At 38.0% G+C, this 72,089-nt stretch overlaps 2 protein-coding genes, 1 non-coding gene and 1 pseudogene across 9 annotated transcripts; 3 read left to right on the forward strand and 1 right to left on the reverse strand.

Annotated features, from left to right (window-relative positions):
• Positions 1-1,700: 1,700 nt before the first annotated feature.
• On the forward strand, positions 1,701-3,303 carry LOC148867200 (S-adenosyl-L-methionine:benzoic acid/salicylic acid carboxyl methyltransferase 1-like; annotated as a pseudogene).
• A 23,067-nt stretch (positions 3,304-26,370) lies between these two features.
• Positions 26,371-32,131, reverse strand: LOC148867201 (transportin). Of its 7 annotated transcripts, XM_088974561.1 has the most exons (6): positions 32,013-32,131; positions 31,165-31,450; positions 30,837-30,908; positions 30,622-30,746; positions 30,302-30,373; positions 26,371-26,543 (listed from the first exon to the last, which is right to left on the reverse strand). In XM_088974561.1, the coding sequence occupies exons 2-6, from the start codon at positions 31,249-31,251 to the stop codon at positions 26,471-26,473; spliced, it is 429 nt and encodes a 142-aa protein (XP_088830687.1). In that variant the 5' UTR covers positions 31,252-31,450; positions 32,013-32,131; the 3' UTR covers positions 26,371-26,470. The 7 variants fall into 7 exon arrangements, with proteins under 7 accessions (XP_088830687.1, XP_088830692.1, XP_088830691.1 ...); XM_088974566.1 differs by lacking the exon at positions 30,302-30,373; XM_088974565.1 differs by lacking the exon at positions 30,302-30,373 and having other exon boundaries at positions 31,605-32,120.
• An 8,533-nt stretch (positions 32,132-40,664) lies between these two features.
• On the forward strand, positions 40,665-40,742 carry TRNAR-CCG (transfer RNA arginine (anticodon CCG)). Its single transcript has one exon. It is a non-coding gene; the product is annotated as a tRNA-Arg (tRNA).
• A 7,572-nt stretch (positions 40,743-48,314) lies between these two features.
• LOC148867203 (uncharacterized) lies at positions 48,315-49,281 on the forward strand. Its single transcript, XM_088974293.1, has one exon. It carries the CDS (start codon positions 48,425-48,427, stop codon positions 49,112-49,114), a length of 690 nt encoding a protein of 229 aa, XP_088830419.1. The 5' UTR covers positions 48,315-48,424; the 3' UTR covers positions 49,115-49,281.
• The last annotated feature ends 22,808 nt before the right edge of the window (positions 49,282-72,089 follow it).

Consider the following 72,089-nt stretch of genomic DNA (forward strand, 5'->3'; position numbering starts at 1 on the left):
TAAAATTGAAATACACATTTTTAATATTGATCACTTTGAGTGTAAATATTTACTTCCTTTTTTCCATGTAGAATTACCTCTCCTTTTTGAGTATAGACATGCCTTGAAATTTGTATTTTTTTCATTATCAATACACAATCACATTGTTTCCAAGCACTAGCAAAACTGAACCAAAGTATAGTATATATGCACTAAACCAGGATTTGCACTCTTTCCAAACGCAACTGGATCAATGGTTAAGTGGAATTTAATTACGCATGCCCTCCAATAGATTTTACAAAGTGCAAATTTGTATGAAACATGCTTTCTTGAGTTGCATGCATGGTCGAAAAAAGCTGATAGAACATAGGCTACAACAGACCATCTTTTAGAAATTGCTTTTTAAAAAGTCATTTTTCACTTTAAGAAAAGTGGGGAGCAGCAACCACTTATGACGAAACAGTGACGGAGGGAATGAATCCAACCTCGGAAAAACGTTCAGAAGTTCCACGATCCATTTTACACCCCCCAGCCCCCTATAATTCGAGGAATGGTAACGGGATGAGGATCATATTTTCTGTCCCCGCCTGACTTTATTAATTCTGACCCAAGATGAAGCCCAAGGCAATTCATGTTCTCGGTTCCGACCATGGTTTTTAAAACCTACTCGGTGACCGAATCCGCTAGGGGTTTGGTTATTGGGTCAAACAGTTCGACAGTTTGAACTGAATATTTGACCATTTTAATAAAAAGTCAAAAAATAAATAAAAAATGGTCAAAATTATTCGAATGGTTCAAACAGTTAATCGTCTGGTTCAGCAGTTCGTTGACCAAAATCAACAATTTTGGGGGAAAAACGGTTTTTCCTGTCCGACTGTCTGGTTCAGCCCAGTTTTGAAAACCATGATTCTAACTTTAAAGCAAATCCCTGTTCCTAACTCCAATCGGGTATCACTATCAATCCCGCTTCCTGTCAAGGCAATCTTTATTTCGACCTAAGAGGAAGCTCATACCTGAGGAAGACTTTTTTTTTTTATACAGAAGAGGAGAGATCACAATTAGGGGCGGATTAGAGCCGAGCTGAGCCGAATATCTAGCTATTCAAGCTTGGCTCGCCAAGGCGTTACGAGGCTCGAACTCGGTTCGAGCTAGAACCTTGAGCTTGAGCTCAGTTTGAGTCAAAAGCTCATAAGCTCGAACTCAATTCGGCTCAAGCTCTACTTGAGAAAAATGTTTTATAAAAATAAAAAAAGTTATATATAAAAATATTTTTTATTTGATATTTAAAAATTAAGAATTATAATAATTAGTTATTATTATATATATATATATTATTTTCTACAATTATTATTATTATTATTATATAGCTATTCGAATTCGACTAAATTAATAAATTAGCCTGTAAATTGAATTCGAACTCGACTCGAAGCTAAATTGAAACCGAGCCGAACTTGAATAGGTCATGAAGAGCTCGGCTCGTGGCCGCTGATTCACAATTCACACTTTCACAGCCAAATGAGGAACTCCTTCATGCATTAATAAAATAGATCTCTGGTCGGATGATCAGGGACAGTTGGAAGTGTTTTATTGGGTTAGTATAGAAGACAGTTAGTAGGAAATTAAATGCAGATCCCATGCCCACATATCCCTTTGCCTTATTGCCTAGAGGCTATATAAAGAGAGAGGACCATCCAATGTTGTATCACCACACACACAACACCATGGAAGTTGCTCAAGTTCTCCACATGAATGGAGGGATTGGAGAAACCAGTTATGCCTGTAACTCATCCCTCCAGGTATACCATCTTCTCCTTTAAATTGCTCAAAACAAGCTAACACTGATCATCTATCAGCTAAATTCTTGTTAGCCAGAGACTGAATTTTTCTTGTAATGTAGGGAAAGGCTATTTCCATGACCAAGCTCATAACTAAGGAGGCCATACTCCGCATCTGTTCCACCACTACTACTTTTCCTAAGAGCCTTGGGTTTGCTGACTTGGGTTGCTCCTCCGGACCCAACACCCTGGTGGTGGTCTCACACTTTATCAAAGTTGTCCACCAGAAATTTGCCAGCTGGGTCGTCCCACCCCGGAGCTCAACCTGTTCCTAAACGACCTTCCAGGGAATGACTTCAATACCATTTTCAGGTCCTTGCCCGGTTTCTTCAAGAAATTGAGGGAAGGCAATGGTGATGACGTGGGGTCATGTTTCATATCTGGAGTTCCAGGTTCCTTCTATGGCAGGCTTTTTTCAGGTCAGAGTCTTCACTTTGTTCATTCTTCATACTGTTTACATTGGCTATCTCAGGTGAGAGTCTATAAGATTATATATGTTTGGTGGTTTCATAGAAAATAAGAGATAACTAAAAGAAAGTTGAGGAAATTATTCAGAAATTAATTTAATACAAATTTAAAATTAATTAAACATGACGATTAATAAAAAAAACCCGTACGTTCATGCAAGATCTTGGGAATGTTTACTTGACGATTGGAAGCTGACCAAATGAAGATATGACAGGTTCCTCGGTTGCCGGAGATTAACAAGGGGAATATTTACTTGACGAAAACAAGCCCTCCAAGCGTTGTTAAAGCATATTTGAAACAATTTGAAAGAGATTTTTCAGTGTTCCTTAGATCAAGTTCAGAAGAATCGGTTCCCGGAGGGTGTATAGTTCTAACGCTTAGGGGTAGGAGGAGCGAAGAGCCCTCTAGCAGAGAGGGTGGTTATTCATGGGAACTGTTGGGACAAGCACTCAATGACTTGGTCTCACAGGTATGAAAAAAAATAAGAGCTTTATTAATTCTTTGAGCTTGGGGAGGAGGAAAAGAAAGAAGAAGAAGAAGAAGAAGAAGAGATCAAAAGCACTTCTAAATATTAAAATTAATTAATTGTCACAAAGATGGTATTATTTCCACTGTGTAGTAGATATTTATTTATTAATTTTTATCTGTTTTATATTTTTTTTGGTTTATTATGCAGGGATTAATAGAAGAGGAGAAAGTGAACACATTTAATATGCCCATATATATAGCATCTCCAAGCGAAATGAAGTCTGTGATAGAAAGAGAGGGATCCTTCGACATTGATAGACTCGAAACTTCTGAGATAAAGTGGAGAGAAGAAGATAACCTCGGTGATAATGAAGCAAACAAGCTGAGAGATGCAAACAACTTAGCCAGATATCTGAGAGCTGTGGCAGAACCATTGCTTGCTGATCACTTTGGGGAGGCTTTGATGGAGGAATTGTTTTGCAGGTTGAGGGAGATAGTGTCACCGTTTCCCTCACCAGAAGGAAATATAGAATTATTGGCCTCTCTTGAATAAAAGATTCATGTGTTTAATGTTTATATCATATTCCCTTGCAATAGTTTTCTTTTTATTTCCCACTCTACTACTTATTTTAGAATTTGGTCTTTCATTCTTATTTTTTAACTTTACTCCATGTGGATTGTGGAGGGACGATTACCTTAAAATTTTATTAACCATTATCAAAATAAAGGAAAATAAAAACAGGGGAAGACATAACCCACATTTCCCTGAATCCAAATAAAGAAAAACACTGCCTTTATTAGGAATAAGTCTCTATATTTTCTTTATGCAAATTATAGTGATTTAACAATAAATAACAAGCACACAATAGTAGAGGCAAATAGTCCAATACAAAACACACAATATTAGGGGACACCAAGATTTACGTAAAATACCCCTCAACCTGAGGATACAAATCATGGGACTAAAGTCCAGTAATCCACCATCAACAATAATAATGGGGTACAATGTTTTACCATCTAGATGAAACAAAATGATAATTAGACATAGATGGATTCTAATAACAAGCATCATAGCAAAAGATAAATAGCAAATAACAAATTTCTCACAAAAAATGAATGCACAACAGAGAAGAAAAGGTGCTAATTAAAAATTAATTCCAGTCTTCTTTGTTCCGGTCCTTGTAATATCTTCTCCTTTCCAAAGACCTTATCAAAACCCCTTTTCTTTCTCTCATATTTTTCTTAGAGAACCATTGACATGTTGAGAGAACTCACTCAATTCATCAAATGCACAAAAATGTATTGGCTTTTAAGACATACCAATACAAAGCCTTTTTGGTTTCTACTTTTTGTCTTCTTCACTTCACTTTTCCTTTTGTCTTTATGAATAGGTCCCACTTCATAAGAAGGGAACACCAACAATTCTCCCCTCCCAACTTATGAGAAGGGTTGCACTATGCCCAAATCTACAACAATACTCAAATACATCTTTTTGTAAAGCATTGGTCATCATATCCAACCCATTCTCGTCAGTGTTAACTTTGTCAAGTTGTACTTCTTTTTCTTCAAAAACATCTTGAATCCAATTATACCACACATCAATATATTTAAACTTAGAGTGGAAACAAGTAGATGACACTTGAACTATCACAATAGAATGTGAACATTTCTTTCTTCAAATCGATTTCATTGAAGAACCTCATCATCCACAATATCTCCTTACAAGCCTCTCTAACAATTATATACTCAGCTTTTGTACTTCATAAAGCTACACATTTTTGCAACTTGGATTGTCATGACACCGTTTCTTCAATAAAAGTAAACAAGTAACCTGATGTAGACCTTTTGGAGTCAATGTCACCTATAATATCAATATCTCTAAACCTTTCAAGCATAGGTCTACCCCCACCTAAACATAAGCACACCTTAGATGTATACCTGAGAATCCACTCCACTAGTAGTCAATGTTCTTTGTTAGAATTGGCAAGAAATCTAATAACAACACCAACTGCACTATTATATCCAACCTATTACAAATAATAACATATATAAGGCTTCCTATGATAAATGCATAAAGAATGTTCTTCATTTCTTCTTTTTTTTCTCATTCTCTGGACTTTGATCACTAGAAAAATTGAAGTGACTTGCCAATAAAGTATTAACTGATTTTTCCTTGTCCATACAAAATCTCTCAAGCACCTTTTTAATGTAACTATCTCTCTCAAATTTCTTGTCACATGAAATCTTAACAACTTCTTTAACCTATCATTTTTTGCCTTATCTTACCCAACAATCAACATGTCATCAACCTAAAGTAGAAGAATGATAAAATCATTATTAAAAAATACTTAGTGAAAACAAATGATATGAGGTTGTTTTTCCATACCATATTCCATCATAAAGGATTCTAATTTCTGGTACCATTGCCCTAGAGCTTGTTTCAAGCCATACAAACTCTTAACTTACAAATCAGGTATTCTTTCCCTTAGACTACAAGGCCTTTTGGTTGTTCCATGTATATGTCTTTTTCCAAATCACCATGGAGAAAAGTTGTCCTAGCATCTAATTTTCAACACCCTTTTTCTGCCCCAATCCCTTCACAACCAACCTTGCCCTATATCTTGGTTGTAAGCTCTTTTCTTTATGACTTGACATGTACCCCCATTTGTTCTTGAGTACCTTCTTACCCTTGGGGTTTTAGGGACTATTCATGCTAAATGTCATAGTTCTTACAATAATTTTAAAATGGATATCTATGTTCAACACAATTGTCAATACGGATAAACTTGAGAGGTCCTCTTGTTTCTTTTTCAACCATAGCATGAAAATCTTTAAAGACATCAAATACTTGATCTTTAACTTCAAAGTATAAATCCATACTTTTATACTAGTATAATTTGTGAAAGTAATAATGTAAAAGACACCAGCAAAAGTTTTAACTTTCATAGGCCCACAAACATCAAAATGAATCAATTCTAAAGCATGATTTCTTCTATGAGGAGAATTTTGAAATAACACTCCATTTTGTTAATCAGCTTAACAATGAATACTTGTATTAAAATGTGTACCTTTCATGCTGATTAAGATATTTTTCTTGACAAGAATTTTCATTCTCTTCTCACTCATGTAGCCTAGTCATTTGTCACAATTTTGTAGAGATTTCCTTCTCCATAATGTTTAGTTCACCTTTGGACATGTGTCCTTATGTACGATAGAGAGTGCAACACATCTTGACTTTTGCTACCATAAGAGCTTGTATAGTCTCAACAACTTAGTATATGTCATGACATGCTAAATTGATGCAACTCTTTACAACTTATAAGAATAGTGATATCTCCACTTGTAATAGCAGTGATATATTTTTCTTCATTCTTTTCACTTTGTTTATTTTCTTCCTTTTTATCTCTCTAAAGTTCCCAACACTCACTACCCTTGTAAAGGTCTTGTTCTTGCATGAAAGCATGTAATGTCTTTCTTCTTGAATTTGCCTCTAGCCTTGTCACGGCTATGAAGACCTCTACTTTGGCTTTTACCCTAGCTTTCTATAAGAAGAACATCTGGTTTTGGTCAGTGGTTTTCTTCTTATCTCCTTATTGAGTAAACTACTTTTTATCATACTTATTGTCATTATTCCACCAAGTGCAGAATTACTAAGATATACAACAAGTGTCTCCCAACTTTCCAACAACAAACAGAGCAAGAATAGAGCTTGAAGCTCATTATCCAACACCATCTTCATTGATGAGATTAATTGGTTTACAATGTTTTACATTTGATTCAAGTGTTTAATGATGGAGATACCTTCCTTATACTTCAAAATTTACAAGCTTCTTAATCAAGAAAGCCATATTGTCAATGGTTTTCATCTAATACAAATCTTCCAACTTGTTCTAAAATTAAACGATTGAAGTTTCATTTGTTACAAGGTGATAAATACTATCATCAAACCATTGTTCTAATAAAAGTAACTGCTTTCAAATCAAGGAATTTCATGTCGTCATTGGACAAATCTTTCAACTTGCTATTGTCACCTCTCATAGGTGCATACAAGTCTCTATAAAGAAATTAGTCCTTCATTTTTTGTTTTCAAAAAGACTAATTCCTTCCATTTAACAAAATCATTCGAACCAAACCTCCTCCAAAAATTTACACAAGAACCAAGTGCTCTAATACTAGTTTGTTGGGAATAAATCCCTATGTTTTCTTTATGCAAACCAAAGAAATTTAATAACAAATAACAAACAATAGTAAGGGATACTGAGATTTACATGGAAAACCCCCTCAAAGTGAGGGTAAAAACCATGGGACTAGAGTACAAATCTTTCACTTTCAACAATAATACGATGTTTTTCTTTCTACATACAACTAAATAATATACATCAAGAAAAATTTTAGATTCCATCAACAAACATCGTCAACAAAGATGATAGCAAACAATATATTTGTCACCAAGAGTAGGTGCACAACAAAGAACCAAGAAGGTGTGTTTAAAAAAAAAAAAGATTTTTATCTTCTTCTTTTTAGCCCTTGTAATATCTTCTCTTTCCCAAAGTCCTTTTCAAAACCCCTTTTCATTCTCTAGTTTTTTTCTAGAGAGATATTAAGAGTGTTGAGGGAGATCATCCAATTCATTGAATGCACTAATCTATATTGGCTTGCAAGAGAAGCCAATACAAAGCTTTTTTTGGTTCCTACATTTTGTCTTTTTCACTATACTTTTTTTGGTCTTTATTAGTGGGTCTCACATCGTAACGAGAGAACCCCAACACTCTTGACATCTCAACCCAACCCATTACAAAGATAAAACAACTAAGAAAATCTAATTGTAGATGTAGGCAAACCAACAATGGAATTCCTAGCAAACAGAAACTCTACATACACTCTAAAAACATGGGAATCCAACTGCACATTAGGGACATCTCAACATGAATTTAACATGCATATATCGAAAGATATTCCCAATATACAACTAGATAATATGTGAGCAGCGTTTTTGCTTGTAGGAGATCCAAGCTCGACAAATCATGCATGTCCTTGTTCCTGGTGTTGTTTTGCAACTAAAAGTAATTTAAATAAAAGAATCCTCTCTCTTGCTAAATGCCTTGGTTGGCAAGAGCATCTACATGCAAGTTTCCTGGCCTCCCTATATACATAAGAGAAAGAGATATTAAGGCCACTTTATCTCTAATCTTTTAGAGGTGATAATGGATAAACCACCAAGGAGGGGGGACTTCACCGTTCATGATGTCCACTAAAAGTTTGTTATCACTCTTAGCAACAACAACGTAGGCATTGAAGTGTAAGTATAGATTCAAACAGTCACTAAGGGCATATAACTCAGCTTGAGGAGATGTGTAGGTACCATATAGAAATTTACAAAACAACCTATGAAATCTCTTTTATCCTCTTGAATAATTCCACCCCTTCCTCCTATACCCGAATTAATTACCTCTAAAGGCTCCATTTATATTCAACTTAACCTACAGCCAAAGGGTACCACTTTATCCATTTAATCTTCTTGAGAACAATATGCTTAAGGGGGACATGAATGATAATAGCCCACGCCTATTATTATCAAGAACATGAGGAGAGGGAGCCAAAGAATTGAACTCATAGAGCCAAGTCTTGATACGATCTATGACTCCACTAATAGCCCATTGCCCAACTCGGTTATTCCTTCTATTTTTCTTTGGGAGGTTTGGGTTGAAAGTAGGGTTGTCAATGGAATGGATATTATAAGTCCAATGAACCCATTACGAATGGAAAAGGTCCAATTTAATCCGGTGAATACTTAATTTGGACCATTTTGGACTAGTCCAATTTAACATCTGGATTGTCCAATCTGTTCAAATTAGTTTTAATTTAGATTCGGTCCAACCCAAATCTAGACCATTGACAGTTTGACACATGTACTTTTATCTTTTATCAATGGATTGGATATTGGTTCAGTCCCACCTAGTCTAATATAAATCCATTACAAATGGACCAGGTCCCATGCTAGTCCAATAATAAAAAGATTGGATCATTAAGTCTGGACTAGTCTAACTTAATGCCCTATTGGTCCATCCAACTGGTTCAATTTGATTTTGATTTGGGCAGGTCAACCCAAACTGGGTCCAAATTTATTCCTATGAAGGTAGAGCTATAGCCACATTGATTCTTACTTTTTTAATAGAGATAATAACTTCTAAACTCTTTAATCGAGATTAATTCTATTTTGTAAGGTTTAGGATATTGGTGACTACGCTCATTATAGTTGCTCTATCATCCCAACATAAATGATGCACGTATTTCTTCTATTTTAGTGTATATGATTCAAAGTTTTAAAGGGGCATTCTAGTCTTTACCTTTCATAGTGCCTAATGTATCTGAAATTATTCTAAACAGTTTTCTAGTTTAATTTACATTTCAAGTAAATTTCATCAAATAGTGGAATGGAATTACCGAATCTACCCTGAGAACTAGTAGTACCACAGCAAATTCCTAGTAAGAACTTGCAACTTTTAGTTGTCACTATGTTAATGGTTCGGGTCCACATTACAGTAATTTTCATCAAGTTTTGACTACCGCTAGAAGTCCTTAAAACTGCCGTTAGAAATTTTATCGGCAGTTGGCAATCTGCCGCTAAAAGAACTGTTGTTAGACGTTCTAGCGGCAGTTTTCTCGGCTGTCGGTACAAATATAAAACTCAGCAGCAGTCACATAAAATGGCTTGGTGTCAATGCTATGTGCAAGATTTTAGATGGTTGTAACCATTTAATGAACTAGACTTACAAAAAACTCTCTCTGTATGATCAAGGTGTAAGTTTGTACATTCCCAGTGTATAGGGTAGGGTTACTTTGGAAAAGCCACCTGAAAGCACTATGAACATGGGATGAATCATTTTTTTATTTGCCTTCTGCATACACCCCTAAAATAGTAGTGAGATTTCTTTTACTCTTCTACGTATTAAACAATAAGCCCATAGTACTCTTGTTGATTTGGGGAAGACTGCCAATTATTAGAATTTTTTAAATAATTGCCTTTTTTTATAAGAAAGTTATTGCTTATTGGTTTAATTTATTTCCATTATAATTAGTTTCTTAAATAAATTACCATTCACTAACCATCTCCAATTGTGTAGCCCTAGGTTAAGATATCAAAAATCTATAAATGAAAACTCTTTTTATAACCATCACCTAGATGAAAAGTTGTATGTATCCCCCAAAAATTTAATCAAGGATTATAAATTTACCTGCTTGAGCTTTAGAAAACCCTACAAAGACCAAAGGCATGAAGACTAATTGCAACATAAGGAAAACCTAGGTAAAGACAGTAATTAACCTGGTTAAGCTGTGGGAGATACCTGCAAGGACAAGATCGAAAGGTACAAAAACTCTTTAAGGACTAAACCAGATAGTAGAAAAACCTAATCGGGAATCTCTATGACTTTTGCTACAGAAACACCTAAATGGCCATTGCTGATCCTAAAGGTTCTTTATGACACAAGATGGCTAATAAAACTCACAACTTCTAAATTTTGAAGATGTAATCTATAACCCCAATCTATTGATCAAAAATCTACAAAAGCAAGTGATATCGTTAGGTGAAAGAAGTACTCGGTGGAGAACAAAAATAAAATCAAATGGTGACATTGACCAAATAGATTTACCTATGGTGGGATGCTGTCCGGTGGTTTTAATCTCAGCCAAGAAGGAGACGGCTATATGAAATTCGATTGAGAGAGAGATAGAGACAAGTCTTGATTTACTTATTTGGTGGAGAATAGAAATAAAAAATGGTGAGATCGATCGAATAGAAACACACACAGATTTACCTCTGGTCGGATTTCGTCCGTTGTGCATTGGTGTTAAGCTCAGCCGAGGAGACAATGGTGGTATGAAATTAGACCGAGAGAGAGAGAGAGAGAGTGAGATATACATAGAGGGCAGGAAGAGAATGAAATGTGGAGAGAAGAGATCCAAGGGAGGAATCCCAACTCTCAATTCGCACATTTTATGTAGCGGCAGTCCATTTATCTTTAGCGGTAGTTTTAATAGACTGCCGCTAAAGACCAATATTTTTAGCGGCAGCCTCTGTTTATCCCCCTCAAAGCTGCTGCTAGAAATGCTCTTTCTTATAGTGCCAATGCAGAAAAGGCTTAACCCAAATCTGACCAAGGCTGACTCAAGACACCAAACCAGCCGATAAATTACCCCAACTATACTTATTTGATTAACATCATTACTTATACTCTATAAATGATAAACTCTCAGTCCCAAGATATATGAGACAACAAAATTTTGTCTCCTAGGACACCCTAAAAAATAAATTTAAGGCTTAATTTGGAAAGCATAACAAGAAGCTAGGTTGAACTTGATAATTTCATTAGAGCAAATTGTTCTATATATACAAGTTATAGAACTTGATAATTTCACAATAAACCCGAAGTCACTAAATTCAAACACAATGTTATTGTTGGAGAAGATGGGGTCACTGTAACTTTGGAGGAGAACCTCTGAGGCGCGTCTGAAGACACTGTCTTTAGAACGTTATTTGCCCCCACTCAGTTTTACTGAGTTTGCTATTGAGTTACAAGCAAATTCGTTCCCAGGATACAACAGAGCCTTGGGCGAGAATCTACAACCAGCAAAGTTGAAGAGTCTCCAAAGAAACCTTCTGTGAGACTGTAGCTGACCGGACTGAGAGAGAGAGAGATAGTGAATTTCAAAATTGTGTGTTTTGGAGTCTGATTCATGCTCCTTAAATAATTTGTGAAGAGGTATGAGGAAAAGCTAGGTGCTGGTTTAGAGAAGGCACCTTGAACAGTCACAATTTCAAATATTGTGATTGTTTAAAATGTTGTTAACAGTTGGTGACTGTAAACTTTGAATTGTGCCTCTTGATCACACTCGATCGAATCGTGACCATTGATCTCATCAACGGTGATCAACGGTCATCAACGCACCAAAACTAGAGCCGCCCATCGCGAGCCACGCGGGTGCGCGAAAAGTGCGAGCAAAGTGCGCCTCTAAAGCACTTCATTACACCACACACACGCATGCACACGCGTGCACGCGCATTACGTAGTATCGAATCCCCATACTCTCCTCTACTAATTCTAAGGAGTGTAAATCAGCTTCTATTGAAATAATGAAAACAAACATTGTAATTATCCAATTTGGGACAAGTTCAAAACTGGGTTTCTTTTTGTAAGAGAAAAACTCATTTTTCAACCAAGTGTGTAGGTGCAATTTCTCATGTAATTGACCAATCAAACCCATTGGATTTAATCTCTTATGAGATTAAAATCCAACAATCCCCCACATTGATTGATCAATTACATAGTTCTCTCTCAATCCAAACTACTATGACCTAGTTATGCATACAAAAGGTGTTTATCAACTTAAACCTCTTGTTAGTATAGTTATCTCAGAGCCTTGTCAAAGTTATTGGTGGTAAGACCTTAAACCAACTACTTTCAAGATAGACCAGAGACACCTATACACATAAAAATGTTCAGTCTCTGCAAGAGTTTCAAATTTTGCTCAGCACTGTTATGGCCATGTGCTTCTTTCCTGGTTTCATGAACAATCCCGAGAGCAAACACAAACCCTCATGAGAAGCGGCACCACTTCTATGTTCACATAGGTGAAGTTCCACTATGTGCTCCGTTATTTGACACATTTCAGAACTTCATTAAGAGTTTATCTCAACCTCTCATCATAACGGACAGTACTGTTTATGTTGTGATGGAAAATTTCTCAATGTCAGTACTAACAGTCACATTGTTGTAACTTGTTGTTACCCATTAAACCCAATACTGATGGCATTTCAATTCAGGTTGGGTTACCATTACAGGTGACTAAGTAAAGGGTTTTAATCACATCTCTTTGGTTGTCATTCTCATCAATTCTCTAGCTAAACCCTTGGTAGGAGGATCAGCCAAGTTTTTACTTGACCTCACATAGGTTATAGTGATGACTCCATCTTGAATCAGTTGCCTAACAAATTCATGTCTCAGACTTATATGTCTGGACTTACCATTGTAGGTATCACTGTAGGCCATTGACATAGTTGCCTTACTATCACAGTAAATGGAAATTAGAGGCATAGGACTAGGCCAAAGTTTTATATCCAATAATAAATTCCTAATCCATTCAGCCTATTTTCCAACAGGCGCTAAGGCTATGAATTCGGATTCCATGGTCGAGTGAAATATACAAGTGTCTCTTGGATGTCCAAGAGATCACACCCCCACCAAGGACAAAAATCCATCCAGATGTGGACTTGTTATCTCCATTACCGGTAGTCCAACTTGCATCAGTGTACCCTTCTAGTATAGCTAGATAATCACAATCAAACAAGTCAAGTTCCAAGGTTCTCTTGAGATACCCAAGAACTCTCCCAACTGTCTTCTAGTGCTCTACACCGGGATTACTTGTAAACCGATTGAGTTTACTTACTACAAATGCAATATCAGGTCTGGTACAAAGCATAGCATACATCAAGCTCCCTACTGCACTAGCATACTCAAATTGTGCAATTGTTCTACTAGTATTTTCTACTAGCTTTATACTAGAATTATATGGCGTGCTATATTCTTTAAACCCTAAATGCTTAAATTTCTCAAGTACTTTCTCAATATAATGTGATTGGCTTAATGCATAGCCCCTACTATGCTTTTTAACTTTTATTCCCAAGATGGTATCTACTTCTCCTAAATCTTTCATCTTGAAAACAGATGATAAGTAGTTTTTAGTTTCATTTATGCCAATCATATTTGTACCCACAATAAGCATATCATTCACATAAAAACACACAATTACTCCATATTTTTTAGTGAATTTTGAGTGTATGCATCTATCAGCACTATTATGTTTAAAACCAAAAGATAGAATGCAAGAATCAAATTTCTCATGCCACTGTTTAGGTGCTTGTTTTAATCCATATAGTGATTTAACCATTTTACAGACTTTCTTCTCGTTTCCAAGAAGAACAAATCCTTCTAGTTGTTCCATGTAAACCTCTTTATTTAAATCACCATTTAAGAAAGCAGTTTTAACATCCATTTGGTGAACAGATAAGTGATAAATGGATGCTAATGCTATAAGTGTTCTAATAGAAGTTGTTCTAGCCACTGGTGCATAGGTGTCAAAGTAATCAATCCCTTCCTTTTGACTAAATCCTTTGGCTACCAATCTAGCCTTAAAAGTTTGCACAGTTTCATCAGTGTTGTATTTTCTTTTAAACACCCATTTACATTTTATTGGTTTTGATCCTAGAGGCAGATCTACTAGTACTCATGTGTTATTTGACATTATTGAATCCATTTCATCATTTATAGCTTCCTTCCAAAAGGCAACATCTCTAGAGGTCATGTCCTCACTATAGGTTTTTGGATCATTTTCAATGTTTAGAACAATGGGTATTTTATTTAAAATCTTCTCTCTATCAGCCTCAACCAAAAATACAATTGACTATGTAGAGATAAAATCTGAACCTAAGTGTTTTTCTATTCTTTGTCTTTGACTTCTTCTAAGTCCTATTGTAGGTGTTATAGTTGTGTCATTTCTTCTTTCTGTCTCGTTATTATCAACAGGTATTGAGATCTGAGTTTCTCTGTCATTTTCTGTGGATTCATTTTCTGCAGGTTCAGAACACAGTTTATTTTCAAAGAATTCAACATTTCTAGTTTCAATTATTATGTTGGGCTCTAAGTCTAGAAGCCTATAGGCCTTGCTATGTTCTGCATATCCAACAAACATACTTTTCTTAGCTCTGAGTCCTAATTTGGTTCTTTTAGGATCTGGAACTCTATAATATGCTAAACACCCCCACACTTTTAGATATGCTAAATTAGGTTTTCTTTCTGTCCATAATTCATATGGGCATTTGTTATTAACTCTAGAAACAATTCTATTATGTAAATGACAGACTGTTAGGAGTGCTTCCCCCCACATATTTAAGGGTGCATTAGCTTTTAACAATATGCAATTTATCATTTCTGTAAATATTCTAGTTTTCCTTTCAGCCAGGCCATTCTGTTGAGGGGTATAGGGAGCAGAACACTGATGTATTATTCCAAATTCTTCACAGAAAAAATTATACTCATTTTTAAAGTATTCAGCATCCCTATCACTTCTAAGGATTTTAATTTTCTTTTCTAGTTGATTTTCAACTTCAGTCTTATATATTTTAAACATGTCAAAGGCTTCATCCTTAGTTCTCATAAGGTAGACATAGGTGTACCTAGAAAAGTCATCTATAAATATTATGAAGTATCTCTTGCCTCTTCTAATTAATACACCATTGAATTCACAGATGTCAGAATGGATTAGTTCTAGAAGTTGAGAATTTCTCTCAACACTAGGGAAAGGTTTCTTAGCCATTTTAGATTTTACACATGTTTCACATTTTTCAGTTGATTCATTACTGTAAGCAATTATACCTAGTTTGCTCATGTTCTTTATAGATTTAAAATTCAAGTGTGCTAATCTATCATGCCATAAAGAGAAAGAATCAACAATATAAGTAGAAAATTTTCCTTCATTAATACTTAATTTGAACATACCATTACAACCATATCCCTTTCCAACAAACATCCCATTCTTGGATATGATTAGTTTGTCGGATTCAAAGACAACTTTGAATCCCCTCTTACAAACAAGATTTATTGAGACCAAGTTCTTTCTAATATCAAGAACATGGAGAACATTCAGGAGAGTCAGTGTCTTTCTAGAAGTGAAGTTCAACTCTACGCTGCCTCTTCCAACAGCTTTGGCACATGTTTGGTTTTCCATTTGTACCTCCTGGCCATCAGTCACTTCTTCATATGTCTTAAATAAGGACTTGTCCTTACAAACATGGACTGTGGCGCCTGAATCAAACCACTGTCCAGAAGACGATTCTGCCATGTTGACTTCAGTAATCATGACCATGAGATTGTCTTCTACCATGTTCATAGACTTGGTTCTGCCTTTCCGATGTCGGCAGACTCGGGCATAATGCTTCTTCTTTCCACAAACATAGCATGATCCTTTTCTTATTATTGTTCTTTTTGAAGTTCCCATCCTTCTTCTTTACTTGTAATGCAGGGTTAGTCTTCTTTGATCCGTTTTTCACAAAATTTACCTTAGAGTTCAGCATACTGGTCAGGGTCTTATCCCTATTGTCTCTAATTCGAGACTCTTCTTTAATACGAAGGTGTTGCTGAATTTGCTCCAAGGTAAGTTCTTCAGCCTTGTGCAGAAGCTTCTTCCTGTAATCCTTCCAAGAGGGTGGAAGTTTGGTAATGATTGCTCCCACTTGGAAAGATTCAGGAAGGATGATGTTAAGGGATCGAATTTTATTGACTATCACCTGTAGCTCATGAACTTGCTCCAGTATAGGTTATGGTCGTTCATGGTGAAATCAAAGTATTTTGCAATAAGATACTTATTTGTACCTGCTTCTTGCACCTTGTATTTGAATTCCAGGGCCTTCCAGATTTCTTTTGGAGATAGCCAGTCTGATAAAGCATTCAGTATGTGTCCTCAGCACAGAAGTGAGTCATCTTCCCATTTTGCTCTTTCCTTATTTAGTTTCTTAGAGTCTTTGTTAGTGAGTTCAGGAAGTGATTGCAGATTTGGGTCCAACAGATAATATAGCTTTAGTGTGGTCAGAAAGAAGATCATCTTGTCTTGCCATCGGCTGAAATTTGCTCCATCAAACTAGTCTAGTCGAACAAGATCTTGGTTCATCATCTTGATCGAAGTCATGCTTGCTTCCGCCTCCATTGCAGAATAACGTTCTAAAATTATTGGAGAAGATGGGGTCACTGTAACTTTGGAGGAAAAGCTCTGAGGTGCATCTAAAGACACTATCTTTAGAACGTTATTTGCCCCCACTCAGTTTTACTGAGTTTTCTATTGGGGTACAGGCAAATTCGTTCCCAGGATACAACAGAGCCTTGGGCGAGAATCTGCAACCAGCAAAGTTGAAGAGTCTCCAAAGAAACCTTCTGTGAGACTGTACCAGACCGGATTGAGAGAGAGAGAGAGAGAGATAGTGAATTTCAAAATTGTATGTTTTGGAATCTGATTCATGCTCCTTAAATAATTTGTGAAGAGGTATGAGGAAAAGGTAGGTGTTGGTTTAAAGAAGGCACATTGAACAGTCACAATTTCAAATATTGTGACTGTTTAAAAAGTTGTTAACATTTGGTGGCTGTTAACTTTGAATTGTGCCTCTTGATCACACCCGATCGAATCGTGACCATTGATCTCATCAACGATGACCAACGGTCATCAATGCACCAAAACTAGAGCCGCCCATCGCGAGCCACGCGGGTGTGCGCAAAGTGCACCTCTAAAGCGCCTCATTGCGCCACACACACGCGCGCACACACGTGCACGCACATTGCGCGGTATCAAATCCCCATACTCTCCTCTACTAATTCTAAGGAGTGTAAATCAACTCCTATTGAAATACTGAAAACAAACCTTGTAATTATCCAATGTGGGACAAGTTCAAAATTGAGTTTTTTTTTTGTAAGAGAAATTTTGAGTTTTCAACCAAGTGTGCAAGTGCAATTTCTCATGTAATTGACCAATCAAACCCATTGGATTTAATCTCTTATGAGATTAAAATCTAATAGTTATTATCATAGAAAAATTTACGAATAGATAGAAGATTTTTTGTTACGTTGCGGACATGAAGTATATTCTTTAAATGAAAAGAATGAATAGGAGTATGCAGAAAGAAATCCCCAGTATGATAAATGTCCAAACCTATGTTGTTTCCAATGGCTATTTTGTCATTCCCCAACTCGGAAGTGAGATGATGAGTTGTGCCCATGTCTGGGTACCAATCATAGTCTATAGTGTTTAGTGTATGAGTTGCAAACAAGGCTTTCAAGTTGGTAGATGAGTTAGATGCTTGAAATGCTAGATCAAAGGATGGAAGCAAAGGAGAGTTGAGTGCCCTTAGAGATTCCATGATAAGGATGGAAGCAAGGTAGGTGGCCTATTTTGTCATTGTCATGATAAGGATTGTGAATGGAGAGATTCCCCAACTCGAAAGTGGAATGATGAGTTGCGCCCATGTTTGGGTTCCAACCAAAGTCTATAGTGTTTGACGTATGAATTTGCAAACAAGGCTTTCAAGTTGGTAGATGAGTTAGATGCTTGAAATGCTAGATCAAAGGATGGAAGCAAGGGAGAGCAGAGTGTCCTTAGAGATTCAAAATTTTAAGAATCTCACATCTCTCCTCTTTGCTTCTTTGTTTTTTTCTTTTCTCTCTTCTCTCCTCTTGAATGTAGGTGAAGAGCTCTTCTCCCACATTACTTGGGAAAGAGATAGACTTGAGCATATTTGTAGACTTCTTGCTTCCTCTATGGGTAGAGACCCATAGGAGGAAAGCACTACCACTTTCCTCTATGGGGGTGCATTTCACACACGCGCGCACTTGCTTCTTCTCGGGTCAGGTTGGGGTGCGGCTGTACACACGTGCCACACCCTATCACTTTCCTCCCTAACCATTTGTTTCTTATCTACTGTTTGAACTTAAATTTAATTTTATTTTTAAACTTTTTCTTCCTCTTCTATTTGCATCTCTTCAAACAGGTGCTTGTTCTAGAAAGACACATCTCAATCTGTGAACAGGCATCTCTATGTTTGTTCGGGTGACTGAAAGCACTTCATAAATAAAGTGTTGGTCAACCTAGTGACACGCAACACACACAACATAGTTTTTATCTTCTCTATCATTCATCTTCCTTGAGCATTACCTTTGGTGGTTCGTGGAGGTCTATTAAGCGAGTGCACACCTATCAAGCCTATGGGATGTTTTACCTTGGAGACCAATTTGCATTCACCCAACTGCACTGTAAGGGAAAAATGCGCTTTTAAGGAAAGTGATCAAGTGGCATGACTCAGCCCTCTGATTTACCGCAACTCTCAGTTTCTCAATAACAATTCCACAACTCTTCTAAATTTTGGGTTTGGAAAGCATTCACTGAAAAATTTCATTTTTTCTTATGTTTATTATACTTACAACAATCTTAAAATCGTACTTTTGGAACCTATCTCTTTTACCCCTTTCATGGGAAACTAGATACTACCAATAGTTCCCAATTTTTCTAAGATCGAACCATTCAATGCAACCAACTACAATTATTGGAGACAATGCCTTCTATTTGCCTTAGAACAGCTAGGGGCAGCCTTCGCTTTAACTGAACCGAACCCACTAAATATGGAGAAGCCAACCCATTCCGATGTTGTAGAATACTGGCTCATGGCTAACCACCTCTCTAATAACCATATTTTGAATTGCATATCCAATGAGCTGTACAATGTCTACTATTTCTACAGCTTTGCCTATGAAATTTGGAGTGCTTTTGACAATAAATATGCTCTAGAATATGCTGGAAACAAAAAAAAAAATGTTATAGCCAATTTCCTACATTTTGCCATGAAGGAGGACATTGATGTGTTTGCCCAAATAGATGAGTTTCAAGTACTTGTGGGGGAACTAGAAAAAAAGGCATGATACTGCTAGATGAATTTGTTGTTGGTTCTCTCATAGAGAGATTGCCACATGCGTGGAATGATTTCAAAACAAGTATAACTCATAAGAGAAAGGACAATACTTTGGATCAAGTAGTGATCCGAATCAAAATTGAAGAAAAGAATAGAAAAAAGGATGAAGTTGAGAAAAATCAGTTTTCCAAAACCAACTTGGTAGAGGAAATTACTAAAAAATTCAAAAAGAGCTTGAATGTGAAAATGGATCAAAGTTTAAGAAATAACAAAAGAAAAGAAAATGCTAAATGTGTGGAAACCCAAGGACTACAAGAAAGACTGTTATCACCGAAAGGAGTTTAGAATGTTCCTATAGATTTAAAACTGAAAAATGCTAGATATATGTAGAAGCAAAATTCACTAAAAACCACATAAAAGTGTAGAAAGAGAAATTCAACTACAACTTATACATAATAATTTAGGGGATCTTAAATTTCATGAAGGTAAAGAAGGAAAAAGATACTATATAAATTTCAAATATGACTACTCTAGGTTTGCAAAGTTGTTTTACTTAAATCAAAGGATGAGGCTGAACAAGCTTTTATAGCCTATAAGACTAAAGTAGAAAATAAGTCGGGAAAGAAAATCAATAGACTCAAAATTGATAGAGGAACTAAGTATGATAAAGAAACAATTAGAAAATTCTTTGAAGAGAATGGAATTATATATGAAACTATAGTCCCTTACCAACCTGAATTTAATAGAGTTGTAGAAAGACTTAACAGAACATTAAAATAAATGATGAATGCTATGATAATTAGTTTAGGTGCACCTTTGAACCTATGGGGGGAAGCAATTCTAATGGTTTGTCACCTGTACAATAAAATACCTCCCAGGAAGAAAGGTCAAATACATTTCAACTTTGGCATAATAGAAAATCCAACTTAAACTACTTAAAACTTTAAGATTGTTTAGCAAAGGTCAAAATATCTAAACCTAAAAAAAAGAAACTGAAACCCAAAACTTGTGACTATGTATTTATTGGATATGCACAAAACAATGCAACATATAGATTCCTTGTGATAAAACAATAGAAAATGTTGTAGAATACAATACAGTTATTGAGTCCCAAGATGCAGAATTCTTTGAACATATCTTCCCATTGAAAAAGGAAGTAATAAATAAGGAACCACTCCAAGCCTGCAATAGAAGCTAAGAACATGAACTAATTACTCAAAAAGTCAGTATTTCACTTAGCCAAAAAAGTATTGACTCTAATAATTAAGAACCAAACTTAAGGAAAAGTAAAATACAAAGGAAATAAACAAACTTGGGTGATGGAATGTTCACATTTCTAGTAGACAAAAACCTAATAACCTATCAAGAAGTCATAACCTCCCCTGATGCAGTATTTTGGAAAGAAGCCATAGAGAAATATTCCCAATGCACAGCAACAAGTGGCTATGAGAATGATGTGAGTACGGTTTTGTGAGGACTGAATCTGAAATCATAAAACAAATAATGGCACAACTCTTTTAAGGAGGCCAAAGTTTTTTTTATTCCCCTACTAAATGCTAATTTGATAAAGCTAGTATGTTGCTCCTTAATGTGAATATGGGCTGCATAGTTCTTTAAGTGTATAAGTAGGCAATAACCACCAGCACCCAAAGGAGGCACAATGGTTCTGAGGGATTCAACCACAATAACTTCCTTATTTAAGCACTGATTTCCAGCTTCCAAAGGCTTTGTTGTTAGGAGAGTTTGGGATACTGAAAACATTACAAATAAATAAATAAATAAATAAAAGGGAAATTCCTAATTAGTACCCTATACTTTGGGCCTAGTGCCATTTCGGTCCCTGAACTTTAAAATGATTCGATACCAGAACTTTCAAAATGTGTCAATCCAGTAACCTACTATTAACCAACCGTTAAGTGGCATTTGAAGAGACGCAAATGCCCTTCGAGTGTCATCTAATTCTCTTTATCAACCATCCACATGTTGATAAAAAATGAACATCTGAAATCCTTGGCACTTCTATTCAAGAAAGTTGGGGTCCTATCTCAATGCGCATTTCGGTGACCCCAACTTTCTTTAATAAAAGAGGCAAGGATTTGGGACTGTTCATTTCTTATCAATGTTTGGATGGTTGATAAAGAAAATTAGACGACACTCGAAGGGCATTTTCATCTTTTCAAATGCCACTTATCGGTTGGTTAATGGCAGGTACTAGATTGACACATTTTGAAAATTCGGGTATTGAAATGTCATGTTTTAAAATCCATAAATTAAAAGGAGATTGAGGTAAAACTGTTTATCTGTATTCCATACAACTCTATGTTGTGATATATTGAGCACTCCGGCCACTGGGTTCAGTTGCCAATGAAATTGGACAAACCTGTCATAAATAATTGGCAAACACATGATTCATCCCTGGCTCATCCATGAAATTAAAGTGGGTTGTTCAGTGTGGACCAAATCTCAACTCAACTCATTCAACTATAATACGTTATGTATAATATTTTCTATTTCATTTTTAAATTTGATGATCTCATTCCACAAAAGAAGAAAAAAATGGTGATCTCATTTCAGCATTAATTTATCTGTGAATTACATGCCCAAGTTGTTGGCTGAACGCCTGTACATTGTATAAGAACATTTTAGGTCCTAGATTTCTTCAAATGTAGAACTTGGAAAAAGAACAAACCTCGATTATCCCTGGTTCACTCAAATAATTATGATATAATCTTTAGAACCAAGGAAAATGCCATTCAAGCTGGGCAACCCATTTAGGTAGAAAATTTGTAATAACAAACTAAAACTATGACACTCAGATTGGTCTCTGCTGCAGCACTTCAACAAGCCAACTCTCTTGATAGTATTGTATCTGCAGAGTTTCAGTATCATTATGAGCTTCTCATAATAATAAGAATCCATTGAGAATTAAAGGAAAGTGGCAAGTTCTATCAAATATATGTGTTGTCATTGAATCATATACTCACCATCACCAGTCAACAGGCTCCTTAGGTCATACTAAAACTGGAGTAACCAAACAAAGAGTCTAGCTTTTACTGTCAATAGAGAAGAACTGCATAAAAATCACAGGGAAAGAGCAAAAGATATCACTAGTTATTTCTCTGCAACACTTGAAAAAGATGAATGAAACTGAGTGTGCAGGCCAATGACAGGGCAAATCTCCTTTGGCAGATAAAAGAGTGCAGTTGCACAGTCTCTCTGCCAAAGGAGGATTGCACTGTAATTCCTCAACCCCACAAGTTTCTCGCTTCTAATCGTGGTCGTGTCCTCACACAATTCTCTGCCTATCATATATACCATGTGTTGGCACTTTAAATCCAGAAATTCTGCAAAAAGAAAAGAAGAGGATATGCTTAGGACAGTTCCCGTGGAACTTATCTCTCCCTCTTAATATATATATATATATATATTCTGTTGTTCATGATCCCTATTTTCTACCCATCAACCAGACCCTATCCGCCTCTTCCCTTACCTCGAAAAAGATGGAAAGACATGAGCTTTAAGAGACTAATTAATATTCTGAAGATGGTATTGTCATTTAAAGAAATTTTCAAGTAATGAAAGTATCTGAAACTTGAGATTTACTGTGTTTTCAATTAAGAGAATTCTGACTCTATTATAATGGAAAGAGAGTAATTGACATGCCAAGATCCACAGACTGGGCAAAAAGGATGGCATAGTGAGATATTTTCTCTAAAGTCAAATGAAGACTTCTGAACCTCTTCATTAAACCCTTGTGAAATCTGAAAGGGTGGATTGATATGTTCAGGAATGGGTCAGATTCTGGTCCAGTTGGAACTAGCTTCAAAGATTCCCAGTCCAAAATTGAAAATAAAGGGGCCACTCATTAGCAGGTTCCTCTGTAAGGAGAGCTACCTAGAATAGGTTTCAGTGGGAAATGCCCAAATAGATCCATCCCACTGTGCACCTTAATTGAATTATCTCTCAGTACCCCCAAACCATGAAAAATAACAGGTTGGAATGAAGGGTCAGGTCAGGTATTTTCACCCTGCTATAAGAATTATTTTTCTACCCTTCTCAGATTTAAATTTGTCCTCCCTAATGAACATATGATAGATCAGAATCTCTCTAACAGCTAAAAAAAATTAATGCTTTCACATGATATTTCATATATACATGTATAATTGATACATATATCAAATGCAGGCTCAAGCTTCAGCATTAGAATGGTTGCCTTCTCTGTCCATCTCAACTCAAGACATTCAAAAACCAAAACCATCAGTCAAAGAAAGAGGAAAGAGGGTTGGCAGATCAGAGAAGATGCTTCAGGATCTTCCATATTTGGGTGATTTTCTGCAACCCCACACCTTTTTAATCTCCTTTTGTTGTGGGTATCTTAGTCTGACGTGCAGGAGGTAAAAGTGAGAGCACTACCATTGATGCTTCCCGCTCACACAAATTCCCCATTATTACATCAACAGAGAAGTTGCTTTTCAGGGGAGGATCATATCTACTGGACCACAGTATATTACTGGTTTAATTCTAGGCAGCCAAAAACCAGTTACGACCATCGAGAACATTCAAGTAGAGATTACTGAACCCTACCCGGCCAGTCAATCAAAACATGCACGTAAGGGTGTTCATTTTAGGGTTCAAACTGTAAAACCGAATCAAACCAATTTGCAGTTTGGTTCAGTCTTCACCTAAAAACGATTTGGTTTGGTTCGATATTTTGTTAAATTGTAGTTTATGGTTTCAGTTTGGATTAGTGAATTTCATAAACTGAACCAAAAACCATAATTCGTAAACTGAAATTATATATATAATATAATATATCTAAATCAAATGTATAAAATTATAAATATATAATAAATTTCTTTTTTTCTGTATTTTCATCTTTATAACCAATGACAATAATCCTCATTTATTATACTTATTTTCATTTATTTTATTTAATATGATAAAATATAAAATGGGTTTCATTTCTAGTTAATTTTTTAAAAGACAGCCCATGTAAGAAGAGGTAGCCAAAGGTGTGAAGGATTGAAAACGAGGGCCCACAACCCCACACAAATGATAGAAAAGAGAGGATGTGCCGTTGAATATGCTACCCAATTGAGAAAAGCAGGAGGTTTAAATAAATAGCCATGGAGCCTAGCTAGTCTATTGAGTGAGGGTGGGTCAGTGAGAAAGGGTAGTAAGTGTGCAGGTGCATTGGTTAGCGGGTAAATCTTCCTTTGGCAGCTGGCAACTTCACCATGACCCTACCATAGTCATAGTGATCAGTGAGCCATTTGCCAAAGGAGATTTGCCCGCTAATTCACCTCTACTTTGCAACCAATCCTCACCTTCTCATGCAGGATGCAGCATCTGTTAATTAAGGAGGTAAATTAATTAACACCTTCAATTTTTATGTTTTGTGCGATGCTGCCTTTTATTTATAACCAAACTTTTGTTACAAGCCTGTTTTTCTAAGGCTCAGTTTGGAAGGAGTATAAATACAAATATCTTCAGTACAAATGTAAAGTTTAATTGTAGACTGAATTCATTTTTAATCTTTTGTCTTTCTTCTTGCTGTTAAGAGAGGACGCAGCTCTATAACTGCATTAATTAGTTTTCTATTAATGAAATTTATCTTATCTTATTTATCACAAAAATGTAATGTTTAAAAATATATGCAAGGTTTTGCGCTGAACATATTATATTTACATTCTTCCTGACCAAAGCAAAGGCTCAGTTTGAGAAGATTGCAAATTTTGCACTTTACATATTTGTATTCGCGACTCTTTTCAAACTGAGCCTCAAATTCATTACTCATTTATTCTCTTTCTTTTCTTTTCTTTTCTTTTCTTTTGCTTAGATGTTTTTGCTTGGTTTTTAGTGTTCGACATTAAGACTGTATTTGGTTTGAAAGAAAAGGAAAGGAAATAAAGTAAAATGTATGTAGAGTGTAAAACCTTATATTTTTTATGTATGTGCACTGTACATATTTGTATTTGTACTCTTACCAAATTAAGTGGTAGAAAAGCCCTACAAACCCTTGTATAGGTTTCCTAAATATCCCTTCCTTTCCTTACCTTTCTTTCAAAAACCAACTAAAAGCCTAAGATTTCTAAAACTCTGACGAACCCACCAGCACCACCAATAAGAGGGTATTGACTTATGTTATGTATCATTAAATATTAAACAGAGAAATATAGAAAAATAAAGTATGATTTATTAAAAAAAGAGCAAATTAGAGAAATATAGAAAAATAAAGTATGATATTAAAAAAAGAGCAAATTACATATTAGTACCTGTACTTTGAGGATAGTCTAACTTTAGTACCCAAACATCAAAACATGCCACTATAGTACTTGAACTCTCAAAAACTGCCAGTTTAGTTTAAAATTGTCAACCAACACTAGATAACATGTGAAAGGATGAAAAAACCCTTTTAAGTTTTGAATAGGCGAGAGAAGCATATTTTCGAAATAGCCAAAATAGTCACGTTTAAATCCCTTTTCATTGAGATTGGACACCACTACAAGAAAAATGGTCAAAGCCGACAGTCCTATGACGCTAACTTTAGGCCTTTAAACCGCCACCTTAGATCTAAGACGGTGGTCAAGCGTCCACCCCCTTATCAACTACCGCCCTAGATTAGGACCGCTAGCTTAGATGCAAAAGACCGCCACCTTAGATGTCCGGTCGAAGACGGTTTAAATTGCTTTGAAGCGGCGGTAACACCAAGCCGTTGACTTAGCATTAATCAAGCGGTAGTTTTGACCACCAGCTTAGATACCAAAAGACTGCCACCTTAGATTTCTATCAAACTCCCTCATGTTCTTAGACGGCGGGCTAAACCGCTGGCTTATATTTTATATGACCGCCGCCTTAGGTTTTGTTTGTGGCTAAACCGGTAGTCGCATGACCACCGGCTTAGACTTTTTTAATTTTTATTTATATCAGGCTACTTCTAACATTTTTTTCGTCATGTTGATAGCTAAGCCGGTGGACATGACCGCCGGTATATACCTATTTTTTTCAAAAACAATTCATATACCCGCTTAATTGCAGCATTTTTGTGGTACCTAAATTGTTTATTGATTTTGTATTTTCATACCTGTTTAATACAGCAAAACCATTTGATAAAAATCATTTAAAATGAAATCTATTAATTCAAAGATTATATATTAAAATATCTGAAAGACATTGTTGAAATACAATATCCAATTGACATATAAATAGTACAAGAACTTTAAAAAATAATCAAATTCTCTAATAATGCAACACATCTTCCAATGCAAATCCACTTAACATATTGATTGAACCTGCAAATCAAAACATATAAATATTAGAATTATATTCAAGTATTTTAACTATAAGGATAGGAATAGTAACTAAAATTTACATGGGCTGAATTCTAAAGAATTAATTAGAATATCAATAGTAGTTCAAAATATTCTATAGCATCGATAAGGGCATACTAGCAATGCATCACTTATATTCGAACACTGATCACAAACTAAAAAGTAAATTTTAAAGACTTTTCTTTTAATGCCCAATTTTGGTGGACTAATAAAGGAAAATGAATATTCAATATATTCCTTATTGATCACTATTACTACAAAAAATATCAAAATTCAAATTAAACTAATGGCAACAATATGTATGTAATCTTAGTTTAATGGAAGATGACTCATTTTGAAAATGGAAGTGATTTTCATAATTTAGTTTAGAGGAGGAATGAGTTATAGAGATTTCTAAGAAATCTCTAATACTTGGTACTCCTATTGGACTGTGACCTTGGGAAATGAAATAGAGGGAAAGCTTTCAAGGTGCGCAGGAGAAGGTAATGATAGGAAAAAGTGGGAGAACTGCCAAGAGGGCACCATATATGAGGTTCCTAAGGATAATTCCCTTTATCCTGATGCAAATAGAGAAGACCTTGGAGCAAACACATGAGAAAACAATTTCCACCACCCCTTGAGGGCTGCATCACTCCTAAGAAGTATTTTCGATGCCAAGGGGTTGAGATTTATATACTGTGTTTATATTTGCTAATATGGATGGGGGTAAAAACTGTGAATTGAGGGAACCTGATTCCTAAGGTCTCCATGGATATATAAATCTCCTTGGGATATTAAAGGTGTGGAAAGTCTGCTAGGAAGTTCAATTTTCTGTTTTGAGTTGTGAGTGGATCATGTTTGACCCTAGCCTGGTCGCATTTTTTATGTGCTGGTGATAGTTGGGTTTGGGTTTTGTTTCCCTATAGGTGGGATTTCTTGCACCTATAATGGCAGTTATGCTGGTAAGAGTTCTTATTTTGGGTTTGAGGTTTAGCTGGAGTTATAGGGTTATTTGGGTTGGGGTTGAGTTTCTGCTTTATGGGGTTGTAGGATTGTATATATATATATTTGTTTTGCTCCTTTAGAGGGAAAAGTGCTTTTGCTTTTTCTTTGTTTCGTTTTTTTCAGTCAGTATTCCTTTAACTTTCTTTGTTTCTTTGTTTCCTAGAACTGGTCTGTACTGGACCAACAAGGAAGGACCCATTGCTAACTTACCATGTACAAAGAAATCTCCAATGTTCTCCTCATGGTTGTATTACACATAAAATCTAGGCTTGATATCCCGAAGCCCTCCTACTGTTCTAAATGATTCATAATCAATAAATGAGAAGAGATAAAAGCCAAGCAAAGGCCTCTACTCTCATGGAAATTGGATTTTACCATAAACAAATTAATGCATTCTTTGAGGCAGACAATCAGATCAACATATTAATACATTCTTCAATTTCTCAATTAAATGTAAGGCAGAAAAATACCTGCTCATTTCCAATCTGGAAGTGTTTGCTAACAGAAATATCCTTGGAATTAAGACAATAAAGTCTTGAAGAAATCTAAATATAGAAAATCCGCAAATATAAAACAGTTCATTCAACTAATGGAAAATAAAAGCTTATTATAACTTTCAAAACATGAAACACACAACTGCATGCATGAGTCCTAGAGTCCCATTCAAATCAGATCAACATATACCCACGGTTAAAAATTTCGTCACGTATCGGCCGATACATACCGTTCCGGCAAGTTTTCGGCACGGTACATGGTACCAAATTGAATGTGTCGTATCTATTCGTTGTATCGATGTCGTATCGTGCTCGTATCGTTGACTATCGATGCGTTTTGGCACCATATCGATCGATACGCTACCATATCGGTAGCATATCAACCGATACAATACGATTTTACTGTGGCAGAATTGAAAATAAAACTCCCTTCGAAAGAGGGCTTCTAAACCCATTTCAAAAGCCCTCTTTCTTTCCCAAACCCTTCAAAAAGATTTTTAACCTTTCTAAAGACTCAAATCTTGTAAAAATTTGCCAAAACATCTATAAATTTGCAAGATTCAATAAGTTTTTCAAAAAGCCTCGCTCGCTCGCCTCCGCTTCAACAAGACCCCCCTTTCAACAACTGTTATGCATTTTTATTGTTCTTATTATAAAAGATTTTTTTTAAAGATAAAGAAAAAAAAATGAAATCCCTCCTTCCTCCTTCCTCCTCTTATGGAAGCTTTCACCTCCTTGTGTTCGAGAAGCTTAGGCCTCTTGCATTCTGCACTATGCTTCACGCCTCTAAGTAGTGGAACGCCTCTATGTTTTAAAACATTGATATTTTTTTTTATTTTCAGAATAAAATATGCAAAATAATTATTTCATCTATTATGTCCATAAATCCATTCAATTTTTTGTTACATATTTACTTTTCTTAATTTTAATTTAATTTTTAGAATAAAGCATGCAAAATAATTACTTGATCTATAATGTCCATAATTAGATAGTATGTTTCTGTTCCTGACTTCCCGTTTATTGATTATAATATGTTTTTTCATAAAACCCACTAAAACATGTTATTTTTATGCATAAATAGCTCATTTATGTCTTATATTTAGTGATATTAATGTTTATTTATGATTTATTAGAGTATTTATAGCACTTCCATGTGTTTCCATGTGTATCTTAATTTTTCGACCATATCCATGCATATCCAAGGTGTATCCCGATACGTCTCTTAAATTTGCCTTTTGATACGCATAGCGTTTCTGATACTTTGAACCTTGCCTATACCTTTATACATAAAGCTTCCCATTTCGACCCAAATTTCCAAAGCCACTTTCCCAGAATAGCTTTACTCAGCCCTAATTCTTCTAAACCCCTATTGAATCTTACCTTCTCTTTTATTTGACATTACAGAATTGAATCTTTTCTGGTCGTCTCATCCATGGAGGCTAGAACTTTAAGCAGAGATAGGTAATGGTGGGCATTATTGTCAATACATTCTTTATAACAGTAACTTTGATACCAAGGAAAGATGCTTGCACTTCCAACCAGCTCTTTCAAACTTACTGATAAAGGTTGCCATGTAGAAACTAAATACGCTTCAGCACCAATTGGGAAGCCAAGAAACATCCAAGAGTCGCAGCCCCAACTACATGGGACCGACTATATGAATCCTGTTCCATCTTTCCACTCTATTCAGTACCATATCCATTGCTAAATTCTGGGTCATTAAACCATTTGCCACTACTTCAAACCATGTCCTCTTTGGTCTACCCTTTGCTCTTCTAGAACCATAAACTTGTAACAGATCATTCTTCTACTCACATTGTACATAGAGTCATCTAGACATGACCAAACCATCTTGTCCTATGTTTCCTCATTTTATCACCTATTGAAGCTACTCTTAGGCTCCTTTAAATAAGTTTATTTCTGATTCTGTCCTTTCTAGTTCATTAAGAAACAGTGAAGGATTTTTTATTTACAGTTTTTCATTAAATGCCTAAAATTATAGCCAAATGGGAGATAACAATAGCAACTTGCCCCTTTCCCTAAAAGAAGAGCAATGCAACTATAAAAAAATAAAATAAAATAAAAATGCATATGTTGAAGGAAAACCCAAGCCACGCTGAAGATATCAAACACTCAAATCTAGGAGCAACTGAAGGGAAAACATTTTTTTTTTGATAAATAAGGGAAAACAATTTTTCCTGAACTGAAACTATGGAAGATGTTTACATTATTACTCAATACCTCCAATTTAAAGACATTACCCCACGAGGGAAATGAAACCCCCATACGCTTCCGGTTGGAGGATCCATGATCCTAAGAATGAGATTTAAATTGTCATAAGAATGGTTGAGACCAAATACAACCACTAATGTCCTCAGTAAATATCTAAAAGATCAACCTAGCTAACAAGTACATAGGTTCATATGGTACTTGGAAACACTGAAATCACAAACTACTCCTGGATAATTTACTGTATGCTTATTTTTGCTGACAGATAATGCAATCAAAACCAGTTACAGCTTCTGGAGAGGACTATAAAGAAGAAAAGAAACATCTCATACATGGATAAAGCAGTACACCATGATTGCATGAAATGCTCCATATGAGGTGATACAAGTTCTGGACAGACCCATGCAAGCCTCCCAAGAGTGATGGCACTATTTTCTATGAGTGATTTGTTAAGCCCCTGTTCAGAATCAATAACAATGAGCATGTTAATAGAACTCCAGGAAAAAAAAGGAAACTTTAGCTTATGCACAAGTAGTAAAGAAATTACCTCAGCATGTTGAAGGATTGGAACTAGGCATTGAATAACTCTTAGAACAATGGGAGATACTTCTTGGTGAACCTGGAATTTGGACGTAAGGAACAAACTTAAATCTATTACTTGGTTATACCTATAAATATAAAACTACATAATTGACCACATGCACATGGTTAAACTTAAGATTACAGAAATAAAATCGAAGGCACCACAACGTGGACATATCCAAGTAGATGTTCAAATCATGAGCATGGGAATATCAGCAAATTACTAAAAGCTCTTCATGCTACCAATAGAAACTACATTATGCTTTAAAAGATTATAATATAAAGGATAAGACCATGCAAATCCATATTTCCAGCGCCAAAACCCAGATTTTGGGACAAAAGGCCACTTTCAACGCCGGAAACTGTTTTCCCGGTTTCATCTATAATCTTCGTGTTGTCATCGACAACTTCTTGAGATCTTATCACCTCCAGATCTTCTAACCACCAACGAAATTTCCGATACGTTAATTGCGGAAGCAGCTTCTCTATCTCTTCTGCTGCCTTCTCCTGCTCTCCGTCTCCACTACCAAACGGCCAACATTTCACAACGTCAACTTTTTCCTATTCAAAACATACTCCCTGAAACGCCAAATCACAAGCTTAATTAGGCCACAGAATCAAAGTGATTGAAAACCGAATCAGAAAACTTAAAACACTAATCGAGAGTGGTCAAGTGGAAGAACTACAAAGAAAAGGGTACAGCCCCAACCAGAAACCCTAATAAAACAATAACTGAGATTTTGGAAGATGAAGCAGGGGAGAACCATGTGAAAAAACATCGAAACCCCAATTGCAAACCCTGCAAAGAAAAAGAGTTAGGGTTTCTCTCCATGATTTCGAGAGATACAGAGAGGGAGAACGACTCGGACGAGAGAGTGAGAGAAGAGGGAAGCAAGGGAGAAAGACGTGTGAAGAGAAAGCCTCTGCCGAAGGAGCAGAATCCACATAGTAAGGAGAGCTTTCCCTTCCTTTTGGTGTTCTGCTATTGAAGGAGAACAATGCAGGAAGAGTATCAATCGAATAGAATGGCTGAATGGGGTTCAGGCGGGACGGCGGTCTATTTTAAACCGCCACCTTATTCTTTTCTATGGTGAAGAACCAATATGCTTCCCATCAGAGAAACTACACGAAAAAACGTCACCGGAGAAGAGTGATGATTTAGACTGTCGTCATTGTAATCCATTTTTTCAGTTATCCAATCCATAACAAAACCATAACCAAAGGGGTTTTAGACTGTCATTGTTGCCATAGAAGACTAAGTAATTCTTGTTGTGTGAGGTAGATAATTGACGGACTAATAACGACGGATAACGGACTAAAAACGATGGCTACTAATCTACAAGTTACCTTTAAAATAGCATGATTTATACAGGGAAATATAATATCTGTATAAAAAAATTATGAAGAAAATATATATTTTGATGGGTTTCATTGTATATAATTATTTATAAATAATATCCTCTCTACTACTAGATAATATATTTTTCAAACCATGATAATTTGTTAAAACAGGCAAACTGTGCATGAAATACATGATCAAATAACACCTATAAAGTATAAAGGGATAAGTACTAGATAGTGCAACTTTGCATGTAGGCTTGGAGTGATTATAAGCAAGACTGTACCAAGCTTGCACCTAGGATAAGGGGCTTAACCTAGGCCCAAGTCCAGTTCAGAGTGTTAGGTTAGGAATGATCAACCCTGTAACCCTAAAAAAAGTTCAGGACCCCGGCCCCACAGTTTAATTCATTAAATAGGATACTCATTTTTCACCCCGGCAAAGCATACAGGCACAAACTTGGCTAATACCCTTTCCAAATATATATTCACATTCAAAAGCTTGACAAAACATCTTGAATGTATACGGATCACCCCTTTGATGTGAAATGCATGACACACAATTTTTTATCAATACTCCGAATCATGGGCAAAAGCGTGCATGCACACACACAACTCTAGATCTGCTACCAATACATCGTCCAACATGATCTATTGTTGTACATCTTAGACACGATTTCCATCTTAAAAGTATGATCCCTTCAATGAATTGGAAGCATTTTTTACACAATTTCCCTCTTCTTTTTCCTCTTCTTTTATATATAAGTGAATCTTATTCAAAGGGTTAAATCATTTAGAAAGGAGAACATCAAGAGGAAACCTCAAATACTCTCACAAAAGGGGATGTTGGGAGACTAGCCTCAACTCTCAAGAGCAACAAGGGAATTTGCCATTGTCTTGATTTTGGAAAAAAAAAAAAAAAAAACAAGGAGATGAAGCAAATGAGATATAAGATTAGAAGAACTCTTAACTATCAATATCATGTCAATGTTACATTGGAAATTGGAAATGAAGATTTAATTAATTCATGGAATAAAACATTTTATTATGGAAATCAAGGTTTTAAAAACAGACCCGGAAATGGAACCGTTCCGGCCATCGGTTTCCAAGTCAATGGTTCAATCATCCGGGTCAAACGGTTCAAATGGTTTAAATATTGTAACTGGTGATATGTCATATTACCCATTAGATTGGAATATTAGATCTGAGATTTCTCTCAATCTCATCTCTCTCTCTCTCTCTCTCTCTCTCTCTCTCTCTGACCGGTCATCTAGACTCCAATAGATCTCAGATCTCTAGCCTACTCTCCCAGACCTCTTAGATCTCTAGCATGCTCTCCCAGATCTCTCTCACTGTCTCACACATCGCTCAACTGATCTCTCTCTCCAATAGATCTCATATCTGAGAGTTCTTCACTTCTTCTCTTTTCATTCTTTTTCTAAACCACAAATCGTTCTTCAGGTCGAACGGTTCAACAATCAAACCGCCTGGGTCAATGGTTCATTGACTAATTCAACAGTTTTTTACGAAAGACTAGATTTGGGGTAAAACGGAACTGGTCGCCTGAATGTTTTTTGGTCCAAACGGTCCGAATGGTCTGAATATTCAAGTCAATGACGATTCGAAACGTTGGTGGAAACATATATCTGGTCTTCTAACTCTTCCCCGATTTTGTAGCGCTCAAAATGCAACATGCCAAGAAAATTGGAGTATGTGATATTTTTCCATTCAGGGCTCAACACTGAATGTAGGGATGTCAATGGTCCAGATTTGGGTTGTACCCCATTCGAATCAAAACCAATTTGACTGGATTGGACTATCCAAAAAGACATATCGAATTAGACCAATCCAAACTTAATGGTCCAAAATACTTATTGGATTGGTTTGGATCTGGTCCATTTGATAATGGACTTATATTGGATAAGATAGAATTGAACCAATATATGGTTCATTGGCAAAAGATTGTAGGAGTGTCAATGGAGTAGCTTGGGTTGGATGAAATCTGAATTAAAACCAATTTGAACAAGTTGAAAGGTCCAATGAAAACATTGAATTAGATAAAAATGACATCTAAAATATTTATTGGATTGAATAGGACCTGATCCATTTGTAATGAATTCATATTGAACCGGACCAGGTTGAACCAACATCTAGTACATTGATAGCCCTAACTGAATGGATTAATATAACAGCTTTCCAATTCATTAATTGTTTGTGTTCATTTATATGGAAAGGTATTGTACTAGATGTTTAGAAAACTAGAAATGTTGTACAAAATAAGGGTAGTGAAATGACCTTGCTGCTGATTTGGTTGTATGCAACCAACCGATCTACGTAAGATTGTGTAGGTGGGATTTAATCTTAAGTTTCCGCTACAACCAGTCACTTGGCACCTGTATACATTTAGGGATGGCAATTTTCCCCATTTCCCCGATCTCCGTGGGGATCCATCCCAAATGGAACAGGGATGGGGATGGGGAAATTTTCATCCCCACAGGTGGGGACAGGGCAGAGACTCCCCGCCCTATCGGGACCCCGATCCCCATCCCATGGGATCCCCGCTAATATATATGTATATATGTAAGCATATGCTTATATATGTATATATGTATACGTACGTCTATATACTAATTTTATGTATATATACGTCTATATACTAATATTTTTAAAAATATGGTTGAATACGTTTGAATCTTTTCTAATAAGATTGTAAATTTCAATTATTTTATTTTTTTAACTAAAATAAAAAATAAAAACAAAATGGTCGACATTATAAAAAATCATAGGAAGTGGAGATGGAGAGGGTATAATATTGTGGGGATGGGAATTTTCGTGGGGACAAGGATGGGGAAAGGCTCCCATCCCCACCCCCACCCCGTTGCCATTCCTATACATCTATGGCACGATTTAAATGATACTAAGGCCCCACATTGTGATTTTGATTTCAGTGGGTTGTAAGAATAAGAAAAATCATGATTATTCTCTTCAACATGGATTTGTTCTCATCTTGACAAGAAGGTTTTAGATGGTGTTTGGTTTCATTACCGTTTATCAGAAAATTGGCGTTAGTATAATGACAAATAGGCATTTCCTCCCTATGAAATTTTGTTTGATGAAGTCGTTTGTCAATAGAACATTTTTCTTTGGTTATGTGAGAGCCATCATTGGAGGAAAATTCATTTTTGACATTTCCATTTTAATTTTTAATGTTTGGCTTATGTGGAGTTTAACTATATCAAAGTAATAAAATACGTTTTATCCCAATTTTCTATGAAAATTTATTACAAAACCCTTTTTTTATAAACGGAAACAAAACTAAACAGCCCATACGTCAGCAATAGATTAACAAAGGGAGTGTTCAACAACATGGTTGATTTTGTTTTGAAAATAAAATCAACAACCACATCAATAAAATTATATTATTTTTGTTGATATGGCAGTTATTTTTTATTTTCAAAAACACGTACCAAAAAAATTGCAAGCCAAAATTGGGGAACATTCTATTTTGCAATTGGGATGACTTCAAGTCGATTCTAAAAATCACATGTTTAAGAACAGGTTTTCAGTGATGCAGAATAATTCCGAACTCAGAAACTACATGCAAATATCTGAAGTGTTCATATCGAAGAATACCACCTAAATGAACCTGGATATGCTACACTTGTCCTGCACTTCCATTTAGTGTGTGACAGGTTTCATGTTGCATGTGTGGTCTCATATGCAAGGATATCTACACATGTGTAATGGAGCAGTTGTCGTTAAGGCTATGTTTGGTTTGAAGGAAAAGGTAGAGAAAGGAAGGGAAAGACTAGGGGTGAGCATAATTCGGTTAAAACAGAAAAGCCGAACTGAAATTTTGGTTTTGGTTTAATCGGTTTGGTCTATTCGGTTTTTTCGGTCATGTTCGGTATTTCTATTCGATTTTTGTATATTTCAGACTTTGGTTTCAGTTACCATATTTGCTAAATCAGTTAACCAAAAAAAACCGATTTAGTTTTATAATTATATATTTTTAATATTATGATTTTATATTATATTATACATGGAAGATCGAACACAGAAGTCGGAACATCCATATTCCATACATAACTTATGACCATACCATAATAAGCAATAACATATTGTGGTATTATGAAGCGAAAAAAAATAACGTATTGTGGTATTAAACTATTACATATTAGACACGATCACGAAAAGTCCAAAACAGGAAAATAGAAAAAGAAACTCTTTGTCTTCCCTCTTCCGCCCTGCGGTGCTTCCACTTCCAAACTTCCAGTTCCAATTCCAGACTCTAGAGCAAGAGGCCAAGAGCAGACCAAAGAGGTAGAGACCAGACTCCAAGGTCGAGAATCCTCCCAAGTCCCAGCCCGGTAGCTCCAGGCACTCTGCACTCAGGTAGACTTCCGACTATCGCAGACTCAGACTCAGTTCCACTGCTCTCTTCCAGTCTTCCTTCCTCAATCTTCTCTAAGTTCTCTCGATTGCTGACTGACGTGTCGTGCCACCATCGACTGTCGTTCTTCTTCTGTTCTTCTTCTTCTTCGGTCTTCACCGCCAACTACAAGCCTTACAGGCTTACAACAGCTAACAGGTAACTAATAAACTAACTTCTTCTTCTTCTTCTTCTTTTTCTTCTCCAGAAGTCCAGAGTCCCGGCTGCCATCGAGTGTCGACTCTGTCTGTTGTTGTTGTTCTTCTTCTTCTTTTTCTTCTTCTTCGTATTTTTCTTATTTTCTGTTTTTTATGGAATTTTGTGTCCACAAGTCACAACTTCAAAATTTTCTCATAAAACCAACCCACTCAATAAATTTATTGAAAGTTAAATAACAAAGCAAAAATATTTCAGTTCCTAACTGAAATAACTGAAAAAAGAAATTCTGGTTTGGTTTATTTGGTTTTCAAATATTTCAGTTTTAGTTCGATTTAACTAATTTGGTTTTTCCGGTTCGGTTTTGAACCCAAAAAACTGAATGCTTACCCCTAGGAAAGACAGGAAAACCTATACAAGGTTTGTAAAGGTTTCCCTACCATTCCCTACCTTTTTTCCTTCAAACCAAACATAACATAAGGCTGTGTTTGGGAGAGGTGTAAAAACGTCATCAATGTAAAAATACACTAATGACATTTTACACTGAACCATATATATAATGACTGTTGCATTTTGAAAATCAATGTAAAAAATGTAAAGTTTTACATCGATAAAATCAATGTAGTTTTTACATCGACTATCGATGTAAAACTTTAAGGGTGGTGATGTTTTACATCTATTATCGATGTAAAACTATATTCCATCCAAACGCATGCAAAATTGAACTGGAGTGTAGTTTTACATTAATAATAATTACACGCTTTTACCAAACGTGTACAAAAGCAAACCGATGTAAAATCTACATCGGTTCTTGATTTACATTGCATCCAAGTGCAGCCTAAAGGAATGGAAATGTACAAGTGCAGCAAATCTCAATTAAGAATGTTTTGGTACAATGGCGTTGTATTGCTTTTTTTTTGTTTTAGGTTGATCAATGGGTAAATTTCTTAAAGCACCCCTTAAGTTTTAGGAAATCGATTTACTCTGCTTCTGTTTAGAATTTGCTTTAAACTACCCTAAGCTTTCTGATAATTGATAAATCCTCCTCTTCACATTCCATTACAATCCATTCACAAGTACCATGAGATGTATAATTTTTTTTTTAAATCTCAATATTATCTTTTTATGGTCAATTTTGCTCTTCATTGTTTTTCAAATTTTCAAAATAAAATTCAATAGATCCAAATTTTCAAACAACGCCTCTATCTATGCAATGTTTCTAATTGCTATTGCACCGACCCTTCATTTCATGGATGCCAATTTGTCTAGTGAAGTCATCACACATCTGAGCAGAAAAACCAAATCTTTGGCTCATCGGCTCAACACCAACCATGGTTTCAAAATTGGACCAACCAACTGATCGGATCAGTTGACCCAGGAACCGGTCATAAGCCCAGGTCCAATTTTGGACCCCAAAACCAAGGTTTTAAAAACTGACCCAGAAATGGAATCGTTCTGGTTACTGGTTTCGGGACAGCGATTCGACTGTCCAGGTCGATTCGGGCGGTTTGCATTAGGGCAAACTAGCAAGTAGTTATATATACTTATATATGAGAAAAGAGAAGTGGAGAAGAGAGTTTTTTGTTGGCTGAGAAAGAAGAAAAGAAGGAAAGAAAGAAATGAAGGAGAAAGGGAAAAAAAAAGGAAAAGGGGAAAAAGAAAAGGAAGGAAGGAAAGAGGGAAAGAGGGAAAGAGGGAAGAAGAAGGAAGAAGACGAGAATCATTTGATGTTCACCGGTGACGGCGGTACTAGTGCGGATCACAGATCTGAGATCTGAGTCTGAGAACGCTCAGATCTCAGATCTGAGATCAATTTTTCACTTTTTTCTCAGATCTCAGATCTCAGATCTCAAGAAAAAATAAAACTTTTTCTCATCTCTACAACTTCTTCTCCTTCTTCTTCTTCTTCTTCTTCTTCTCTGGATATCAGATCTCAGACATAGAGACTCGGAGTTTTTCCCCTCTCTACAATTTCTTAAACCGTGAACCGTTGTCTGGGTCAAACAAATTGACGGTTCGACCACCCAGAATGGGTCAGGGATGAAACGGAACCGGTTGCTTAGACGGTTTCTGACCAAACAGTCCAACCGTCTGGGTTAACAACGGTTCAAAAACATTGCCCAAAACTGATTGACTGGGGTTGGACTTAACAGTTGGACCATTTGACCTAAGAACCAATGGTCAAAATGATTCTATTTCCAATCCGGTTATGAAAACCATAACACCAAGAAAGGAGTTCTTGAATAGAGACATGACTAATGGTTGACGTAGGTGGAAATGACAGTTAAATTACTCTCAGCATTGTGTGATGTAGTGAGATAGAAGTTAAAAGTCCAATTTAGGAATAAAAGTTGGGGTGTTGCTTATTTATTTAAAATACAGGGTCTGGTGATTGGTGGGTTTTTTATTGGAAATTAGATGAAGCTAACTGAGAAGTAAGAAAGTAACTAGGGGAACCTATCTACCTTTACATATAAATTTGACAATTTTGGACATGGGTTGTTGCTATCACTATTGTTAGTGCTGATTTGTAGTGTTTGCATTTCGATTAATGACATGTTGGGGTGAGAAAATGGATAAGTTCTACTCAAAATCCAATGAAACCGATCTCAAATCAGTCTTGAATTGACCCCACCCAAATTGTTATAGGATGGGGTCTGGTTCCAAATTATTAGAACCAACCCCCACCCAAGCTGATTCTAGATCTAGGGGTTTATCCGACCTGAACTAACCCATTGAATCAACCTTGGTTAGCCTTGGTGGAACCTACCTTGTAACCTGATGAGGGGTGATTTAAACCTCCAATTACACTCTACCACGTGGCAGCCAAAACCATTTTATGACACCTTAGCATCACATGTGGCATAACCTCCCCTAAGCGCTCCTCGGTAGATCAACTTATGCTGCCCGAACAAACTCCAACCTTGCTTAAGGGTAGGCCAGCAAACCAGCTTACAAGTTCAAGGCGCATGTCCACTATGATTACACCGGACACCAACCTACCTCTCCGACCTGGGCAACTTACGATCTGAGGGATCATGCCAACCTCAGCATACCTCCAACCTTTGCGAACATGATGCCCACTTGGCAACGATAAACATTGTTTCCTCCACCTTGCAGGAACTGGATAAGGGCGACCACAACATCATGCGAGCGTATTCTCTAAGCAATGGGCGGATGATCTTGAACGTGTCGGCCGCACTACAACCGAACCTTAATGTCTATATAAAGGGTGACCCTTCACCATCAGAAGATATGCTCACCATTTGTTTATATTTTAACATTGGAATGTGTACAACATGTAACGTAAAAGGCAATATTTATAAAATTTAAATTTAAATTATAAGTTCTGAACCATATAATAATAATCTATATATTAAATTATTTAATTTAATCAATAAAGGTAATATAAGTTTTAAATTATATATTATGTTTATTAAAAATCTAAGTTTTTAAAGAACAATTATTCTTTTTTTTTTTGAAGGGGGAGTAAAGAAAGAACAAGTTCCACAAGTAGACCTTGAAACTGACCCTAGAGCCACCAAGGCCAGAACCAACCTTCATAGGGTAGGTTCTACCATGGAACTGAATCAAACTAATCCATGCTCACCCGTCAAGTTTATTAAAAGTTGTAAATTTATTCAAATGTTTCATTTTGAAAATTTAAAGAAGAATAATGGATTAAATAGCATTTTTCATCTTTCGGTTAATGGATGGTAATGGCAAAGGAGGATTTAGTCAATTATCATAAAACTTGGGGGTAATTAAAGCAATTTCTAAACTAAGGGTAGAGTAAGTCAATTTCCTAAAACTTGCCCTCAAAAATATAATCACTACATCATATATGAACGCCATTTTCAGTCTAACGTTCGCGTGGCTTAATGGATAAGGCGCTCGCCTCCGGAGCGGGAGATTGTGGGTTCGAATCCCACCCCACCGTGAACGGGCTTCTCTCTAAATAAAAATAGCAATTTATATTGAATTAAAATCAACCCAAAATGCAACTCAATTGTACCAATCACCTCCATAAATTGTGAATCCTAATATCTTTTTGTTTCTAATAAACTACGAATTAAAGACTGTAAAAATGTGCTATTTTAGCTTGTGGCTACATGTCGAATGGGCAGGATATCAACCCTAGCCCATGATTGCGCAAACATTAATATAAAGTATCTAGCTAATAGCAGACTATATCTCACTGAATCTTTTACACCGATTAACCTGGCCTATCACATTTCAGCCCAAAAAAATAAAAATTGAAAAACAAAATGTAGAAAGAGAAGAAGAAACTGATATTCTCCCTACTCGCTATTGCTTCAGATATAATGGTGAGATTATAAAAATATTTATTTGTAAAGATATTTGGGCATTTAATTAAGAGCGTTAGTTAGTGGGTTGTGTTCGGTTGGGCCCATTTATATCAGACCAGGATCCTATTATGTTGTTCTTGTCATGTGCCTTATTAGTCCGACTCCGGATCTCCTGCCCACAAGAATTCTGTTCATGCCTATTCACAATACACTATCCTTGTGAATTGAGAACATCTCCCCTTGCATAATACTATATAGAGGTTGTTCTTCATATGTGATTGTAACAAATATGGGCAAAGTTCTCATGGACAGGAGATCCGGACTCTATTAGTCCTTGTTTACATCAGTTGGGGTTTTGGGCCCATATCCAATCTGAGGTAGGAAACAAGCTTCGCTCAAAGTTACATCCTTAACATGAAAGAACAGCTGAATTCTTGAGGAATAAAGAAAGTTTTAAAGAGAGCTAGATTGAGAGAGAGAGAGAGAGAGAGCGTGGGTTTAATGGATGAATCTTGCGTCTGCACTCTAGAGATGGAGGACTTATAGAGAAATCATGCAATTAGATGGTTGAGAATGAACGAATGATTTCATTACACTGGGTTTTAGCGCGTAGCCCATGATTTAGCTAAGTAAGAACCACCTAATCATGGATCTTCATCCTCAAACCATGGGACATGAAACAAGTTATATGGGCCCAGACCCATTCAGATAAACTTTGGCTGTTCCCATAGCATATAGGGGTACAAATGGATCGGATCATCATCGGATTTGATTCTATTTGGTCGAATTCGGATTATTACTGTTTGGATCTTCGGATTGGATTGGATTTAGATCATCCTCCTATCCTGAGAAGATCGATTTGATGTATATTATATATTTATAATATATAATATATATGTATATTATATGTTATATATTATAAATATAAAAATATATATATAATATACATATATATGTTATTTATTTATTTATAAATATATTTTTATATTATATTTTATAAATTTGTTATATTATTTTTTTTATAAAAAACATGTATATATATGATAAAAATAATTAAAAATGCTTGTATTTTTTATTTTTATTTTATTTTTCTTTTAATAATTTTATTAATTTTTAAAGAAAACAAATCAGATCTGAAAATTTGACATACCAATAGGATTCGAGTTCAAATGAGATCCAACATAAACAGTGCCAGATTGGATTCGAATCCGATCTAATCCATTTGCATCCCTAACAGCATATGCTGTTGAGAGTCTTTTTGAGAATGCCACATCATGGTTTTTAAAATCCGAACCGGTCAGAGGTTCAGTTATTGGTTCAAACGGTCCAACCGTTCAACCCAAATGGCCAATCCATTCTGACAAAAAAATAAAAAATTAAAAAACAGTCAAAACCGTTTAAACAGTTCAAATAGTTAACCGACTGGTTCAACAGTTTGCTGATCAAAATCAACTATTTTGGGGAAAAATGGGTGACCGATTCCTGATTTTTCCGATTCAACTGTTCGGTCCAATCCGGTTTTAAAAACCATGTGGCACATTACGATGAGAGTGGGTAAATTAATAATTGCCTCCTATTTAATTTTGATCAAAACGAAAGACATGGCGTGAATAGGTGAACGTGCCTAGCCCAAAAATGTGGCCGCCAACGGCCAGAGTTATGATGACCCATTCACAGGTCCTATACCCCAATAGATTCATCCAATTTTAAATGCACCAAAAACATAGAATGAGTTCTGAATTAGTCCAGTTTCACTATGCAAACCCAAAGCTTATCCTAAATTAGGTTGTGTTTGATACGATTGCCACGTCTATCTTTAATGTTTGCTGCCAAATGGTTAATACAAATTTGTGAGGATTTTTTTTTTTTTTATTTTGAGTTGAGTTGATTAATACAATGTTTGGTATTTTGATGATTTTTAGGCTTCGTTTGTTTTTTGGGAAGTTAATTACCTAGGTAAATGCACTTACTTGAGTAAGTGTTTCCTAAGATGGGAAATATTTACAGAAAAGTGCATTTACCCATGTTCTTTTATTTTCCAAGTAAATAAGTCCATTTAGCCATGAAAAAATCTATTATTAAAAAATGTAATTTTGTCCCTAAGTGTTGGCAACTTTTTCATAAGTGTGAAAGTTAATTATCCACATAGGAAATGGATATCACTTACCCAATAAATGATATTTAAGGAAAATAAAATTTTCAAGAAGCTACATAAATCTAAAATTATAATATGGTTATCTTGGTCAATGGGAACCAAAATCCCATTCACCAACTTTTCCACCTAAGAGATGGATATCACTTACCCAGGTAAATGATATCCAAGGAAAATAAATTTTTCATAGGCCCCGCATAAATCTTAAAAAAAATGAGTATCTTGGTCAATAGGAGCCAAAATTCTATTCATCAACTTTACCCCTCTCAAAATCCAGAAAAAAAGAAGGCCCCTAATGACACTTCAAATTTGATGTTTCAAGCATGAATATTTCGAAAAAATACAAATAAATCCATTGCAGATTTTTGATTTCCACTACAAACTTATAAATATTCAAAATGTCAAATACCCCCATTCTATACACCAATGCCCCTCCTAAATTGGCACCAATTCCCATCTGAGACTTACCCCAACTTTAATGAGAGTGATTTATTTTATGTAATGTGACAAGACAATTTCTCAAAAAATTATATCCACAAACCTCAAATGAGATATAAATGACAGCACTACCAACACAACTTTTATTAGAAGCATATCAGGACGATTCCAATGGAATGGCATTTGAGGAATTTGGGATTTGTACCTAATTCATCCAACCTTTATTTTTGGAAATTACATAGTTCACATGTAAAGGAATCAGGGAAGAAGACAAAAGAAAGGTGCACAAGACTGACACGAGATCCATTGACCATACCATAACGTGCGTTTCATTCTCCTTCTCATATTTCGGGAGAAAAACTTTTAGCTGTTTGGGAGCTTTTCCTGCACACCACACATGTTACCCCTACCCCACTCAGTCATATGCTTGTCATTTTGGTTAAAAAATATAGGTTTAATGCAAATTCATAATTTTCACTGCAGAGTTATAAATATTTAAAATGTCAAAAACCTATATTTGCCATGAATTGATATCAATTCCAAATTAGCACCCACCTTAACTGTACTTTATACCTAAAAATTCTAACCCTAAACTAAACCATCATTTTTCCTAAAAAAATATTAAGAAGAATTACTCATTTAATCCTCATCTTTATCTTTAGTAAACAATAACTCTTTTAACCCCACATCTTTGGTAACATATTATAAAAAAGCTCTACGAACTGTCAAAATCACTAACTACCTATGTTTTCAATTGATTTAGTTTCACTTTAACCTTTCTCTCTTTCTCTCTTTCTCTCTCTCTCAAAACAAGGGGCGAAGGGGAAAGGTGTGTGTTGACCTCAATTCAATCAAGTAGCTTCAAAGCTGCCAGCAGCGTACAATACCATACCCCTTCCAGACTCCTCAGTCCGTTCTCCAATCATTCATGTTTCCATCAAAACCCACTCTCTATAGAGTCTTGGTCCATGCCTCCATCCCCTCTAGGGCCCTCCTCTTTGTGTTTTTCCCTTTTATTCTATCTATATCATTCTATAATCTTAATTCCTATTTTTGTCCTTTTGGCGAGGTTCGTTACTATAAAGTAGAAAACCAACCTCCTACCTGATCCTGTACGTCAAAGACCTATTATTTATTCGACGCCACACAAGACACAACAACCATTTCTCCCGACTTCATTGTTACTTACTTCCCTCATCCATTCCCACTAATCGTCCAAAACCGACTTTACCACAATCAAAGGTTTAACGGGCTGAATTTCATTGCAGATCTAAATTTTCATTTATAATATCAATACCTATTCATAAATTGGCATTAATTCTGAGCTAGCACCTATCCCAATTGAATATTAGGTCTAAAAATTCTGATCCTAGGTTAAACTATCATTCTCCTTAAAACATATTTTTTTATTTTATTTATTATTTTTTTAGATACCATTAAGTATCACTTAGTTGAATATTAATAAAAACACTTCAATATAGAGGGAAATATTAAAAATAAACTTTTCTCTGAGGTTAAAAAACCATTACATATCGATCGATATGTATCGTATTAGGAATACCCCGATAGGCCCCTACAGAGAATGCATCGGGGTTTTGACCGGTTCAAAGGGTGGAAAAACCTTAAACCAGCCCCTAAGCAAAAAAAAATTTAAAAAATAATAATAGTAAGTACTAATACTACCTAATACGCCCTTACTGTCGTATTAGATGTATTGATATTTAGAACCTTACTTCTCCACCACATATTTACTAGCTTTTAAATCTCACATATATTTTGTCCTCCTTGATCCTACGTTTAAATTCTCCTTTCAAGAAAAAAAAAAAAAAATACTAACACCACCCCTAAATCGGAAACAAACACCATCCAAATCTTTTCGGGTGAGAGTGGGACTCACTTTGTCGGTCCCAACCCGTTCAGCTGCACCATGTGAGAACCCACAACGAGTAGAACTACAGTTGACTGGTAGGAAAGAACCAAGACCCTTACTCCTCGAGTCACCTATCACTCGCACCCACCGCCATTGCTACTCACACAAACCCAGTAGCTTGCACTGCCGACAGCTTCGATTAAAATATCAAAGTCTCAACCACTTTTTCGCGTGCAATTCCAAGCACGTATCACGTGTGTCGCATTTTCTATTTAACCTTTTACTGGTGCCGCTCTGTAACTGTAAAGTCAGGTAAGTTTGTTAGTGTGCAACGTTTGTATGGGTCCCGCATCAGACCAAAAATCGTTGCAATCGAATTAACCGACCCGATAAATCGAGTACCCGAACCAAATCACCGTTTTTGCGGGCCTGTGGCTATAAGACATCATCCAATTCCAGGTTTTATGCCTAACTACAGTTCTTCGGTTTCCCTTCACCCAAAGGGATTCGAGGACACACACACTGGATTCGAACGTGACACCTCACACCTCCGGTGGCGGTTATGTAGGATCGCGTGGCCCCCGCATCAACGTACGGTCGTTTTGTTTCTTTAACCTTATTCTATCATGTAACCAGATCACTTTATTAGTTTAATACGACCCGGAGATCACCTTTTTAACTCGTTTAGTAATATTTTATTATTCTTGAAAAAAAAAATGAAAATCTTATTATAAAGACAAGACAAGTGGAGAGGATCAAGCTACGTATTTGCCGGCTGCCGCTGCCGGCCACCATCTCAATTATATTGTATTGCTTTTCGGCTTGGAGCAAAGCCAGGGCCCACTCTTGCCCATGTGTTATGGTTATGGGCCTCATTCAATCCAAATCCAGTTAATCAACCATTACATCTGGGCCGGGGAGTTTTTACCCTCCTAGAGGGTGGATAAGTAAATTATTCATGTTAAAATAATGCTTCCTCTATTGTGCATTTATCGCATGGTTTTCAAAATTGGTCCGGATCAGACGGTCGGACCAGAAAAACCAGGAAACAGTCAGGTAAACGGTTTTGGTTATTCCCAAAACCCAGATTTTTTTTCATAAACCGTTGATTTTGGTCAGTAAACCGCTGACCTGAGCGGTTAACCATTCAAACCGTTTGAATGATTTTGATTGTTTTTTATTTTTAATTTTTTTTTATTTTTTTATCAAAATGAACCGAAAATTTGATTCAAACGGTCAAACCATTTGACCTAGTAATCAGACCCTGACCAGTTCGATCTCCAAATTAGTTTTAAAAGCCATGCACAAAAATGCTGGAACTGAACTTACTTGGTCTAGTTTTATTTGGAAAATATTAGCCCAAGTAAACTCATGTACCAAAAATAAAAAGAAAACGAATGGGATCTTGAAGAAAATGTCTATGTATCCTCTTATTTGAACAAGAAAGAGAGACAAAGAAACATTTGGGTCGGGACTTTTCTTAGACATGGTTCCCACTTCCACTAACATTTTTCTTTCTTTAAGAAATTATTCTAGAATCTTCTAATTATTTTGTCAAAACATCACAAATGACCAGTTATCAGCCATATTTTGGTATATTGGGTTCAGTAATTCAGTTCGAATTTGGGTTGGGTGGATGGACCCGGGTTATGATTCATGTTGTCGGTTTACCGACTCCAGCTTGGCACCCCTGGTATCTACCAGGACCATTCCTGGCCTTACTAGGAAACGATTCTGGGTGACTCTGTAATTAGAACAACTTCTGGGGTTATATTGAGTGCAAGTGGGGAAGGCTTACATCACGAGTGGGACATAAAAGGCACATGCCATTTAATCTTCAACTTAACGCAACAAAGTGGACTCCGCATCGGGTCGCATTCCATCGGGTATCGAAGATTCCTGATGCCATAACCTAATTTACTAAGCCGCCCTCGCCGATGTGATAGAATTACGTCGAAAACAAAGCAAAATTCGATTAATTTTTTCTTTTTTTAACAAGTCGGAATTTGGAGGATAAAGCGTGGAATATTCAACCAAGTCTGTCGCATTTGCAACGTCATCATCCACGTGGCCAACAACAAATCGGTTACTTGAAAACTTCCTTTAAACCAGTCGTCGGTTTGGGTCAACCAAGGAATTTTCTTCTTTTTTTACCAAATTAATCAATTTGTCTAGCTAAAATAAATTAGCTTTTAGCCATCTGATCGATGGAATTTCTGTAGATTAATTAATTCTGAAATTCAAACTCCAACTATGAGAGACAAGTTTAGTGTAATTTCCAAGTAATGAGATACAGAGCAGACTTTTGTCCCGTTAAAAATTATTAAACCTAGAATATCTTTTCTTCCCACGTTTCATTTGACACGTGGCAACTATTCTAATAGGACGTGGATCTGAATAATATAACCGGAAGAGCTTTCTTTACTTCTTAGATGACTAGGAAAGAGGTTTCTTAGATGGTTCATGGAGACCCTACCCAATTAGCCACGTGGAAGGATGACATCAGTAATTTTTCGCAATTAGATAGACATGAGTGGTTACACGTGGCAAATTATTTTTTATGGCTTAATAATAGTCAGGGCGTGTGATACGCAATCATTCGCCTCGCCACACCTTGAAGACACGTAACAGCAGCAGCTTCCAACGCATTCCTGCGTGTAAGAGTAAAATTGGAAAAATGAGACAAAAACGTGTTATAGGACTGGTGTAATATAAAAGTAAAACGAGGGGTAGTTTAGTAATGACGACATTATATATATATAAAAGAAGCATCGATCTCCACCGATCATCTACTGATCTTCTGTTGTTTTTTTCTCTTCGAAGGATATCTTTCTCCATTTTCTCTCGGCCGCCATTAATGGATGCCGAAGAAGTGCTGAGCCTCTTCGATTCTTACTGGTTTGATCATCAAATATTGACCAAGAAACCGCCTTCGTCACCTCTTGTAATAGACCCAGTTCCTGAAATCCAGAAAGAAGCTCCAGAGCTGGAAATTTCTCACCCCCCGACGCTCCATGTTCGATATTCAAGCGACCAGCTGAGCTCCAAAGCAAGTTTCAAATCCGAGACTCTCTCTCCAAATTCGGTCCTTCCCACGCCGAAGCTGGAAACAATTCTCTCAGGCAAAGACGCCACAGAAGTTGCAGAAGAAATTACGAGGCACGAAGAGACTGAGAAACCCACAAAGAAGGCGACGGGTAGGAGAAGAAAAAGAGGCAGCAGCAAGAGCTTATCAGAGCTGGAATTTGAAGAGCTTAAAGGGTTCATGGATCTGGGTTTTATTTTCTCTGAAGCAGATAAAGATTCGAGCTTGGTCTCTATCATTCCTGGGTTGCAAAGGATGGGAAAGAAAGGTAGTGACGAAGAACAAACAATTGACGAATCTACAATCCCAAGACCTTACTTATCTGAAGCTTGGGCTGTTCTAGACCGAAGAAAGGAACGAAACCCATTAACTAATTGGAGAATTCCTTCTGCGCGTAACGAAATCGACATGAAAGATCATCTCAGGTTCTGGGCTCATACAGTTGCATCCACTGTTAGATGATGAAAAGATCTGGCTTAGAATCTTTCTCCCCCCTCTTTCTCCTAGTTTAATTCTTCTTATGATTTTCGTGGGATAGCTTAATTTGCTTCTTCCTTTTCGTATATGGCTTCTGTAAATGTAAATAAAAAGAGAAATTTTATCAGGTTTTGATGATTTGATCTGGTCTAGATCTCGTTCTCCTCATCAAACATAAACAGTTACAAGCTGAATTGTCTCAGAAAATGTCAACTGTCAATGGATTTTGTTGACTGCTAACCATTTCCCATTTCCGGTTGGTCCCATTCTACGAGGCCAAGTAAAATGGCCAATGGAGATTTTAGGCAATATAGGGTGCTGCTTTTGGAAATTGGGTGAGTTTGATAACCGACACTTCGGCTGTGCTTCACAAAGCTTTTGGCTTTTATTGAGCCCTGTGGATTAATAAACTATTACTGTCAAAAGTAATTCTGACTCTGAGTAGCCAACTGGATACTAATTTTTCTCAGTTAAAAGAATCAAATCAAACAAATGAAAAGAAACAAAGATAAGAACTTTAAGACAAGATTAAAGTAAAAGGACTTCTGTAAACAAAGTCATTTGATAAGAGCTCTCAAATGTCTCATCTGCTTGATACTGGGGATTGATATGGGGTGGGATCCACACGGGGTGGGTCTGGATGTGTAATCAAAGTTGAAAACAATGGAGCTTTATGGGGTTAATCAGGAACAGTTGATATCCTTAAATGATGATGCAGTTACACAGAATTATTACCTCCTATGAGATCTCCCTTTTTCACCCATAATTCATGGTAAAAAGTTAATCTGCAACTGCAAGTGATACTTGTAGCAGAACTCTTTTTTCTAATGAGAAGGTATTTGAAATCGTGGTTTAATTCTGTTCATTAATTGAGTCAAAGATTGCTGCAAAAACCACTTGTGAGTTTCTGAAACAATGGGGAACAAGTTTCTGAATTCTGAAGTAGGCTGTTTTTTTGTTCCATCTGCTTAATGGCCCTGGCATTTCGTACCCACCCATTTTCATGGTGCAAGCAAACATTTCAGGGGCATAAAAAATAGAAACAAAATGCAGTATTTCAGTCATCGACAAGGCAATTAAGTGGCAAACGTCATACCCAATTAAGGGTGTCATCTCAAAGTTGACATCTCTAGCACAATTTTTCTACTTCTACTCACAGAAAAAAATCTAAAGCAATTAGAACCCAGAAGATGGTGTAACTTAATGCAGTTGACTGTTAAGAGGTTCCTCAATCCTCAATTATAATTGGAGCCTAATTGTCTCAACCGGGGTCACTTCACTTGGGAAAGTGGTCCAATCAAAGCATTTGAAAGCTGAAGCCAGTCATTTTTAATTGTTATATTATATATATTTGGGAGTTCAAATTCAAGGAGGGTGGCCCATTATAAAGTCTCACAGACAAGCTCCTCATAAAAAGGCTTACAGTTGGAACCCATTCCACAATCCTCTAACAAACACTGAAACATTGAACTGAAACCCAAATATAAATAAACTGACAACTCACACCAAGTTACCAACTTGACCAGTGGGACTAAGTACAGAATCCGAATACTGGTTGAGTGGTGGGCTAGCTGTTAATGAAGTTGAGCACTTTTCATCAAATTCCAAAAAAAAAAAAATTAAGTCCTCTAATTAAAAGCATTCTTTCAGCTCAGGGTATGCTTCTGCAATGCTGTTTATGAATCTGATTCCATCCCTTCAATTTTAGTTGTTTTGTTTCTTTTATTCAGTATTAATTATCAGAATCGGATCAGTCAAACTATTCGAACCACAACAAACCACAGCCCAAATGGTTCATGAGATGCCTGATTTTTTTTTTTTCGTATCTTTTACATGCACGAATCTGACAGTCGGAACCAGACGATCAGACTTTTTGACTCGTGACCCAGTGGCCAAAAACGAGTCATTCTTTCCTAGTTGCAAATTGAAACAAGTGTGAGGGAGTACCTTACTGGCTACTGCCCTTACGAAATTACCACATCACCCACATCAATCTGAGCTGTTACCATCTACTACCTGCGTTAGTGCATTGATTCATACAGACTGATCCAGTCTGATCAGCGATCACAAGACAATTGCAGAAGGAAGAATGACTCGGAAAGCGAAAACCAGAAGGGAAAAAACGCCCTTCTTTGTCAGTGGTGCATGTGCATTCACTACCCAGCATTGATAAGAGCGCCCCTCCTGAAAACCAAACGAGTTTCTTTCAAGTCCCCATCCATGATTCATTCACAGAAGCTTTAAATGAGACAGTTGCATGTAAATTCATAACTTTGAATCAAAGATCTCAACTCTCAAACGGTCATAAAGCAAAGCAGCCCATGATACCTTTTCTCCAGGAGAGAAGCAAAAGAAATTGTAAAAGGCGAATGATTATTAATAAAAGCCACCGCATCTGCACCCAACTCAGAAAGAGCTAGGTTTTGCATTCCAACTCCAAGCTTGCAGCCGCTGTGCCATCAAGCTGCTTTTGCAGCAAAGCCAGCAACTTGGCAATGAGTCCCTCCCTTCTGGGGTCTCACTCCATGGGTCCATCTTTCTTCCGAAGTTGAGTGCAAATAACTCCTCTATGTTTCAGGTTTTAGCTGGATTAGTTAGTGAGTGACAACTGACAACTCTGCTATAACTAGTTGCTGGTTGAAACTTATATATTAATGGTTTTCTTTTCTGCTCATTCATTTGTCTTCCATGACAAGAAGATCGACTTCCCAAAACCAAATTTGTCTTTGTTACTGAATACTGCTCTTTTGCATGGTTCCTTGAGAGAAGAAAAAAAAAAATAGTTCTGTTACTAAATTAATTGCAATCAACTCTCATGCCACCATCAATGGAAATTGACAACAAGTGTGGGTGGGCTTTCAGTGTCGATTTTGTTATTAGACCTACCAGAAAGATTGGCATTACTTAGTCATGCTCGGCCAGTCCAGACTCAGAGAGTCCACCTTATGTAGGTTCCAGGAATTTGACGGTAGCCTAATGCCGTAAGAACCTGTTTGGACCTACCTGAACTTGCCTATAAAATATCAATATCTAAAAGAGAACAGAGGCATTGAATCTCTCTCTCTCTCTCTCGTGACCCTTCTTTCTTTAATCTTTTAATCCCCTTTCTAACAAGTCGAATCCTCCGTTCTTCTTCTTATGGATAAGTATGCCTTTGGATGAGCTCAGAAGAATCACTGTGGCTGAACAAATTCAATCCAAATCCAATCACGAGTTGCAGGCATCCTTATCACACATCCAATTCACTACACTGAGAGTTACAAGTTACAACAATCAACGTACGATACATATTACCTTAGCTTCAGGCTTCACCAGAGGTCCCCTGTTTGATGTGTACTGATGACTGTATGGCCGCAATGAAGCATCTGTTCGTATAGTTACCTCCAACGAAGCCAAGTACACTGAAATAAAATCAAGGGCAAATTCTGGATTAGTACCCTGTAATTTGGGCTTAGTGCCACTTTGCTCTCTGGACTTTCAAACGTGATAATTTGGTATCCAAACTTTTAAAACGTGCCAATTTAATAGTTACTGTTAAACAGTCATTAACCAGCAGTTAAGTGGCATTTGAAAAGACAAATACCTTTCGAGTGTCATCTAATTTTCTTTATGAACCATCCAAATGTTGACCAAAAAATGAATAGTCTCAAATCCTTGCCTCTTCAATTCAAAAAAGTTTGGGTCACCAGAATGTCCATTGAGACGTGGCCTCAACTTTCTTGAATAGAAGAGAAAAGGATTTGAGACTGTTCATTTTGTTGTCAACGTTTGGATGGTTAATGAAAAAAATAGATGACACTCGAAGGGTATTTGTGTCTTTTCAAATGCCACTTACGATTGGTTAACAATAGGTACCGGGTTAACACATTTTAAAAGTTTGGGTATTGAATTAGCGCATCTTAAAGTTCAAGGAACAAAGCGGCACTAGGCCCAAAGTACAAGGTACTAATCAGAATTTTCCCTAAAATCAAATGCGAATGTTAGAGCTAGAAGAGAGAGAGAGAGAGAGAGAAGACAACCAAATGGTGGGTGTGACACCTTGTGTCAATCAACACCCTAAAAGATATATTTATATTAAAATATAAAAGGACAAATATACCCTTTATGTACAAGAGAAAGATAGTACAAAGAATAGATACACAACAAAGAAGAGTAAAAGTACAAAAATAACCCTATAGCTAGATTTCACAGTCTCTACACTCCCCTTCAAACCAATGCCTAGGAATAAGTATCAGTTTGTCCATGAGAAATGATACCAAGCCCATGTCATTGCTTTAGTCAACAAGTCTACTAGTTGGAGCCCAGAGGAGATGAAGTGGCAATCAACTTCTATGTGTTTGGTGCACTCATGGAAGACAGGGTTGGATGAAATTTTTATTGCATTGATATTGTCTTCATAGAGAGGGACAGACAATGATGGCTCATTTAGTATTTAAAATAGAAGAGCGCGAAGCCATATGATCTCACTACACATGAAAGACATGGCCATGTATTCAACTTCAATGGAAGATTTGGGCACAGTAGCTTGTTTCTTGCACTTTCATGAGATAAAAGAGTTGCCTAAGAAAACACACCAACCAGTAGTGGACCGTCGGGTGTCAAGGCATCCAGCCCAATCAACATCCACATAGGCCATAAGACGAATAGGGGATGAGGAAGAGAAATTTATCCCATATGATAGTGTGCCTCACACATATCTAATGATCTGATGAACTACATATAAATGTGGTTATCTTGGAGAAGACATGAACTAGCTTACTATCTGAACTGCATAAGATATGTCTGGCTAAGTCATGGTGAGATAGATTAAACTACCCACTAGCTAACAATAAAAGGTAGGATCTTCAAAAGGAGAACCATCACCTTTGCTGAGTTTCAGGTTCAATTCAATGGAATGTCCACAATCTTAGAATCACTAAGATTTGGCAATTTAACAAGAACAACCGCATACTTCTGTTGATTAACAAAGTAGCCCTGAAAATTTCTGCTCACTTCAAGTCCCAAGAAATATGTCAAAGGCCCCAAGTCCTTCATCTTGAAGGACTCACTGAGTAACTGCTGTAGCCTAAAATTCCTTCTGTGTCATCCCCTGTAATGAGTATATCATTAACATAAAGGAGTAATATCGTTACTCCTTGCTTCCTCCTTAAGATGAATAAGGAATAATCAGAAGGACTCTGGGTAAAGCCAACATCAGTGATGACAGATCTGAACTTCTCAAACCAAGCTCTAGGAGTTTGCTTCAGGCCATAAAGAGACTTCTTCAAATGACAAACAAGCTGCGAGTCTGTATAGTATCTCGAAGGGGGCTTCATATAGACTATCTCTTTCAACTCCCCATGAAGAAAAGCATTCTTGACATCCATTTGATGGATTGTCCACTATTTGGCTGTAGATATAGCCATTAGGAGTTGTATAATGGTCATTTTAGCTATAGGAGAAAAGGTTTCCTCAAAGTCTATCTCATATTTCTATTTGTAGACCTGTGCAACAAGTCTATCTTTATACCTGCCTATGCTTTCATCAGGTTTCAATTTCACAGAATAAACCCACTGACTTTCTATGAGAGATGTCTTAGGTGGATCTTGGATCAGGTCTCATGTGTCATTCTCAAGAAGGGCTCGAATCTCAAAATCCATAGCATCTTTCTAGTGTGGTTCTGCTACAGCCTGTTGGTAAGATCTACGAATGTCTGTGGTAGATAAAACAACAGAAAATGAGTTATGGTTTGGTGAATAATCATAACGATTAGGTGGACGAGAAAATCTAGTGGAATGACGTAAAGTGAGTTCAAGAGGAAGGTCAGGTACACTTACTAAGGTAGCTAGAGTGATCAGATCAGCAATTGGAGGTAGAGCAAAGGGGGAATGGAGACTAAAGAAGGTTGTTGCTTCCTGAAAGTTGAACTTAATAGGAAGAACATTCATCATTTCTAATGCCATTGGAAGACAAAAGGCAACTACACCCACTTCCAGAAACCAAAAGAAATTCGAACCAGAGAAGGAAGAGAAGAGTACCTTTCTGCTGATATCCAAAAAAGGCAACTACATAGTTTTGCCGAACTCAAAAGTGGATCATAACCCCTCAAAGATGAAACCAGTCCAAACCAAACCAAAGAGATTCAGTAGATCTACTCTAGGCGACACTAGATCTAAAATTTCAGGCTGATCCGATGTCTCTATAGGGAGATTTGAGAAGAAAAGTGAATCCGATGGCACAACAGTCTAGAAAACAGTTCTGTAGCTGATCCAGGAAGAGAATTAAAAAAGACACTCAAGAACTTCCAAATACTGCTAGGGAGTTCTTGAATCAGTAGTAGACAAGATGCTATGCGAAGTTCAGGTCGTGACCTGCTCTGATACCATGTCAGAGTCAGTTCGAAAGTCAAGAAAGAGAGAGAGAGAGAGAGAGAGAGAGAGAGAGAGAGAGAGAGAGAGAGAGAGAGAGAAGACAGCTGAATGGTGGGTGTGACACCTTGTGTCAGTCAACCCCCTAAAACATATATTTATATTACAAATGTAAAAGGACAAATCTACTCTTAATGTACAGGAGAAAGATAGTACAAAAAATAGATACACAACAAAGAAGAGTAAAAATACAAAAATAGCCCTATAGCTAGATTTCACAGTCACTACAACGAAATCAAAGCCTTATCAAAAGGCCCTGTTCTTAACAAATTAACGAGGGTTCATCGCTTTACGCCAAAGTTTGGGTGCATAGAGGCTAAAATTAATGCATATAGATGGTCTCACAAACATAAATAAATTCTTTAGAGAAGCCTTATTTTTACCATCTCCTTCATGCAAATCCTAAAGAAGCATATAACCCAAAACTTGATGAGTCCTTCTGAATACTACTAATTAAATAGTGCCTAGTGCAACTCTTTGAATAATGAATAGAATGTCTTTAAAAACGGACCGGACCAGAAAAATTGGAAACCACCTAATTGGTTCCATTTTACTCCAAAATTGCTTTTTAGCCAAAAACCATTAGTTTGGTTAGCGAACTCTAACCTAAGTGGTTGAACCATCAACCTGGAGAACAGTTTTTGACTTTTTTATCTTTTTATTTTTTAATTTTATTTTGTCATTACAGGCTGTCCTTTCAAACTAGATGGTCAGACTGTTCAACTTGGGAACCAGACCCAGAAGGATTTCCTATCCGGTCTAGTTTTAAAAACCTTGATGAATAGTGTCCCACGAGGGTCCAATGAAAAAAACATAATAAAATAAAAGGTTGGGTATCTTTCCTATGGTCCAGCCTTGTCTAATAGCGCACTAACGGAGTCAGACCTCATATTGGAGTAATGCTTTGTTCTCCCTTCTATTTTTTTTTCTATTTATAAGCAGATTTAAGGTTTAATTTGGAAGTGATTATTTGAAAAAATAAGTGCTTAAAAATAAGTGTTTATTTAATAAGTACTTATCAGCATTTTGGTGAAAAACACCTATTTTAAACAGGGGTATAGAGATATTTTTAAAATGATGTGACAGGCCACGATAGGCCGAAAAAGAAATAAACAATTACAAATAAACCCAAAACTTAGGCTTTTAAGCTTATTTCCCGATAACATGAATAACTATTACTTATTTACTTATTAGTGTAATCTCGGACCAAAATAAGTACTTATTTGAATAAATATTTATTTTTAAACACTCCCAAAATCTCTTAATAGGCCTGCAACCACTCCCATTATGGGTGGAACTTGGGCACAACTCAAAAGTGAGTGCAAGTGAGATAGAATTTGTCAAGAGCACTGTCAATGTTTTGCTGTCTATATGCACTCAGACGGCATAGCCCTTTTGCTTTCATGCATAAGCTACTAGCTAAACAATAAAACAAAGGTGATGGTTAGTCATGGATTTGTCTCTACTCTCTTTTTGTGTTGTGCAGAGGCATCATTCTAGGACTGATGGAACCAGAAGAAAATAGAAAAGATCATACAAAAAAACATAATAGGATTTATGTGGTTAAACAATATAACTAAGTCAACATGCAGGAATCAACCCAAATATTTAAAGCACCAAAGTGAAACTTTCTCCCCAAAACTACACTCTCTCCAAATCAACACTTCACAAATAAATTAATAGACTTTCCCTAAAAAGCCAAAACAAGACTCCCTGACTCAAAATGTGGCTTATGTACCAAAAAACCGGAACACAAAATGTATCGTTTAGAACTCTAAAACCCTTGAAGGTATCCGGAAAGAAAGTGGCATTGCCCCTATTTAAGAAACTACCAAAACAATAAATCCACCATTATTTGTCTCTCTCTCTCAAGAACAAAGGGCACGGAGACACATTAAGCATTAATATAGTGGGTGTTTGGCACCGATGTCGTTTTTTGAGAAAATGGTGTTACGTAGGTTCTATCTCAGAGAAAATGGTGTTTTAAATAATACCCTCTTATTTAGTACCGTTTTTCCAGAAAAATATTATTCCAAATCATGTTTTGGAAATCGGGAAAGTGTGGCCTAGAGAAATGCCAAATTCAATGTTCTCTGAGAAAACGGCGCATTGCTGCCAACGGTGCAATGATTTGGCATCAATGTGGCATCATCATGGACGTTGGATATGAGATTGGATCTACTGTTCACATAGGGCCCCTCGCACTTACATCTTACCATGCATTGGAAACATCACCTGAACTTATAAGTTACTAGGAGGGACCCGTGCGATGCACGAGAAATGAAAGATTTAATAATTTTAATTTTCATTCAATGTTGATTTATAAAAAATAATTATTGTTAATTGAGTATGAACAAATATATTTTAATAAACTTAGTTTTATTAATAATTTGTCGTAATTTTAATGATTTGTATTCTTTTTATTATTTTTAAATGAATTTTTGATTAATTTTAAATAAATAAAAATAATTATAAAAGCTAACATTTATATTAATTTCACTAATAATTAACAATTATATAGGAACGGCAATGGGGTGGGTTCAGGGCAGGCCACCCCATCCCTTTCCTTGCCCCATAGTCAAGACACTCTACCCCATCCCGGCCCCATCCCCAATGTCACGTGGGTTCAGGGCAAAGTCACCACTCCTCAATATCGGGCGAATTCAGGGGCAAGGCAGCACACTTCTCATCAAGGATGGAGAATCCTCGAATTTCCCTACCCCATCCCCAGTATTGGGCGGGTTCATTTTCTAACATTATAATATTTTGTTCCCCCATTTTATTTGGTTACTGATGGAGGATGATTTGACCTGACCTTTGAAATGATGACATGTGGACCTGACTCAACACGGGCAACAACTCAGCATCATAGCCTGATCATGGCTAAGTAACGAGCCCATAGAGCAGCTCGCTATATCATAGTTTGCTGTAAGAGGAGCTCGCTACAACACAAGCTCTGGGTCCCCCCGAGCTCCTCCAAAGGGGATACTCCAAGATTGCTTCAGCTCGCTCGCTAGGGAAACCAACTCGCTCCGGCCCTTAAGCGAATAAGTCACCCCAGATAACAGCCTTAGTAAGGGTAACCCCGAAGTATGCCTAAGCTCGCTACTAAGTAGCTCGCAAATGAGCAGCACAAACATTTCTCAGGAAGCTTCTACCTGACAAACTGTACCGATCAGATTGCGCCACGTCTCTTGACTGACGGTGCAGTCCTTCTCCTTTCGATAGTTTGCACTCACGTCTCTCAGCAGGCAGAGGCGTCCCTACCCCTTTAAGATGTGTCGCTCATCCGAGCAAGAGGTACGTTGCAACGATCACCTGCGTTGTCCTGGCAGGTAACGACTGTGGCAGGGGCCTAGTGGCGGTTACGCCCGATTTGACAATAACTCCCCTATAAAAGCCCTTGAGGCAAGGAAGAAGGGGATTTCTCTCATACTTTTGAATACTTCTGCACTCTCATATTCTCCACCTAAGTCTTTACTTGCTCGCGAGCTAATCTCTCGAGCACAATGATAAAGTGCGACCTACACTCTTAGCTTTCGCACTCTTCTTTCTCCTTCCACAACATTCTGACTTAAGCTTCGAAGTATTCCCACCGGGTAAATCCCCGGGAATCCTTATTTTCCATCTTCTCAGGTGTCGTCCGTTGTCAACAAGGATCCGGTCAGCAGCCAGCTAGGAGTGCCCGGATCGTACGCCGTCTGTGGGAAACGCTTCTAAAGCCTCCCTCCAAGCTTTACAACACTTTTCTCCCAAAAACTTAGCATTCTTCATGGCTTCTTCCAGCAATGTCGGACATGGCAACAACTAGAATGCTAGTGGGGAGCAGCCCCAGCTTCCTACTGTCTGCATTAGACAGTTTACCGTCCCCCTCACCGTGGACAGAGTCCCCAGTCTGAATGTGCCTCTTACAGTGGCACCTGCCATTGCTCCTCTCCCTTCTACTGTAGGAGCAACCTTTACTGAACCCTCGGTTGTGCCCCCAACGGCCAACCTGAACCAACTGGAGGACTTAGTGCAATACATCCGGGCCATGCAGGCTCAAATGTAACAGTTCCAATAGTTCCAACTCTAGCAACAACAGGTGCGACACCAGGTTTCCCAGTACCAGTACCAGTACCAGTAACAGTTTCCCTCTCTGCCTCAGGCCTAGATGTTGCTTCCACCTCGGCACCCACCGGCGAAGCAGGCCAAACCAACCCGCTAGAGTGAGCGGCCTCATCGAGAAGAAGCCTCCCAGGTCCAAGATCCAGCCAAGAGTTGCGCCTCTTCCCATGGCAAGAAAGAGAGGTCGGCTGCCATCTTGGCACCCGTCTCATAGCCTGTGGGCAGGTCAGGGGCCTCTCACCCAACAAAGCCCATGTCGCCACAACCTTCACACTTCGAGCTCCCGTTAGCAGACAACCCGTTCGAGGTCCTAGCAGCGGGCTACAGATAGGGCCCTTCGGTCCAGAGTCATCACCAGCAGTCCAAGCCTATTGAGCTCGGTAACATTGAGGCATCGAGCACCAACGCTGAACCGGCAAAGCAACAGCGAAGGCACTGGCGAGCTCGCCAAACTACTTCTAGGGCTTCTCCCGAGCTCAAAGGAAAGGAGGAGATGTGCTCGGGCCACTCCCTCCTCTCGGTTTCTTCCCCGTTATCTCCAAAACTCCTTGTTGTCCCCATGCCAAAGGATTTCAAGCTCCCTCCTCTAGACAAGTATGATGGGTCTTTCAATCCAAATGACCATGTGGACACCTTCCAGTCCCAGATGCAACTGGCATGGGCTAGCGAGTCCTGCATGTGTGTGGCCTTTTCCACTACTTTCAAAGGAGTGGCCCGCACCTGGTACTGGAACCTCGCACCAAGATCAATAAGAAGTTGGGTGCAATTCATGCAAGTCTTCACTTCCTACTTCGTCACCAGCAAGAGATGCCCGCGAACTCAGGAAAGCCTCCTCGGCATAGTGCAAAAGGAAGGGGATTCCATCCGGAGCTACATCAAGCAGTTCAATGACGCTTACTAGCAGATACCCGACCTAGATCCCACGGTACGCCTCATAGCAGCCAAGCGAGGTATCACCCATAAGGAGTTCAAGTGGCACGTAGTGGTAAACCAACCCAAAACCGTAACCGAGTTCCTTAAGCTCGCAGATAGGTTTATTGGGACTGAGGAGGAGATCAACCAGAAGGGCGAACAGGCCCCAGAAAAAAGAAAGAGGGAACCAGAACCTCTGTCTCAGGGAGACAGCAGGAAGAAAAAGGACATAGCTCGGGGGTCGAGGCCAATCCAACCCTCCCGAGCCCCAGCAGCAGACAAGGACTACACACCCCTCATACAAAATGGGTTGAGATCCTCATGGCGATCAAGGACGCCCCCTATGTGAAGTGGCCACCTCAGTTGAAGGCCGGCCCTAGCACCTGGAATAAAAATTTGTATTGTAGTTTTCATAAAGATCATGATCATAGTACCGAGAGTTGTAAAAACCTCTGTGATGAGATAGAAGAACTCATCCATCATGGATATTTACGAAATATTGTACAAAATAATAATAGTAATAATAATAATGATAATAAAGCAGGTAGACAGGGGGAGCAAGGAAGAGACGCCCCCGAATCTAGCCAACAAGCGGAGCAACCGCAGAAGCAGCCCCCCGAAGAGAGACCAGTTCAGGGGATCATCCACGTCATAGTCGGAGGATCGATTGTGGCGAGTTGCACTTCAGCAGCAGCTCGCGCGTTAGCTCATGAATCCAGCAGGGAAGAGCAGAACCTCCAAAACGGCCAAGGACAGAAGACCCCATCTTCTTCACAGAGGATGATGGGCACAGGGTCCACTACCCCCATGATGACCCACTCATCATAAAGATGAGGGTCAACGACTTCGAAGTCAAGCGAGTCCTCGTTGATTCAGGCAATTCGGTGGATATCCTCTTCAAAGAGAACTTCGACAAAGTCCAACTTCAGGAGAGCGACCTAAAGCCCACAAACACTCCCCTGGGAAGAGTAACAGTACCTGTGGAAGTTGGTACATGGCCTAGCATTGTAAGGCTCAACCACCACTTCTTGGTAGTCGCAACCACCTCCCCATACAACGCCATAGTAGGTCGGCCGATTACCCATGCCTTATGGGTTGTGGTGTCCACCTACTACTTGGCCATGAAGTTCCCCACGGGCTTCGGCATCGGGGTAGCGCGGGGTGACCGGCTTGAGTCCCGCAAGTGCTATGTTGTCGTGCTCAAGGGAAAAGGTAAGGTGGCCGACGGCCTCGAGCTGGAGTGACCTACGGAGCAATGCGAGGAACGAGTTGCGCCCACAGAGGAAACTCTCTCCATTCCAATCTCGGTAGAGGACCCTACCCGAATGCTTCAAATCGGCGCTTCCATCGAGGAACCCCTGCAGTCCAAACTAGTACGATTTTTACTTAAGAATTTAGATGTTTTTGCTTGGTCCACGGCAGAAATGCCCGGTATAGACCCCGGTATTGTAACTCATAATCTTAATATTGATCCTGTAGTTAGGCCTATTAAGCAAAAGAAACGCAACCTAGCCCCAAAGTGGTGGAGGGCAGTCGACGAGGAGGTCAGGAAGCTCCTTGCAGCCGATTTTATCAGGGAAGTCCATTACCCGAGCTGGGTGGCCAACCCCATTCTAGTGAAAAAGACTAATGATAAATGGCGCATGTGCATCGACTACACCAACCTGAATCGAGCTTGCCCAAAGGACTGCTTCTCACTCCCCAGGATTGACCGCCTAGTGGACACGACCTCGGGGCATGAGTTGCTGAGCTTTCTAGATGCCTACTCAGGCTACAATCAAATCAGGATGGACCCAGCAGACGAGGAGAAAACTACCTTCATAACCGAGCTCGGCCTGTACTGTTACAAGGTCATGCCCTTCGGGTTAAAAAATGTCAAGGCAACCTTCCAAAGACTTATAAATAAACTGTTTGAGCCATTAATTGGCCAAAAAGTGGAGTGTTATGTAGATGACATGGTCGTCAAAACCCAACTTTCTTGTGATTTAATACAAGGCTTGAACTTAGCTTTTGAAATTCTACATAAATTCAGTATGAAGTTGAACCTGAATAAGTGTGTCTTTGGAGTCGCTTTGGGTAAATTCTTAGGGTATATTGTGAACCGACACGGCATTGAGGCCAACCTGGACAAGATAAAGGCCATCTTAGATATGAGACCACCTTGGAAAGTGAAGGAGGTTCAGAGGTTGAACGATAGGATAGCCGCTCTGAGCCGCTTCTTTAAGGCAATGAAAAGCAAAGGGTTCGAATTGACCCAAGATTGTCAGCTCGCGTTTGATGAGCTCAAAAGGTACCTCACCAGTATTCCGGTTTTAACCCAGCCCGAAGAGGGCGACGTTTTAGAGCTGTACCTCTCGGCCAGTGATGAAGTGGTCAGCTCGGTACTAATAAAGGAAGTAGATCGAGTTCAGTGGCCTATCTACTACGTTAGTAAAGTGTTGCAGGGAGCAGAGACAAGATATCCAGAGATAGAAAAATTGGCCTACGCACTAGTTATCATGGCCCAAAAGCTCTGCCCATACTTCCAAGCTCATACTGTTGTCGTCCTCACCAACAAACCTCTGAGGAAAGTCTTACTCAAGCCCGAGGTCTCCGGTCGACTGATGAAGTGGTATGTTGAACTCAGCGAGTACGATCTCCAATATAAGTCACGAACTGCTATCAAAGCCCAAGCCTTAGCAGATTTTGTTGCAGAATGCACTTTCGTCTCCGAAGTCCCCAGGCCAGTTGAGCACGAGGCCCCCAGCTCGGGCAACCTGAAGCTCCCAGGCCGGTCGAGCCTGAGCACCATGAGGTTGCAACCAGTATGGCATCTCTCCTAGTTAGGCCGATCGCAAACTGGGATGAGGAGCCCTAGATCCTTCACGTAGATGGCTCCTCGAACCAGTAGGGCAGTGGAGCCGGAATAGTCCTGCAAGGCCCAAGCGGCACAAAGTTGGAGTATGCACTACGCTTCGAGTTCGCGGCATCCAACAATGAAGCAGAGTACGAAGCGTTGATAGCCGGGCTAGCTCTAGCCAAAGATATGAAATCCAAACACATTATCATCTGTAGTGACTATCTGCTCATGGTCAATCAGGTCACAGGAGAATACGAATCTCACAAACTGACCATGATTGCTTACTTAGCCAAAGTACAGGAGGCCCTGCTCAACTTCCAGTCATACTTCATCATGCAAATCCCAAGGTCGGAGAATGTTGAGGCCAACGCCCTAACCCGGTTGGGCAGCACCAGTGATAACACCATGAGGACCATGTACATAGAGGACCTGCCTCAGCCTAGCATTCTCGGGGGGGGGGGGGAGGTCACTCCCGTCGTTCAAGCAGAGCTGAGCTAGATCGACCCACTTGCGAGCTTCCTACTACACGGGACCCTCCCTGTGGACCGCAATGCCGCCAGAAGGATAGAGCGTTGGGTGACTAAATACGTTATAATAGACGAACAACTATACCGAAGATCCTACACACTCCCCTACCTGCATTGCCTACGACCTTCCGAAGCGAAGCTTGTACTCTGCGACACTCATGAAGGCCTGTGTGGAGGACACTTGGGGGGCATTGCCCTCGCCCAAAAAACACTACGACAAGGGTACTACTGGCCAACAATTAAAGCAAACGCCACCGAACTCGTCAAGAAATGTGACAAGTGCCTGAAGCACACCAACATCCATCATCAGCCCGCTGTCGACTTCAAATACCTCACCAGCCCGTGGCCTTTTGCACAGTGGGGTATCGACATACTAGAGTCGTTCCCACCAGCAATAGGCCAGAGGAAGTTCCTAGTGGTAGCAGTGGATTATTTCACCAAGTGGGTAGAAGTTGAACCTCATGTAACAATTACAGCCCAAAACGTCTAGAACTTATTTTGGAAGAACATAGTGTGTCGCTTTGGTTTACCTCGGGTGCTAATCTCTGACAATGGCAAGCAGTTCGAGGACATAAAATTCCAGATCTGGTGCCAAGACGTGGGGATACAACAGAACTTCACTTCAGACCCACACCCTCAAGCGAACAGTCAAGCAGAGGTTACGAACAGAGCTATTCTTTGCGGACTAAAAGCGTGCCTAGGTCGAGCTAAAGGACTATGGGCAGACGAGCTACCCAACATTTTATGGGCCTACCGAACCACAGAGAAGACCGCCACAGGAGAAACTCCCTTCAACCTCACCTATGGCACCGAAGCAGTCATCCCAGTTGAAATCGAGATTCCTCGTTACGACTAGAAGTCAACGACGTTAAGGAAAATGAAGACGACCTACGTACCAACCTCGACCTACTGGACGAAGTAATGGACCTCTCATATATTAGGACTGCAACTTACCAACAAAGAGTAGCCCAATACTATAACGCCAGGGTCAAGAAGCAGAACCTCCGCGTTGGCGACCTGGTCCTTCGGAAAGTTATGGTACCTGAGCCCGGCGTTGGCAAGCTCGGACCGAATTGGGAAGGACCTTACCGAGTGAAACGAGTTCTCGGGGAAGGAACATATGAGCTCGAGACCCTCAAAGGGAAACAAGTACCTCGGGCATGGAATATTGTCAACTTAAGGCACTACTGAGTAGACCATGAGTCACTCTCAGAGCTTAAGGGCCAAAATGCCTAGCTAACATGACCTCGGCGCGATGAGACCCAATCACCTCTATGGCATGGGCGAACTACTGAGTAGACCATGAGTCACTCCTAGAGCCTAAGGGCAAAAATGCCAAGCCAACACGACCTCGGCACAACAAGACCCAACCGCCTCCACGGCATGGGAAAACTTTAAGGGCAGACTATGTCACCCCCTCAGCCTAAGGGCTAAAACACCAAACTAACAAAGACCTCAGCATCAGGAAAGACTTAGCCGCTTCAGTAACGAAGGCAAAGTATGGAATATTAGAGGCGTAGTCAGCTCGGGTTTAAACCCCACGGAGCATGGCTCGTCTCGACACATTGGCTAAACCAAAGTATAGACAACGAACGTGTAGTTCGAGCATACATTGTGACCACTCTGTGGCATACTATAGAGATGCCTTAAGCATAATTGCCAAAAGGTCTTATTTTAGGCATATAGCCCTAACAGCTCGAAGTGATGAGATCGCTTTATCAAAAATAAAAAGAGCACACCTTACTTGCAAGAAAAGAGAAATTTCATTACTATTTCAATAAAAAAAAACAAGCAAACAACAAAATAGCAACCGAGCTAAAAAGCTCAAAGAAGTCTAATAGAAAATAAAAGGGCACAACCGCCCAACAAAAGATCCTTTCAAGACCGGGTTTATGGCACCCAAGAGCCACCAGAAGTCAAAGCAGATGATCAAGTGCCGCCGAAGCCTCAGGGATCCGCCTCCTCGTCCTCATCCTCCGGAGAGTCAGGCTCCTCTTCCTCTGCCTGGTCTACCATCTCGAGAGACAGGCCCTTCATAGTGATGCCGTCGAGGTTGAGCCTAGAGATTTTCTTCCGAACCAACCATCAACAGAGCTTGAACCGGAGCAATATGAACTTGAGTCATACTCTACCTAGAGGTCATGATATTCCTGGAAGTCTTTGAAGTCCCAGATCGCCTTCTCTCGCTTGGCCTCCACCATGTTGTTGAAGTTCCGAGTTCAGTTTAAAAGAGTGGACTCCAAGTCCCGAACCTGTTGGCGAAGGAGCTCCATCTCCGCTGCCACCCTTGATGACTCTTCCCTGTAGTGCGTGCTCTCTTCAGAAAGCCTGACAATCTGTGCCTCTTGGTCTCGGATGTGCAGCTCCTAGGACTTTCTCCCCTTGCAAGTGTGGAGGAGCTCGCCCCGAGTCCGGTCGAGCTCGCCCTGGAGCTTCTGAATGTTGACTTTCTGGTTATGAGCGTCGCAGAAGTGGACATGCGTCTGGAGGGCCATGGCGTGTATGGTGGTGTTTACCTGCCAACAAGAGACTAGAGTCAAAGGACAACAAAGAAGGAAGGAAAGACGAAGGAGAAGTGAAGGACCACTTACCACCATACAGTGAGAGGCGACAAGATCCCCAGGCTCCATTGCCCCCGACTTAGAAACTCTTCGTTGCAGATCGCTCTCTGGCTCCTCAGATGAGCCACAACGAAGTCATTTATGCCCTCCCAGTTCCCCACTGGGAGCCGCAGATAGGGAAACAACCGAGAAGGACCCGGGGGGACTACCCCTTGCTACGGGAACTCACCCTCCTTGAGGCTGGCCCCGTTGGCACCTCCTTCGGATGGGGGTGGCGGAACTTCGGGCGGCAGAGAGGTGAAGCCTGGCTCAGCAGACCCAAACTCGGTACCCCCAGAGGGGGGAGTCTGGTCAGGGCGCGACCTCTTCACTTTGTGCCTTTGGTTGCTTGAAAGAAGACGTCGTGAGTCAACACCAGACATGATGGCTGCCAAGAAGAAACCATAAGGTATTAGTTCGGTAAGAACAAAGTATACGAATATACACAATATTGTGACAAGGTACTACGCAACCTAAAGAGGCAACCTACCTGGGCTCAGGCCGGCCTACACGAGCTTCTCCTCGGTCAAGTAGTCTGAACAGATGAAGCCTACTGATGCCCAGGACAACATCATTTTTTGAGTTTCAGAATCCAGCTCAACCCCAGAGTCCTGGATGGTGCCCCTCCAAGAAGTAGGGAAGGGCCACCCCTCGAGGTTGCAGACCAAAAAATAATCCCGCTTCTAGGCGGGAATTTTATTCGGCAGCTTGTGTAAGAGCTTGTAGCCACGGTGGGGGGAGAGGTAGTAAAGATGCCTCTCTGGTGGAGCCTCGGGGGTGACATTCTTTATACAGAGAATAGCAGAAAATATGTCAAGGTCCAAAGGAAGACAATATTCATAGCACAAGGATATAGTCCCAACCATGTTCCAAATGGCATTGGGATGAAGCTGATCGATAGTAACGTTAAAATGGTTTAGCACCTCCTCTATCAAGGGGTGTAGGGGGAGACACAGGCCAGCCTCGAGCTGCTCTTGGTAGATGACTATCTCATTGGGGTCGTGCTCCCACAGAAAGTTACCGGTGGGAAGGCAGTAGACAAGGTCCCCAGGGAGGTGAAAATAGCTTATTAGAGACCTAAGTCTCCCCGCTGTCATAGAGGAAGGGCCAAAAGTATTAGGTTCCCTTCCCCGGGAAGTGGAGGCTCCGCCACAGAAGGTTTGCCGAGCCCTGGGACATGTTCCTAAGCTTCCCCCGAGCCCGGGGGAGCATCATCATTCTGGCCACCGCCCCGATGGTGAGTATGGTGCGGGTACCCAGACATGGTTGACAATAATCGAGACTCACCAGAAAAGACGGGACAAAGTAAACTGAGGAACTCAAGTAGACTTGACAGATGCGCGAACTCAGAATCCGAAGACAGCAAAATGGCATGAGGGAAAGTGAGACCCAGAGGGCCCTCCTATTTATAGTCTCTACGCCTCCGAATCAACGGCCCGGATTAAGGCAGATCTGACGGTTCGTAGGTGTGCTGACCGCACGCCTTTTGAAACCGAAAAGCAATTGGTTGCACGTCTCCCATGATTGAGGTAACGACAACTGCACGACATCCGGAGTTAAGAGCCACCTCAGCACATTTTAGGAATACGAAAGGTCAGAAAATCTCCCGATTCCCGTGAACGCATTTAATATGAGCAGTCAATCAAGTTTGAATTTTGGTCAAATTAGTCCATCATACTTCATGAACTCCTTGCGCTAAGGCAACACTCTTAGCTCGAGGAGTGTGGGGCAATTGATGGAGGATGATTTGACCCGACCTTTGAAATGATGACACATGAACCTGACTCAACACAGGCAACAATTCAGCATCATAGCCTGATCATGGCTAAGTAACGAGCCCATAGAGCAGCTCGCTATATCATAGTTCATTGTAAGAGGAGCTCACTGCAACACAAGCTCCGGGTCCCCTCGAGCCACCTCGAAGGGGATACTCCAAGATTGCTTCAGCTCGCTCCAGCCCTTAAGCGAATAAGTCACCCCAGAGAACAACCTTAGTAAGGGTAACCCCGAAGTAGTCCTAAGCTCGCTACAAAGTAGCTCGCGAATGAGCAGCACAAACGTTTCTCAGGAAGCTTCTACCTGACAAATCATACCGATCAAACTACGCCACGTCTCTTGACTGACGGCGCAGTCCCTGTCCTTTCGACAGTCTGCACCCACGTCTCTCAGCAGGCAGAGGCGTGCCTGCCCCTTTAAGATTCGTCACTCATCCGAGCAAGAGGTACGTTGCAACGATCACCTGCGCAGTCCTGGCAGGTAACAACTGCGGTAGGGGCCCAGTGGTAGTTACGCCTGATTTGACAATAACTCCCCTATAAAAGCCCCTGAGGCAAGGGAGAAGGGGATTCCTCTCAGACTTTTGAATACTTCCGCACTCTCATATTCTCAACCTGAGTCTTTACTTGCTTGTGAGCTATCTCTCGAGCATAGTGATAAAGCGCGACCTACACTCTTAGCTTTCGCACTCTTCTTTCTCCTTCCACAACGTTCTAACTTAAGCTTCAGAGTATTCCCACCGGGTAAATCCCTAGGAATCCTTCTTTTCCATCTTCTCAGGTGTTGTCCGTTGTCAACAAGGAGCCAGTCAGCAGCCAGCTAGGAGTGCCCAGATCGTGCCGCATCAGTTACTAATTATAATAATAACAATAACTAAAATTTTATACTTTTTGGTAATTGTTAAATATAATTCTCAATTTTATAACATTAGTTAAAGAGTTTTCAATTTCTATAAAATGTTGTTAATGAGTTAATTAATAACGATATTTATTAATTTTTGGTAATTTACTTAACGTACTAATAAGAATATTTAATTTTTGATAATTTATTAACCATATTTATTAACTTTTGGTAATAACACTATTTAATACTCATTGAATATGGGTGGGATTAAATATTAATATGAATATTTTAAATGAGGGAGAATGGATATAGATTGGGGGGATGCATTTTAGAAATTGATTAGGGCAAGAGTGGGGCAACATGATACTTTCCTATTGGTTTAAATGAGATACCTTAGGAGAGAGATTATAAGAATATTTTTAGATAGTTGGGTGACATGACTTAACGGGAGTGGTGGAAATGGGAGAGGAGAGAAAGTCAAAGAGAATGGAGGGTGGGGATAATGGAGCAAGGAGAGGCATGGTGACGGGAACCCATATTTTGTTAAGCGAAAATTAAACAATAGACCCAAATTGATACAACCTGAGTTGGTGGGTTTTCACTAGTGGCCAATTGGTTTTGAGTGACAATCTGCGGACTTGATCAGATTGATTTGGTTGGCAAAATAGCTTGCAACTGAACTGAATCAATCATTGAACACTCCTAATTTCAACTAAATTTATAGTCTACTCTCTAATAAATAACAATACTTTAATCTCCAATAATTGAAAATAAGTTTATAATGAAAATATAATAGATATATAATAAATATACAATAATTACAAAAATATAATAAATAATGAAAATATACTAAATTAGTCAATAAATAGTGAAATCTTAAATAATAGTTTAATCTTTAATAAGTAAACTCATAAATTATAAAAAATATATAATTACTAAAAATAAATTTATAACAAAAATACAATAAAAATGATTAATTAAATTTTAAAAGTTAAATAATAGTTGTTTAATCTCTAGTAATTATTGATATATTTCTATTAAATAACAAAACTAAAAATAAATTTATAAAAAATACAATAAATACGATAAATTAAATTTCAAAAGTTAAATCATAGTTGTTTAATCTCCAATAATTATTGATATATTTCTATTAAATAAGTAAAATAAAAATACATTTGTAAATAATTATTGAAAGCATATTTATTAAAAATAGTAAATAATTACTGAAAATAAAATAAATATTAAATATAGTATATAAAAATATATAATGAATATACACTATTATTGTAAAATTATTACTAATAAATATAGTTTTGTTGATAGTTATTTTATATATTTATTAATTGATATAAGTGAAATTAGTTATTTACAATATTATTTATTTATTGAAATAATATTGTTATTTAAATTATTAAAATATTAATTATTTATTGAATTTAATAATCAATAAATTTATAATTGTACTATTATTACATAATTCGTTATTAATTTTGTAAAATATTAAATTATTATTAATAAGAATATTATGAATTCTATTATAATTATTTTTATACTTTTAAGATTTTTTTTTAATTTATTACATAATTTTGTTATTTTAACTATTTAAAATTTTGTCATGTTAAATATTTTGTTATTGAAATACTTAAATAATATGTAAAATGTTTTAAATTTTTTATTATTTAATTTTATTTATTTTAATGTTATTACATAATATTAAATATTTTGTTATATTATTTAGCCTTTTTTAATGTTTTTATTTAAGATTTTTAGTTATTGAAATATTTAAATAATGTTTTATTTTCTAATGTTAATTTTTTTATTATTTGAATAACATTTAAATTGAATAATTCATAAAATTATAATTTGAAGCAAGGAGAGGGTTGCTAACATGGAAGGACCATATATAATATAGATCATTGTTGAAAATGTTGCCGCCAACACTGATACCAAACAAAAATAGTGTTGTTTTCTGATCAGAAAATGCTTATGCGGCAGCACCGGTTCCATACAAAAAATAAGCATCGTTTTTTAAGAAAATATTGCTCACAACTCCACATGCCCCACATCGTTTTTATGAGAAAACGATACAGTGTTCCCAACACCGATGCCTAACACCTACAGAGTGAAAGGAGTTATCAACTATAACACTTTTTCAGATTTCAATCATCATCATCATCATCATCATTTAAGCTTTATCCGGAATATGGAGAAGGGAACAGATTAGCTGAACTTGATAGCTGTGTTTCGGGCTGTGGGATCAATCATAATGTCACACACCAGCTAGAGAGTGCATATGGCCCACAACTTATGACTAGCATGGGGCGTTATGACTGATCCTACAGCCTGAAACACAACTATCAAGTTCAACTAACCCGTTCTATGTTCCACCATTTCATTTTGCTCAGTCCCATATCTATTTTTCAGTCCCTCATTTTATTTTTTGTATCAAATCCAATGTAATGAAAATCATGAACCATAAGATTTGCAACAATTATAATTGAATCCACTCCTAGGTTCTTTATAATTAGGTCATTTCTATTTCTATCCTTTTTATTTGTCCTATTCATGCAATTTAACATTTGCATTTCTATCAAATTCATTTTTTTTAATATTTCTTGATTATTCAACACTCTACCCCATATATAATGTTACCATCCTTATATTATATAAAATTTTTTATTTAGCTCAAGTATCATTCTCTCTTATCAATAAGATTTAGAGCTATCAATGGGCCGTGTCTGATATGGAATAGGGTGTGCCAATCCCATTCTAATTATTAATCAGTTCTGTAAGACAGACCTAGAACCAAACCAATTATTAGTTGTGGTAATCAAGAACCTAATTATACTTGACATATATAATTAGTTATGACTATAACAACTTAAAAGTTCATTTTTTATAATATGACCTTAATAAAGATAACAATAAAATAGTAAACTATTTATATGT

The sequence above is a fragment of the Nelumbo lutea genome, chromosome 3 (genome assembly GCF_056320005.1).
Source record: "Nelumbo lutea isolate HS-2025 chromosome 3, American lotus-T2T, whole genome shotgun sequence".
In the NCBI taxonomy this organism is placed as follows: domain Eukaryota; kingdom Viridiplantae; phylum Streptophyta; class Magnoliopsida; order Proteales; family Nelumbonaceae; genus Nelumbo; species Nelumbo lutea.

Bases quoted from the DNA above. Each gene is read 5' to 3' on its own strand.
- LOC148867201 (XM_088974561.1), bottom strand. From the start codon at position 31,251: ATGAAACCGGGAAAACAGTTTCCGGCGTTGAAAGTGGCCTTTTGTCCC. The intron at 30,909-31,164 runs GTCTTATCCTTT...TCCAAATTCCAG, and splicing joins TGGAAATATGGATTTGCATG to GTTCACCAAGAAGTATCTCC. The intron at 30,374-30,621 runs GTATGAGATGTT...TCTCATTCTTAG, and splicing joins TGGTGTACTGCTTTATCCAT to GATCATGGATCCTCCAACCG.
- LOC148867203 (XM_088974293.1), top strand. From the start codon at position 48,425: ATGGATGCCGAAGAAGTGCTGAGCCTCTTCGATTCTTACTGGTTTGAT.